Raw genomic sequence first — 63340 nt, forward strand, 5'->3', positions numbered from 1 at the left:
AATCAAATTCAGCAAAGCAGAGGTCATCAGTGACCTCAGCAAAGGCAATTCTGATGTAGTGGTTGTTAAATTCTTTTTTTTTCCCCTTCTTCCATCTCCCCTTCCCCCCCCCCCCCACTCCAGTTCAGGCCATTGTTTCTTAGTCTAGTTGTGTAGAACACAGCTCCCTGCTGGTATTATGAGCCTTGCACTCCCCACGGTGAGGCAGTTGGATGCCAACCTCCGGCTGCTCACGGCAGCCTAGCTCCTGGGAGAGCCATTGTTCACAATCTTAGCTATAGAGGGTGCAGCTCACTGGCCCATGTGGGAATCGAACCCGCGACCTCATGCATTAGGAGCTCGGCGCCCCAAACACCTGAGCCACCGGCCCGGCCCTGGTTGTTAAATTCTGATTGGGTATTTGATACATCAAACAGACTACTCTTTTGAGAAATTTTTCTGTAAAGAAGAGGAAGAAATGAGGGTGGTGGCTGGAGGGGGAAATAGTTTCTTTATTAAGATGGGAGAAATAACAGTATACTTATCAAGCCGATGGGAATGATCTGGTGTGAGGGGAAAATTGATGATGCAGAAAGAAGAGGAAAGAAGTGCTAGAGCAGCGTCTTTCATAGGTCAGAAGGCATGGGGTTTAGTACAGAGGTGGAGAGCCTTCCATAGAGCACAGACATGGTTTATTTATGATAGCAAGGTGAAGGGCAGGGTCAATGAGCATAGATGCCCTTTGGTGGGTAGATGGAATGGGAGCCTGTGCAGTTCTCTTCTGATGGAGTATTTTCTCAGTGCAGTATGAAGTAGGGTCATCAATGAGGGTAGTTTTTAGGAAGTGAAATCAAGTACCATGAAGAAAGCAAGTGATACGTTCAGTTGTAGAAATATAACTCAGAGTGATTGTGATGTGGTCTAGTGGGTAAGAATCTTTGCTGAAGACACTTACAAAATGAGGTGCACTTGTAACTTCAAGTGAAATTCAAATGACAATAAACACATTAAGCGATGCTCTAAATTTTCTTTATTTTCTAATAACCATTTAAACCACTCTATAAAAATGCTCTATACCATTATTTAAGAAAACTTTTGTAAAATTTAGGGTGAGAATTAGACCCCATTTACCTACCATCAAACATCATGCAATTGCTTCTCAGCCTTTTGGCTCAGATCAAGTGTAAAACATCATGCAAACATTCGTTTTCTTAGAGGCTATGTAGCTTTGTGGAATTACTTACAGGTGATGGTAAATTTTAATTCCGTGTATCACAGTAAGAATTTACCCCAAGCATATAACTCTAAAATAACACAACATACATTTATTTTGAACCTTTTCAGATGAAGTTGTTTTGTTTTGTTTTGTTTTCTTCCAGAAGTTAAAACTAAGCTTAATCTCCTTTCCCCAGTCACGGCCTCGATGGAGAACTGGCGGCAGATTTGCACAAAGTAAACTGACTACTCCTCGATTTCTCATCTAGCGGTGCCAATGGTTCATGTCATCACAGGTAGAAGAGAGAATTGGCTAATTCCAAACTTGGTTCTTTATGAATGCTTTGTGCCACCAGGAAGGTCAGCTTGTGGGCATACTGACACGGTGCTGGGATACTGATTAAGCCCTGAGGAGGAAAAAGTATTGATGGAAATTAACAGGATAACTTGTTCTTCAAAGTGACTTTTTCCCATGAGACTTTTCATGTACTACTTACATATACAATAGAGTATGTTTGTGAGTAAACAATAACTAGGCTCAACCAACAAAGCACACCTTTGCTCATTGGGAACTTAGGCTGACTGGGGTGGAGGGCCAGTCTGGCTTCATGGTTTCCAAGCCAGGATCTACATTTCCTACCACTTAATGTTCCGCGGGGCTCAGAGCAAATCTTGGCCTTGGACTTTGACAGCAGCTCTTGGCCTCGTGCACAGAAACACAGACAGAGCCACGCCCATTAATTTCCCACCAGACAACATCTGAGGTGGCTCTGACTTCCTCAGCTGTAATGTGGAAATCACAATATCCTAATTTCCTCCCAGTCTTACATAAGATAATGTATATAATAAAGTCCTCTGGCAATTATAAGTACTAATGTATTACAATAGCTATTGCTATTTTGTTGCTATGACAGACTGGGTTTCTCCCACTATGGACTCAAGAAGTCACTCATTCATTCATCCTTTGTGAAAAGTCCGACATTGTGCTAGGGGTAGGGATACGAAGGTGAATTGGGTGACAATTCCTGGGTAGGAACCTAGAGTAGCAAGACTCACATAAGCAAGCAGCCGTCACTCACCGGCCAGTTGTAGTACAGGTGGCATAATTTGAATGTAAGTCTTTGCATGTGGTCAGGCTTCAAGCCATTGTCATCATAGATGACATTATAGTAGGTCGGATTAACAGTTCCCCGACAAGCGGCCTGGCTGATCAAGTAAAAGTCATAGCTGAGGAGGAAATAATGGAATGAATGTGAGAAAGAAAGCAAACAGAATAGGGGCAAACGTGGACACCACACCGTGAATGTCTTATTAAAAATAAGCTTTCTAACAGCACTTACCAATCAGGACGCGTTGCTTCAGAGTCAACCACGGTGCCAAGTGGCGGGTTCTGAACAGTGTGGTTCACCTCCGTAAAGAATCGCTGCATGCACTTCTTCCTGACCACAATCACGGACAGTTTGGAGCTAGGAAGAGAAAGACAAAAAACAAAAACAAGAACAAGACAGAGAGAACTGAAATCAAGCCATGCAGCTTTCCATTTCTCTCTCTCTGTCTCTGTCTCTCTCTCTCTCATAATATTTTGATGGAACAAATAAATTCATTAGAAAATGACTGCAAAAATGAAGAAAATAAAAATCACCCCAATCTGTCTTCCCCTGGAGATACACACAATTTTTTAAAATTAGGGATTGTCCTTATTTGTTGCAAAAGTGTGTCGGTCGGGTCACATGGCTAGTTTATGTCATTTAAAGGGGACGGGGAGGAAGGTTGATAGGGCAATGAACTTCAATTAGCACTTCTAAAGAAAGATTTTCCAGAACCATCCATGGAGACAAGAATAGTCCCTCTATTTTCACCTTTACTCTTCCTCTCAATTTCTGGATAGCAAAGGAAAAACCACAAGTCCCACTTACTTCTTAAATCACCGCTTCTGAATCCTGCAAAACACACATCTGATATGATGAGCGGACTGACCAAATATACATTTGGGCCAAATGCTGAATGGCTAAGTGTTAAAGTCAGCATTTAGTAAAGCCAAGGCCAATCCATCATGGAAGGACCCTCTGGGATGCAAGGAGTCACCATGAAATTTCACATTAAGCATTTTCATTGCATTAAAAATGTTATAAATATTTCCAATACTGAGAGTTTTAAAGTTGATGTTATTGTGTAAGAAAACTAACTCGTTGTCACTGTCCACTACCCCTAAATTGCATACTTGTGATTCTGAATAGATACAGTCACCTGAGGTCAGTGGGGAATGACATATCTTGGCTCTGACAGTTTGGATGCAGCTGAAGGCGGTACTGCCCCAAGCTATTATGCTCTGCCTCCTCTCTAACAGTCACTGCTGAGGTCAAGACTCAGCGTCTTGTGGCTCCTGGCTGCAACACTTGGTTGACGGTGGGGATGGTGGTTTAACTCTACAGACAGACCACTGTGCACGGCTTGAAAGAAGATGCTTTCGGAATCTTTTAAGAAGCCAGCCGAAGATTATCATCCTCCTCCATTTTCCAGCTCTAATATTTTTCTTGCACTTGCCACTTGACATAATCAAAGGAAAATGTTGTCCCGAAACATCGAATCTAGAAATGTGACGTGGAGCAAGGTGCCGCACTGGTGTTTAAGATGGTCTGGTTTCCACATGCAGCCAGCATTCGCAGCACTCACACAGTGCTTTTCAGCACCTTCCACAGACCTAAGCTGCACATCAGTGCCTGCATTTCAGAGGCTCCAGCTCTGTGTGGGTTTGGGTCTTGAATTTGAAACTATAGCTTGTTTTTTCCCATGGTATGTTACTATGTCCAAAGCGTCTTCACCTGCCAGCAGCCCCCGCAGGCTCCCTGCGGAATCTCAGTGTCAGCTGCTCTGGAGGATGTCACCTGCCTTTTCCAAGCGCTCCCACCAAGGGTCCCCAAAGCTCACACCACCCAGGCTACTAACGTAAGACCATCCCAACTACCTTCCAATCTAGGGGAAATCAATCTATCCAGCTGTACTCAAATGATACAGAAACAGAGCAAAACTTAACTGCATGGAAAAAAAGATCTGCTGGCATTTATTAATTTTAATAGTTACGATGAATGTGCTATAATAATTGGGAGGGCAGAGAAAGAACACAAATTTAATACCTGACATTTGAACTTGCTTCTGTCACACTGCTCAGCAGCTGTGGAACCTCGTATTCAACAAGTGTCTGGAGCTGGCCGTCCCCTACGCCATCACGATACACAATGACCCGAGCTGGCAAGTCATGATTGTGCTTGTACCATTTGTTGAGTGCGCCTGCAGAATTTGGTGTTAGTAAGAAAAGAATGACTTGTCTGATGCCAACAAATAATGAAATCCCCGTATCTTTCAACTTAAATAAGATCTTAACTTAAATAAGTCTGCTACTTCAGACCACTGTGAAATAGGGTCATACCTAACTTGGGTTGTATTGGCAATAATATAAAAATGGATAACTTCAGAGAACATCTCTGCATCTCTGCTATTCAGGGAATCATAATGGTCTCTACGGCAATATATTTTATGCTTAGCATTTCTCCAGCAAAATGTTAATATTAATGCAATAAATTAAAATGTAATTCATGCAATTCATGCATTTAACTCATGCGTACACATTCCCAAAAACAAATTAATACCAATTTAATTTCTTTAAATCCTCTCAATAAATAGAGACTGGAAAATTTTATATCATTTTCTTCTCTAATAAAAATAAATATGAAAACATAAGGAGAGGACTTGGCTGTTCCTCTCAATGCATCTTTTCACATGACCTCACCCAATGAGATTCCAAGTCTCAGACAATATGAACTCTGAGAACACACCCACCCACTCTAACTAGAAATTGCCTGAAAAGCAAAGCCCAGACAGTAACTCCTCCCCAACAGAAACTCCTCATAACTATTAAAACAACAACAACAAAAAAAAAAAAAAACAGGTTTTGGTAAGGGGAAAGTAACATGCTACAATAACTCATTTCATGTATATATGTTGTACAATTGCTTTAAAAGAGTTTACTGTCCAGGAAATGCAATTTAGTTCAATAGAAGATGATCACATGTGTAAGTCCATTACCAACACATATCACCAAATTCACTTTTTTAGGAAAGAAAATATTTACAATCCTCCAAAGTTTACAGATGGAAAAATGCAGGTCACGGGAGGGAGTGAGAGGCACAAGCACACTAAGGGATGGCAAAGCCAGATCTGGGCCGGGCTGGTGAGGGGCTGGGAACCCCAGACCCCTCTTCCCACCGCATCCCACTGTAGAGACGGCACCGTTCCTCGCCTGCATCTTCTCCATCTTCTCCTGCTATGCCACACTTTATCTGCCAGCATCCCTATCCCATCCCAAAGACTTCTCTCCTCTTTCTAGACCTAACACTGCTAAGTCATGATCCTTGTTCCTCTAGGGTAGGTTTCTTTTGGCCTTCAAACTAATTGCAAAAGCCACCAGCAGCTACAAACTCTCCCTCCTCCTGGTTTTCTGTTTATCACACACAGACTGTAAATTCTACAGTCGGGCTGGTAGCCTGAATCAGGACACAGCTTTGGAGTTCCCAACTGGCTGCCAGTTGACTCAGGCAAGCCTGGAGAGTTTGCTTTCTCCTATCTGGTCTGGCATGTGGACTTTGGGTCTGAAGGAACAGTCCTCGGAGCCCTCCCTCATTGCTGTGTTTTTAGTACCGATCATGAAAACTTTTAAGCAATCTGCAACATCAGTTGTTGTTTTCTGAAGGATACAGCGGGAAAACCACCTAAAGGAAGCAAAGAACAAAAGTAAAGTTCAACTTCAAAATTTCTACTATAAACATGTATTAGGATTAAATTAAGAAATTGATATTATGAGTAAAAATCAATGTTCATACTTTTGTATATGTTATATCATCACAACTGTATTAAAAAGCTCCCCCCACCCACAAAACTTATGGTAGAGAAACTGAAGCATCGTGCTGGCATCAGACACATCTGGGCACAGATCTGGGCGGTATACTCGTCAGCTCTGTGACTTTGCTGTGTTAGGTCTAGAAAGAGGTAGTTACTACCTCATAGGGTTGCTGTAAAAATTAAATTAGATACTATATGTGAAGTCCTTAGCGCAGTACTTGGCACATAACAAGCACTAATAGAGTCCTGTATGTTATTATTATAAAGGAATTTATTTTTAGCGGTGTATCTTCTATTCTCAATATATTCAAAGATTTCTCATGCATAAACTTCCACTTCTATAAATGAGTCTTTTAGATTTAAAATCTTAACATGGTAAACTTATTTAGATTTCAGAAGCAAGTTCTCTTGCTCAAGTCATTAATTAATTAAAAGCACTTAGAAAATGAAGGTCATGACTTAGTGGTAAGTATGAGTCAACATTATTGTAGTTCTCTAAATACTATATGCAACAGTAATGATGCAATGAGGAATGCTGCTAACTCGCTGGAAGTCCTTTATCTGCTCAAGCAAGTGACACACATGGTAGGGACCTCATACAACCTGGAATGAAGTTGGAGGCGTGCTGCTACTTTTCCTATTTCCCACAATCCCAAATATATGCCTGACCACAAATGTAATGGAGTAAATCAAACAGCTTAAGGATAGGGAAAAATTTTTTTTGCAAACAGTTCCCACAGCCTCAAAACATTGTTTAGTAACAAATATTGAAACAATTCTAAGAAGTACAATTTAATAAGCATTGGGTTTGAGGTGTCATCCCTAATCCTGCCTATGTATTTTTTTCTTCCTTCACTTTTATTTTTAATTGGGGAATGTTGGGGAACAGTGTGTTTTGCCAGGGCCCATCGGCTCCAAGTCGTTGCCCTTCAATCTAGTTGTGGAGGGCGCAGCCCAGCTCCAAGTCCAGTTGCCATTTTCAATCTTAGTTGCAGGGGCCACAGCCCACCATCCCATGTGAGAACTGAACCGGCAACGCTGTTGCTGAGAGTTCATGCTCTACCAACTGAGCCATCCGGCCACTCCTCTGCCTATTTTTCAATGGTTGTGTGAACAACCTCCACATCAAGTATCTGTGAGCATTAAGGATGATAAAATAATAACAAGCATGTATCGAGCATTGACACATAACAAGTGACAGGTCAGGATACACATGCAGGCAATCTGTTTCTCAACTGCTTGACAGAATGTATGTCAAGTTCCTAGTACAGTGCATAACACAGAGCACATGCTCAGAAAAGAAATGCACAAGAATTTCTACATGGCCATCACTTTTGGAATATGACTGGCAGTAGATTGTCCTAATGTATGTATAAAAATAGTTTTTTAATGAGGCTATTACTCCAATGTTATCAATCACATTTACATATGCAGGTATAGTTTATGACCATAAATGTTCACATTTTAAAAATGAGTGACTACAAACTATTCCTTGCTATACAGTTAAACCACAATTAGTAGTCAAATAATGGAAGAATATGTAAGGGTAATTTTAAAAGTACCTGGTGATTCTGGGGTTAATACTGGCCACAAATCCAACCACCACCATTCCCTTGTTGAATGCATCTTTACAGACATCAATACCAACTACCATCAGGGACTTTAACTGTAAAATCAAATTTTTTGTGATTTAATGGGATGAGATATTATTTCCCCAAACAATGATTTAATATGAAGTTTTTAAGAAACTGTCCTTTGTTATTTAATTATTCAAGTTAAGCTATGTGCCAGGGAGATCAATGTCCGGGTGAGGAAGATTATTAAACCAGAAACCAAAGAGATTTAACGATAGAGGAGAGAATATGGTACATACTTTGCTTAGGAGACTCACTATAGTCCTAAAACGGCCACCATCCTTTGTGGACGTGACCAAGGACCATCAGTGGTTCAAGAGATTCTGGGAAAGTGGTCAGTCCATTTATCCCTTGCCTCTGGGCTGAAGGAATCTGAAGAGGGATTTCATTCTCCTTTCTTCAGATGTCTAAGGAATCCTCACTTGGCTCTATAGCTCCTCCAGGAAGGGCGGATGGGGGTAACCTCATACACCCTGTTTATGGAAACATAAGGGAATGGGCAACATTCCCTCACTTCTCGTACCCTCGCTTCTCCCACAGTGGCCATTGTTCAGGAAAGAAGAGGATTTTCTCAGTTCCCACTAGAGTTTGGAGGTTTGGATCATAGGCTTTGCCAGCTCCCCAAGGTCTGGGGAAGCCCCATGCAGGGTGCAAAGCTACTCTGAGAGTTAGCACCTTCTGAAAGCAGGTAAAGGCAGAGGCCATGGAGCACAGATTTTAAATAGTGGTTGGCGGGCTCCAAATAAGGCCTTCCAAGCCTATGTCAAACTAGATTCTCTTTCATGAAATATTCTGTTATCGGCTTAACTGAAGCTCCTTGAGAACAGGGGCTATGCCTCATTTTCTTCTGCATACCCTCATGGCGGGCTTGTGTCATGTCAGCACCCAGAACAAACTACAAACAAGCCCAACAAACAAACAAATCAAATACCTCTAAGATTACGTAAAAATCTCTCCTACTTTAATTTCATGTTTAAAATTAATTAACTGATTGATTACTGAAAGGAAAAGCATGACAGATTCCTCACAGGGATCTCGACCGCCCACAGCTCGCCTCCGAGTTTACAGGTCATTTGCATGGCAATCTTGGTGGCGACACTCATCATCATTCCCTGTTTATTCAAGGTCCGAACAAGCACACACTGGCTTGGGACTGGACAGTCAGAGCTCAAATATTTCTTAATGGAATCATAATAGTTCTGCTGGTTAGAAGGCAGAATACACATTACCTGAGAGAAAACACACACACACACACACAGGAGGAAAAAAAGTTAATCTAGTTATGCTTAGAAAGAGTTTTTTAAAAATGGGAGAGGGTTTAGGGATGAGAAAGGGGAAGGGATTAAGAAATACAAATTGGTTGCTACACAGTAGTCATGGGGATGTAAAGTACAGCATAGAGAATATGGTCAATAATATGGTAATAACTGTGCATAACGTCAGATGGGTACTAGGCTAGTCAGGGGATCGCTTCTTAAATTATATAAATGCCTAGGCACTATGCTGTACACCTGAAATATAAAATAATATTGAATGTCAAAATAAATGAAGTATAAAAAATCCACAGAAAACTGAAAAAAAAGTAATGAATACATGGATTCTCCAAACATCTTTTGCCCTTACGTTTCCAAGAAGCAGATATGAACACGTCTACAGGCCTTTGAACTTTTAAATAGCCTTTAAACCACTGACAGTGAAGGCCATTTGAAATGCCTTCTCATCAGCCATTCACTCCGCCAAGTCCCACTCTAACCTTACCCGTCTCCCTTGCTTTCCTTTCCTCCTCATTTCTCCACTGACTTGCTTCTGTTACTGTCCTCAAGTTCCCTTCTAACCCAGCTCTTTCTCCAGCTACCTCTCCCTTCTTTGCCATGATCCTTTGCTGTGGTTCTCCAGCTCTCATCCCCTCTGCCCCATCCCCAACTTCACCCACTGATAAGCCAAGTGAAGAATTAGCTTACACTGTGGTCTTTTTCCCAATAGGTACTGACTGGACAACCAAAATTTAAACAAACAAACAAACAAACAAACAAAAAACAACAACAATTTTTTTGTTTACTGGGACTTGAGAGTAAGGATTTGGGAGGAGGGAAAATAAGGAGAAAGCAGCTTCAGATCCTGTGGTATTTTAAATTCCACCCATTTCTGTCACTGCCCCTACTTCTTATCAGGTATTTCCCTCAGAGAAGGGTCTCTCCTGGCCTATTTCTATCTCCTTTCTATCTTTTATTCTCTGCCTTCAAAACCCCCAAATTATAGAAAAGATAAGCGCTACCATGATTAGCAAAAGAACATTTAAAAAGTGATTTTATTTTTTATCACCAATAGAACTGACAAAATACTGTCAAGGGCTAAAATTATTTACACTTAATGATATAAATTAGGGGAAAATATTTTTAAATTGTCAGCAAAATTCTCTTCCTCACATCATATGTGTTTGGGGCCAAGCAAGTTAGGTAGGTGGCAGAACAAGAGTGGACCAATGGGGCCAGAGTCAAAAGAAGGTGGGAGCCAAGTGAGACTGGTTACACCAGGGATGGATGAGCAAGTACATATGTGCAGAATGACAGTAGCCATGTTTCTCACTATCAGAGAAGTGGGGGTACAAAAATGGAAAGGGGGAATGTTTTCCTGTGGTATTGGATTGGAACTAGAGGTATGAACACGTTTTTAATATATAGATACATAGATACAGCTAGTAATAAAATAGATGTAATTGTGCATTATATATATGAGTATGTTATGTAGACACATATATACATTTTCTAGCTTTGCACATTGAGAAAGCCTGAACCCCAGTAGCAAGTGAGCATATCCAATGCCCAGATCTTTGTTCTTAAATACTGTTCTCTACCCAAAGGAACCAGGGCTCATTGGAGAAATATCTTCCAGAGCTGGGCAGCAAAACTTCAAGACTAACCTGGAATATCTTATTGTGCCAGACAATAAGGAAGTAGTTCGTGAAATATGGGGACATGTCAAAGAGACACAGAAGCCAGTTTGAATAAGGCTCCCACTGGCAAAACAAGGGACAATTTGGGCAGCAAAATAAATAATAAGAGTAATGGACTATAAGTTAGTAAATAAAATAGGGATCCATGAATCCATATTGATAAAATAAATGAACAAAGAAATGGGGAGAAGAGAATTGCTCTTGTCATCTAATGCCACCTAATAAACGTAGAGGGAAGTATGGAATTAGGAATCTACCGTTTGGCAACCATCAAAGTAATAATGAATTCAGACAAGAATTATCAATGGATTCTAACACTAATGGGTGAACATGTGATAAGGAACAGGACGTTTACAAAGAGAAAAAGTAACTTTGCAGTGAAGAAACTTGACAGATACCTCCTTAATCAACGGGTACCCCAAGATAGGATGCAATAAAAACATTTGCTTTAGTAATCCTGCCAGAAGTACATGACCTGAATTTAATCATCAAACCCAAATTGAGGGAAATTATATAAAATGACTGGTCTATACTCTTCAAAATTGGAAGGTCATCAAAGTCAAGGAAAGACGATGGAACCATTCCAGATTCAAAGAGAGACTAAAGAGACAGACACATTAGATCCTTTTACTAGAAAGGATGTTTTTGGGACAAATGTTCATGAAGTCTGTGGATTAGCTGGTCGTACTGTGTCCTGATTTTGATGGGTCCTATGGTTGCTGGAGAGTGAACTTGTTTGCAGGAAATATGTACTAAAATATTCAAGGATAATGGGGCATCATATCTGTAACTTATTTTCAAATGGTTCAGGAAAAAGATAGATGATAGAAGATATAAAATGATAAAGCAAATACGATAAAATGTCAACAATGGGGGAATCTGGGTGAAGAGCATATAGGAGTTCTTTGTACTATTCTTGCAATTTTTCTGTAAGTTTGATTTTATTTTTTTAAGTGAAAAATAAATACTCTTAGGGTGAGAATTCCCTTTGTTTAATATAACATCTTTATGGACCGTTTTGTGTGTGTGTGTGTCTGACTAAAAGAGAAATAAAGGGCTAAACTTCTTTGCATGAGATATAATAGGAATGTTGGGAGTTGGAATGAATGAGCGAAGGAGGTAAGACGAGGAGATGGGACAGGAAAAGCACTGCCATGTAGTATGAGGCTGAGGCCTCAAAGAAGTGTGAACACTTCCAAGAAATAGGAATGGTTGAGAGATTAAAAAAAAAAAAAAAAAAAGACATCAATTTTAACTTGTCTGGAATGTTGGGGTGTGATGTAATCATGCCTTGGATACAAACCCTCTGCAAAGTCAGCCTCACACTCCCCAACCCCCGACCTCCCACACAAATACTCTGGGAAATGAGTCAATTGTGGCTATCCCACAAAGTGATGCAATGCAGGAGGAAATGGCACTCACAAAAGATGAAACACACAGAGGAGGGCAAGAATTCAGAGGAAGTAGAACACATGAGGCTACAGGTGACATGGAAAATATAAATCCTGCAAGAATCCCCTGAAACATTGGTGAGAATGCTGGGTGCCCCAACATTTACAGGATAAGATGGAAGTCAATTATCTTAAATCTTAAGTAAGTGATGACCCTCCCAACAAGTTGGAAAATATGCAGACATCGAAGAGGCTGATACAGGGGTAACAACAGTGTTTTAAAATGATTATTAGAAATATGACAGAGAAATAAGCTATTGATTAAAATACTAAGATTAATACTTGCTTGTGTGCTTAAGGAAATGCACAACAATTTGCAAACATATCTGAGAATACGTTCAGATTCTTTCAAGACTGTTAGACAGAACAAAAAAAAATTAAAACTACACATGAAAACACAAAAAGTATCCATACTTACCAACTGAACACCAGGATCGAAATGTTTCTGTATGGCGCTAAGAAATGCAGCTGGGGTTTCTTGTACTTTTATGCTACATAAAAAGATTTAATTTTGAAGATATACAACCCTTCTTAGTAGCATACAATCATATGGAGTTAAAAATAATAAAAATAGACTTTTATACCATACTAGCAATTTGAGGGGGGAAAAAAATCACTGAGAAAAGTGACAACATTTTGAGCCTAAAATTGTTTCTCCCACTATAAGATATGCCAGCAATGTTTAATAATTATTTTTATTAGCTTAAAAGTAGTTTGGTAGAAAATAAAAATTTCTCAATTGTATGGAATCTATACAATTAATAATTATGTTGTTCAAAATGGGGTGGAAAGTGAACTTTTGAAATCACAAGTCTCAATAATCAAGTATCTGAAACAGGGTTCAAGTCAAACTGGGATTACGATTTCTCTAATACTTAATCTCCAGGGGAACTTTAAAATGAATGTTTCAAAAATCAGCAGATTAATAAGACCAAGATATTCAACTAATCTGTATAATTCAGACTAAAAGACTTTTTTTTCCCCCCGAGTGGCTGTTTGTTTGGAAACTGGAATATTTAGCCTTAATCGATCAGTCAGCAAGTACTTAGCAATTATTTGTTCTGTGCTTACATTATGTCAGGGGCCAGAGGCTACAGAAATAATTCCCATACAGAGGAATTTATAAATCCACTTTCTTTATGTGGAATCAGCCTCTCATATTTGTGTATATGATTGGATTGTCCCAATGCCCAGTGGCCTTTTAAAACTTGCCCAGCAGGGGGCGAGGACCTCTGTCTCCTGCTTGCTGATTCCCAATGAGCTGCCGGAATGGCTTACAGCTCTGTTTAAACACCTAAATGCTTCTGACTTTTCCAATTCCATCTGTTGCATGCAGACCCAACTGCTATTTTACTGTTTAGTCCTTCTAAACTCATCAGGCAAATGTGTCAGATGGGAGAAACTATGCATATAAATCTAACAGGTAAATGGATACTTCATGGGAAAGACAAAGGATGGAATAAAATACGGGTTTTCAAATAACACAGGCCAGGAACAGAATATAGACACACCATTGGAACTGGTGTGAGAAAGACGCCAGCCCAGGGTCTGCTGATTATGGCTTCTTTCAATAATCTTGTCTTGCTTTATTAGCTCATGGGTTAAGAGAAATTAGAGCAGGTGAAACTCAAACCAGGCGATTTGTTAACAGATTTGATAAGAGGAGAATTCTAAACTACAGTGTAAAATGAGACTTTGGAACTATCTGTGGTTTTCTACAATGTTTGCACTGCTGATATAATTACTAACCATGTGTTTCAAGAATAACTGCCACCCTGCCAGTGAGGACATTTGTATCTCCACCATTACAAAGAAAAAGAAGTATCTACTGCTTCTTGCTAAGCATATCAAGCTCAATAAAAGGAGGCATGATCAACTTTACGGCTTTTCTAAAGCAAAACAATATTCAATTTTGAGTGTGACTGTGTATGTATGAATCCCCCAGTAACCTGAAAGCAATTTACCTTTCTCATCCCCAGAAATTGGTACAGTATCTAGCATATAGCAGATTCTCAATACATGTTGAAAAACAAAGTGAATGATGACCTTTGTTTTCTCAGAAAACTATCTAAATGACTAATTTCATGGTATAGAAACAGAATCAGAAAAGCTTATTTCAAATATATTTTTACATTAAATTTTAAAGCATCTAATCTATCAAATAAGTCAGGAAATGAAACTTTTATTTCTTAATATCCTTTTTGATGTTGTTTCATAAATAACTGCTACGAAAGAATTTTTTAAAAAGTTGAGGAGGTAATATATGGATTCATTAAGGATTTATGCCCTAACTAGTACTGACTTTGAGGTAATAAGACTATTGCCTAAACAACTATGAAAACAAAATTTTACAAAAACCAACAAAATATATTTAACTGTATGAAATCATTTATCTACTTCTATCTATTTTCTTGGCACTTTATATTAGAAAAATTTACTGAGATAAAGAAGCTTTTGTAGCTACCTCAGCCCTTATTTCCTAGCTTTGAACCAAACCAAATTAATATATAGAAAAAAGTTGGGATGATTTTCAGTGCATTCTCACATTTTGGGGCAGTCCACATTAAATCCCATGGAATTTCCAACTCTTCTCAAGCAGCTCAAAAAGTTCTCAGTCACATTTTCAGCTCTGTCACTACATATAATCAACCATTTATTCAGAGATGGCGTACTTAAAATCTTCCAAGTTCGCATATCCTTGGACCAATCAGCAGCAGATGTTGGTTGACACTAAGAAAAAATAATAAGGAGAAAAATAATAACTGAAAGGGTTGAAAACATGTATTCAGAAAGCAATTGAACAAAGACAATGTGAAGATGGTCCACATGTGTCATACGAGAGCTAGTCTGTAGTTTGCTATTCACAGACCCGAAACACTGATGTAAACACATCTACAGAACACACGTGCTTCCTGAGAGTGGAGGCATCTGAGCATCATCCCAAGTCGACAACTCCCTGGCTGCTGGTCCTTGGACAAGTCGCTTTACTTCATGGGCCTCCACCGTGTGCAAAGAGAGGTGGCTGGTTCAAAGATCTCTAGGTTCCCTTCCAGCTCTAAGAATCGCTGACCTTTATTATGAATGTACGGGCAAGCAGGCGACCAGGAAAAACAAGTTCCCTGCACCGAAGAGGGGAGATTTTAAAAGGGTCAGTAGCCTGTTTATATCCATGGATTGGAATTGAATGGAAATGTCCTCATTGTGGTGAGCTGGGAAGAGCTCCCCACTGTCAGACTTTAAGAGGACCACCCTGTAATCTAATCCTTTATTACGCAAAGTGTTGTTTTGTGGCAGCATAACTATCTCCTGAGAGCTTGTGAGAAATGCAGAGTCCTGGAACTCAGCCCAGACCCACTGAATGAGAATCTGCATTTTAATTAAAAAAAAAGGGAAAAAAAAAAAAAAAAGAAGTTCCCAGGCGATTCATCTACACATTAATGTTTAAGAAGCAATGTAACCCCTTTGTTGTATAGACTCCATAGCTGTGGCTGAGAGAGATTATGGAGGCAGTTGGTAGCAGTGACAGTTTAGAATGCTGATACTCTTGACACCGACATCAGGACACTTTCTACCAAGCACTCAACAACCAGCCATCCTCAAGATGCCTTGCCATTAGGTGGCCAGGCGGGGACTCAGCTGCAGAAGGAGACCTTAGCCTGAGAATGAAGTGGAAGGGCAGCCCTCCATGAAAGATTCTATCTGGAGTCCAGATTCTTTCCTTCCCATTACAGCCAGTATGAGGAGAGCCACAGCCCTCTCACCTACACTCCTACCTGTGACGGGCTGGCAGGAGACCCAGGTCAAATGCTCAAGGCCCACTCTGAGACCTGTGAACATTCAGTTTACTCAGTTCCCAGAACCCAATTTCAGAAAAGCTGAATTGGTCAAGAAGTCGATGACACAGTCACCTCTAACCATCTACCACAACTTCTAGGGGGCGGGTTCTTCCATTTATTGCCCCCTTCTCCTATGGAGATTTGTTTTCACACCAAAAAATGCACACACAAAAAAAGCTCTGACAAATGACTTTGCTTACAGAGATGAGGACAGAGGTCATTTTAAATATTTGTATCTTGTTTTATATGTGGAACTGAAACTCAGCTTCTCTTTACTGACTCCTGACCAAAATCCTAATTGGGGCCTACCTTTTCACACTTCACCAAATTTTTTGTTTTGTTTTTAAAAAGTAGTTTTTCCTCAGTTTCTCCAATAAGGGTTTTGGTAATTTGGAATAGATTATCAAAAAGAAATGATTAAAAAATCCTCAGTCTGCCAACAGAAAACATTCTTTGTTCAGTTATATTAGTTTAGACATGTTGGTTTATTATATCAAATAAATGCAAGAAGAGAGCCTTTAAAATGAAATTAAATTTAACTAGATTTTAAAATGGGCGTAACACAAGGGATAAGTTGAAAGATAATGCACAAAAATTGTTGCATAAAATACATTTCTTCAACAGAAGCTGAGAGAGGCAATGATTGGTCTCTTCAAGTTTCAGAATACCTTTCTCCCTAAATACTATGGCTGAGGGTGGTTTCTACGTGAATATCTTCCTGTTTATGCCAGCTGAGCAGCATTCTACTTTGGGGAAAAAACAACTCTGGTATCAGGAAGCACAGTCTATTAAAATTAACCTTCACCAGTTCATAGAATTTTCCCACATACTATGGAGTTTCTTTTTTTTTTTTTTTTTTGGTGATGAAAGAGTACAACACCCAATAACAGGGGGGCATGTTTTAACTGCAATGGTTTGAAATGCCATTTTCTAATACATCTTTAAATGTGACACCACATCATACTAACTGACCTAATCATGCCCTCTGGGTGCCACTAAGCCCATGAAAGTACACTGAGATTGAAAAGGAACACAGAGGGGACCTCAAGGTATAGGACAAAGGAAGTGCAAGAACATGGCAGCCCTGGGGAAACCAAATGAATATGACAAGCCCACTTAGTCACTCTGGTATATGATCGAACTTAACCCATATTCAAGCAAATACTGTTAGATAAAAATAAAATCATAGCACTTACTATGTGATCTTGCATTAGTATTTTTTCTGAAGGCACAACCCGGCCAGTCAGAGACATCTGGCATCCAAAATGCAGTCCCCAGGTCTCCAGCTCAAAACGGGCATCCTTGTTTCTGTTGAGAGAGTTGAGTTTTAAGTCATTAAAGTGCTATCTTCTAAAGAATTTTAATCATTAGAGATAAAATTATAATTTACTGAATTATTCAGAGGTTGATTTTTTTTTTAAAGATTCCTGACTTATATTTCTACTCACTATTATTTTTTCCTCCTGCTCTAAAGAATTAGGGGACTGTGCCCATTTGGGACTTGCAGGGATGGAAAAGCTTCCGGTGTGGCACATTGGTTAACAAAATGAGCCTTTGAGCCGGACAGATCAAGGTTTTACTCCTAGTACTGACATTTAATAATATGTAACCTTAAGCAAACTTTTAAGTCTTTTAAAGCTGTGGTTTCCTTATTGGCAAAATGTAGGGATAATAAAACTAGCTACTTTATAGATTTGGTGTAAAGATTAAATATGACAATACGCAGAAAGTAAAACCAAAGTGCCTGGCACATGCTCTGTGCTCAATAAATGTGACATATTCCTGATAGTAAACTTGTTAATAAAGAGACATTGTGGAGCCTCTGGATTGGAGATGTCTTCTGGGAATATCTGAATTTGGTGCTTGGGAGTGGATGAAGGATGACAAAAGAAGGGGACATAAGGACCTTACGTTTCAGAAGATTCATAGGATAGAGAGGGCAATGGGAAGACTAAGAGGAGAATATTAGTATTAGCAATAATAACCACTTTATATTTGCATAGTACTTTAAGTTTATAATTTAGTACACTTTAATCATCCTTTCTGTATTATCTCATTGGGGAATGATGTATGGTCATCTCTATCAAGCTGTAAGCTCCTTGAGGAGAGCTACCATACTGATTTTGTGTCCTGGCCTCTATTACAGTAGCCCGTGCGTGGTAAGCCAGGCACTCGCAAAAGACGCTGATAAAATTCATGCTTTTATTTACTTATCAAAGCTTCCCCTCTCTTTAGGGGAGCCCGAACCTCTTTACCACGGACTTTATCACAGCTCATATTTCCATCTATTCATGTTATGTCAGGTCTGGTCACACCAAATACTTTGAATTAATTATTTTGTTTTAGATACTATCTGTCCAAGAAGAGATGTGTGAGATGATAATTGGTCAGGACCCTGGGTGGGAATAATGGGATTACTGGAAGGGGGCAGGTAGACGTGTCAGGAAGATTAATCTACAGCCCGGTATAAGGGGAGAGCATGAGAAGTAGGAATAAGTTATTCTCACGTAGGAGGAAGTCTGAGGGATTTCCAGGATAAATGACCTAAAGTGTAGCCCTAAAATAAAAAGCTCTGAAATCACTACCATGATAATAAAGATGCACATTTATCACATGGAAATGTTGCAGAAAAAGCAAGTTACAAAACACAATGTACTGTACTTTGCCATGTTCCTAAAGGAACATGATCATGTGCATTTGAAAATATCTGAAACAATATACGATTCATTTATTAAACAAATATTTACAGAGTGTACACACACACCTCTTTTCGTTTATGTAAATTTCCAAATTCCTCCTCCAAATTTTTCATTTTTTAAAAAAGAGACCATTCTCTAATAAAGTTGCCCAGTAGAAATATAAAACAAGCCACATATGTAATTTAAAGTTTCCTAGTAGCCGCATTAAAAAAGTAAAAATTAACAAATGAAATTATTCTATATATATATATATACATATAAAATATATATCCAATATATCCAAAATGTGGTCATTCCAAGATGTGGCACTAACCACACTTTAAGTGCCCAGTAGTTACTTGCAGCAACCCTACTAGAAAGTGACGTTTTAGGAGGTCAGAAGGAGAACGGGGGGAGGCTCCATTTTCCCATCACAGGTTATAGCAAACTGTCATAAACGAGGCTAGGAATGCCATCTGAGAATCGGGTGGGCTGAACCGAAGTTTAAAGAATACACAGTGGGGATTTCCTAATCATCAGTGTGCTGACGCCATTCTATTCAGATCTGAACATTCCTGACCCTGAATATTGGAGGCCTGGAATAGATTTTTTTTTTTTTTTTAATTACAACCCTTTTCTTCATTCAAAAATTTATCCAGAACCTCGATGTATTAAATAGATGAAAGCAGAGCTGTGTAGTTGAAGTGGGGTGGTACCTCTCTTCCTGCATAGCCTTCAGCCACTTCCCCTCAACCCATAGTCCTGAGGCCTCTTGGATGAACCTGGCTCTGGACAACACATTTCAAAAGTGCATTGCTCTGAATCAGTAGAAATGAGACATTTTCATCAAGGAATGAAGTGTCTTATACATCATCCAATTCTATAAAATAGGCCTTAAAGTGGGTTGCACGCTGGTCCCAGCGAGGTGTCCGAGTACCTGTGGATGTCATCAGCAAGTCTGGCCAGGCGCTGCTGCCTTCCCACAGGACTGAGCCGCATTTCTTCAGCCACGACCTTCATCAGTTGGAAATCAGAGGTTACCCGGCTACTCAGCCCTGTTAAATGGAAATAACAACAGCGAAAAATGGACAGTATACCATGTAACCCCAGCCCATCTTGGGCACAGGGTAAGCTTTCCAGTTAAACTGAATTGGATTTAACATCTGGATACCACTGTCCAGTAGAAATGCAAGCCACAAATGTCATTTAAAATTTTCTACTAGCCACGTTAAAAAAAAGAAAGAAACAGTTGAAATTATTTAAATAGCATATTACTAATAATTATTTAACTCAATCTATCTAAATTATCATTTCAACATGTAATCAATATAAAAAAATTACTAAGCTATTTTCCCTTTTTTTTCATACTAAGTCTTAAAAATCCAGTCTGCATTTTACACTTATAGCACAGCTCCATTCAGGCCCTTAGGTGTGCTCGTCACATTTCAAGTGCTCAATCAACACACATGGCTACTGGCTACCAGGTGGGACTGTGCAGAGCTAGGGTATCAGAATACCACTAAGAATCAGCATCCCTCCCTTCACGGATTATACCCTTATGAGTGTTTCTAATTGCAAAATAAACATATACACACCATAACTGATTCAAGCCAAACAAAAAATATAAAAAGTAGAAAGTCTGCCCTTCTTAGTCCCACCCTGTTAATCAAATGAATATCATTAAGAATACTCAAGACAGTTATTCAGATTCTACTACACAGGGAAGATTCCCTTCTGGAAGCTCATGCTAAAAGAGACTAAGGATCATTTTGGCACATTCAAACAGTATACCAGACGAAAATCAAAGTCATATGGCTTCCTGAACCAGTGAAGTTCAGAAAATGGTGAAGAGCAGCTTTGTTTTAGGACAATATCTGGGGCCTATTTCACGAAGTAACAAATGGAATACGCGAGATAAAGGAAACAGGTAACTTTTAATGTGCCACGCAATTTCCAAAGGGCATTCCATCCTCCCTCTTGCTCTACTAGCAAAATAAATCATTTAAGGGTCCATCCGCCAAGGGCTGAATTCATGCTCAGCTAACCGAAGGAGGGTCTGCCCACTGCTAAGAATCAGAAGCCTGTGATCAAGATCCTGACAGAGTATAAAATATAAACATTACCTGTTAGAAAGCAGAGCTCGGGTATCAGGTGGGCCATCTGAGCCTCAGCGTTGTCATTTCTCTTGCTTTTCAACAGACTAACAAGCATTGGCTGATTTAGGTCAGATAAAGTAATATCATATTGCTACAGAATGCAAGATTAATGAGGGAAAAGTTAATATGGAAACACTGTAAAATGAGCATCTTTGCTTGTAAGCAACAAGGTAATCCCAAAATGCATAAAGAAGCAAATTTTTTCAATGAAGAAAAAAAAAATCCCACAGTTACCTACTCATTTCTACTTCCCAGGCTCTGTCTTTTATAGCTGAGGGTCAGGTTTATGATTTTATCTACCTTTTATAAGGCAACATCATTTTGTTTTTAATCATTTTCCTCCTCTCTTCTGGGTTTCACTCAGGGTCAGAATGGCCTCCAGCTAGCTCATACATAGTACAATGACCCTACTGGAGCTGACTCAATACCAGCATCTCTGCTATTGATGACTGAGGCAGACTGCCCCATGCATCACTAACTGGCTGTAAGAATCTGTATTTATTTTGAAACTATCTATACACAAGTTGGAGGCAAGGGTTATACTGAGTCAACCTCGGATTTCCCAAAAGAGCATGACCTCCTTCACTTCCAGGATTGCCTGGAAGCAACTGTGAAGTCTGACAAATGTGAATGTGATCCCTGGGTCTTCCACTTAATTGGACTGGACACTGGGGAAGTTACTTACCTTTTCTCATCTATGAAGTGAAGCGAACAGTAACTCAGAAGCATCCCATGTAAACCACTAAGCATAGTGTCTGGATTTTAATGAGCTCCTAACTCACCCCCTTTCCTCACCTAAACTTGAATTTCAACATTCTCACCATGTCAAAAGTTCCATTTGCCCATCCAAAGGCAAAGGTTTCAATTAACATTCATTTCTAGTATAATCCGCTCAGTACTCCTAACAGAACACATGGAATTATAAATTACAAAATACCTGGGCACTATGTGATGCTGACATCAATAGTTATAATTAAGAAGTGAGAATCTCTCCAATTCAATAAGGACTTTTATTTATTTAGTCATCAAAATAAAAAACAATTCAGAAAAGTGCAATTTAAAGTCGTGATTGCAGCTAATGTTACGGCTAAAAGCCCTGGACAAGCCTTTGTAGAAAGACAGTTTTTATACATGACTCCATTAACTCAGCACACACGTCCATGCCTACTATGTTCCAGGACCACAACGGAAACAAAGATAAAAGAGGGCACAGTCCCCGCCTTTACACAGACTCCATCATCCACAAAGCAAGGTAGACGAGAAGCACAGATAATGGCAGGCTAAGCACCTGCATCTTTCCTCATTTAATGTTAACAACAAACTTATGAGACAGATATTATCATCATCCCCTGCGTAGATGAGGAAACAGTGAGATACTAAACAACTTTCCAAAGGCCCCATAACTGGACATTAGCACAATTTAAGACTTGGGAACCACTGCTTGTTACACCACTCAGTATGGGGTCCCTGAGGGGGATGGAGGAATGGTGGTGGTGGTGAAACAATTCATGGCTGGTAAACCAGGGAAGACTTCATGAAGGAGGGAGAATCCAGAGAGCACCTTGAAGAAAATGTAGGGGTATAGAGAGACCTGGGTAAGAGCTCAAGCAAAGCTGGAGAATGTTCCAGGAAGAGGTATTCTCTTTACCAGGAGCACGGCCAAGAACTCTACCCCGTAAGCTGTGTCATAAGGCGAATATCAACATGTCTTCCACTTCAAAACTTGGCTACATAATTATTTAGTGTTCCTTTCCTGAATGGGAAGGAAAACATTTTGGAAATTGGCATAATTTGTTTTGTTTTTTTTCTCCCTAATTACAATATAAATGCAGTGAACACAACTCATTACAAAGTAAGTAAGTGGGATTTTATTATGATTCCCTTTTCAGAATGCCAAAGGTCCTAAAATACATCTGTTCACAGAAGAACAAATTTAACCATGCAAAAAAGAAACCCAAATGTTTAACAGACTTTGTGTTTAATAAACAAACACTTATAGACCACATTTTATGCACAAGATGCTTTGCTAGGCACTGCACATCAAGGGCTAGCCAAACGGCATCTTGTTCTCCAAGGAAGATGTGTTCTAGAAGCAGCCTGATGTGTGGTACAAGTGCTCAGAGAAGTGAACATACAGCTGTTCTGTGACTTTGCCAGGAAACAAAGTCAGAGAGGACTTCACAAATGAGGTGACAGTTGACCTTGAAGCTAGGATTTTACCTGGTGGAGAAAAGGAAAGGTACAGCGTGGCTTTACGCAGATGTCTAGTGAACACGAGCCAAGGCTGAGGAACATTTAGTGACAGCAAGTGGACTGGGATGATAGCAGCATGGGGTGTGTGATGGGAAAGTTGTGGGAGATGAGGCTAAAGGTGAGATGGGCAAAACTGTGTGATGTTAGAGATGAAGAAGGAGGCTAGGAAAAGGGGGGCAGGGTCCCCACCGTTTACCTAATACTCGCAATGTGCAGGCACCGGGCTAAAGGCTCTGCATGCGTTACTATCTCGTTCAAAGAGTACACTGCACCGTGGGGCAGCAAGACAACTCCCTTTACAGATAACACTTCATGTTCAGTGATTTGACCAAGACTGCACAGCTAGTGACAAGACCATTTCATTCCAGAACTTATGTTTTGTCTTTTTTTTTAATTAAAGTTTATTGGGGTGACAATTATTAGCAAAGTTAGATTTCAGGTATACAATTCTGTAATACATCATCTATATATCACATTGTGTGTTCACCACCCAGAGTCAGTTCTCCTTCCATCACCATATATATGATCTCCTTTACCCTCATCTGCCACCTGCCATCCCCCTTACCCTCTGGTAACCACTAAACTATTGTGTCTATGAGTTTCTGTTTCTTCATTTGTCTTGTTCTTTTGTTGTTTTCAGTTTTATATCCCACATATCAGTGAAATGATATGGTTCTTGACTTTTTCTGTCTGACTTATTTCTCTTAGCAGTATAATCTCAAGATCCATCCATGTTATCACAAATGGTCCTATTTCATCTTTTCTTACCGCTGAATAGTATTCCATTGTATACATGTACCACAACTTATTTATCCAGTCATCTATTGAAGAACACTTTGGTGTTTCAATGTCTTGGCCACCGTAAATAAAGCTGCAATAAACATTTGAGCACATATGTCTTTATGAATGTTTTCAGATTTTTTGCGTAGATACCCAGGAGAGGGATTGCTGGGTCATATGGTAATTCTATTCATAATTTTCTGAGGAATCTCCACACTGCCTTCCATAGCGGCTGCACCAGTCTGCATCCCCACCAACAATGTATGAGGGTTCCTTTTTCTCCACAGCCTCTCCAACACTTGTTACTACCGTGTTTCCCCAAAAATAAGACAATCAGCTCTAACGTGTCTTTTGGAGCAAAAATGAATATAAGATTAGGTCTTATTTTACTATAAGACCAGGTATAATATAATATAATATAATATAATATAATATAATATAATATAATATAATATAATATAATACCTAGTCCTATGTTCATTTTTGCTCCAACAGACGCATTAGAGCTAATTGTGCAGCTACGTCTTATTTTCGGGGAATCATGGTATTTGTCTTGTTGATGACAGCCATTCTAACTGGTGTGAGGTGATAATCTAGTGGTTTTTATTTGCATTTCTCTGATGATTAGTGATGTCGAACGTTTTTTGCATATGTCTATGGGCCATTTGTATGTCCTCTTTGGAGAATTGTCTCTTCAGGTCTTTTGTCCATTTTTCAATTGGATTGTTTGGTTTTTTTTGTTGTTGAATTATATGAGTTCCTTATATATTTTGGATATTAGCCCCTTATCAGAGGCATTGTTTGCAAGAATCTTCTCCCATTCTGTTGGTTGCCTCTTTATTTTGTCGGTTTCTTTTGCTGTGCAGAAGCTTTTTAGTTTGCTATAGTCCCATTCATTTATTTTAGCTTTTACTTCCCTTGCTTGCCTTTAGAGTCAAATTCATAAAATGCTCTTTGAACCCAAGGTCCATAAGTTTAGTACCTAATTTTTTTTCTATGCAGTTTATTGTTTCTGGTCTTATATTTAGGTCTTTGATCCATTTTTAATTCATTTTGGTACATGGTGACAAATAGCAGTCTAGTTTCATTCTTTTGCAGATGACTTTCTAATTCTCCCAGCACTATTTATTAAAGAGGCTGTCTTTTCTCCATTGTATGCTTTTAGCTCCTTTGTTAAAAATTATCTGTACATATTTATGTGGATTTATTTGTGGGTTCTCAATTCTATTCCACTGGTCTATGTGTCTGTTTTTCTGCCAATACCATGCTGTTTTGATTATGTCATTATAGGCCTATCTCAAGAAACAAGAAAAATCCCAGATAAATAACCCCTTACAGAACTAGGAAAATAAAAGAACAAATGAAACCCAAAGTCAGCAGAAGGAAGGAAATAATAAAAACCAGAGCAGAACTAAATGAAATAGAGAACAAAAAGACAATAGAAAAACCTTAATGCAACAACGAGCTGGTTATTTGAAAAGATTAATAAAATTGACAAACCCTTGTCTAGACTCACTAAGATAAAAAGAGAAAAGACACAAAGAAACAAAATCAGAAGTGAAAGAGGGTAAGTTATCACGGATGCCACAGAAATACAAAGGATCATCCAAGAATACTATGAAGGACTATATGCCACCAAATTCAATAACCTAGAAGAAATGGACAAGTTCTTAGAAACATATAGCCTTCGTAGGCTGAATCACGAGAATTGGACAATCTAAATAGACCGATCACCAGTAAGGAAATTAATTCAGTCATCCGAAACCTTCCCAAAAGCAAAAGTCTGGGACCAGATGGATTCACTAGTGAATTCTACCAAACATTCAAAGAGGATCTAATACCTGTCCAAACTCTTCCAAAAAATTGAAGAAGAGACAACACTCCCTAACTCATTTTATGAGGCCAACATTACCCTGATACCAAAACCTGAAAGGATAGCACAAAAAAAGAAAATTACAGACCAGTATCTCTGATGAACACAGATGCAAAAATCCTAAATAAAATTCTAGCAAATCGAATGCATTAAAAAGATTATTCATCACAACCAAGTGGGGTTCATCCCATGGGCACAAGGATGGTTCAACATATGCAAATCCATCAATGTGATACATCACATAAACAAAATAAAGGCCAAAAATCATATGATTATATCAATTGATGCAGAAAAAGCACTTGACAAGATACAACATCCATTTATGATTACAATACTTAATGAAATAGGTATAAAAGGAAAATACCTTAACATAATAAGGGCCATATATGACAAACCTTCAGCTAATCTCATAATTAATGGTGAAAAACTGAAGCCCTTTGCTCTACATTCAGGAACACGACAGGGATGTCCCCTATCACCTCTGCTTTCCAACATAGTGTTGGAAGTCCTCGCCAGAGCAATCAGGCAAGAGAAAGAAATAAAAGGCATCCAAATTGGGAATGAAGAAGTTAAATCGTTACTTTTTGCAGATGACATGATGTTATACAGAAAACCCTAAAAACTCCACCAAAAAGCTATTAGAAACAATAAACAAATACAGTAAAATTGCTGGCTACGAAATCAACATACAAAAGTCCATTGCATTCTTATATACTAACAATGAAATCTCAGAAAAAGAAATTTTAAAAAATTCCTTTTGCAATTGCAACATAAAGAATAAAATACCTAGGAATGAAATTAACCAAAGATGTGAAAGACCTATATACTGAATACTGCAAGACATTTTAAAAAGAAATTGAACAAGACAAAAAGAAATGGAAAGACATTGCATGTTCATGGATTGGAAGAATCAACATAGTTAAAATGGCCATATTACCCAAAGCAATATACAGATTTAATGCAATCTCTATCAAAATCCCAATGGCATTTTTTAAAGAAGTAGAACAAAAAATCATCAGATTTGTATGGGACCACAAAAGACCCCGAATAGCCAAAGCAATCCTAAGGAAAAAGAACAAGGCTGGAAGTATCACATTCCCTGACATCAGCTTGTACTACAGGGCAACAATAATCAAAACAGCATGGTATTGGCAGAGCTTCTGTTCTTAACCACATTTCTGGGCAGAATTTCAGAAAGATTTCTCCAGTGACCATGAGGATGGCGGATCACAGAGGAGAGAGCTGAGGCAAGACCATAAAAGGGTGACGGAAATCCCCAAATGGGAATCGTGAGAAGTTCTGCATTGATGCAGTGAATAGGGCTGGGGAGAGTCACAGATTCCAGAGAAAATTCAAGGGTAAGGAGGCAGAACTCATCTTGGTGACAACTGAATGAGGAGGTGAGGGTGAAGCAGAGCAAGGAAGCAAAATGATTTCCTGAGAGGCAGAGTTCCCAAGGAGAAACAGGAGTGGGAAAGACAATGAATTCGATATGAATCATGTTAGTTTGAGATGCCTGCAGGGTATTTATGCAAATATGGTCTGAAAATAGGGACGAATATGTAATTTAGAAATGAGGGCAAGGCAAAATACTGTATTTGAGAGGTCTCAAAATATGAAGAAAGGATCCAATACAAGGGAACCGTGATGAATAACAGCATTTAAAATTTGGGGGAAAGGAAGGGGAAACATCAAAAGAGGATGAGAAAGGACAACCTGAAACCTACTGGAGACCCACCAGGGATGTGCCCCACGAGTTAAGGCTGGTCGTTCAACCAGGTGGAAGTGGTCACAAGTGTCAAATGCCATCAAAGGCCCGTTAGGATGAGAACAGTAACTGAATGTAACTTGTAGGGAGTTATTTCCAAAGCAGCGAAATTGGATATCAGGCTGCTGAGGCTTCAGGAAGGAAGAACTGAAGAGATGCTGGGAGCTAGTGTAGATGACCTTCTAAAGAAATTAGCTAAGAAGAAGAAAAGAGATAGCTTTTCTTGAAGGCATAGAAAGGTCAAGGAAGGGTTTCTGCTTTGATTTTTAAAACATCTGTGAGATTTTTCAGACTCTCTTGAATATGACCGTACATTAAAGAGAAGGAGTGTCTGAAAGGACCTTGAAGGTGGAAAGTGGGGGCAGGGGTAATGGTGACAATTGTGACTCGTGCTCCCAGAGCAGCAGGTGATTCCATCAGTAAATGTTTGAGTATCTACTACGTGCAAGGCACTGTGCTAGCTCTGGGTATCCAACAATAAAGAGATCCAAATCCAGGAGGGCAGTCAGACCACGCACGTTCTGCCTGTAATAATCGGATGCAGCTAACTGCAGGGAAGGGAGCCCTGGGGAGAGCATAAGGGGGCTCCCCTAAGAGTTGATGGCTGAGCTGAGTAGGAGAGGGTGTTTAGTGATTGGCTGGCTGAGAAGGGGTGTGTAGAGGAAGCGACATGTGTGAGAAGGCACAGGGGAGTAACTAACTCGAGGAACCACAAACAGCAGGCACAGCAGGACATACAAAGGAAACGGGATGAAGCTCAAGAGGCAGGGAGTGGCCAGATCATAAAGGGCCTTGGAAACTGCCCAGGAAATTAGATATGGCTCCTAAGGCAATGGGGAGCGACGGAAATATTTTAAGCAGGGAAGTGACATTATTAGATATGCTTTTAAGGGCGATTGCTCAGACGACAGGAATAATGACAATAGGAGACAGGATGAGAATCTGAGTCACGCCAAAGATGGTAGGGATGGAGGGGAAGGGACAAGTCAGAGAATTATGCTGGAGGGAGGCTCAACATGACAATTTGGTATGTGGGGGGGGGGGCCTGCTGTTGGACTTGGAAAGGAATAGGGAGACTTCTCTGAGCTCAGAGGAAGGGAGATGAGGATGAAGAGGAAAAAGTCCTACCTGTTTGTAGTAATCCACATAGGTGATCTCAGTGCCATTCCGCTTCTGAAAGGTATGCGTGGGCTTCACTGACCAGTCAATGTCATCGATGCGATAGGTTTTGTTATTGTATCTGGTGAAAGCAAGACAGCTTTAAAAAATTTTTTTCCAAATCATACAAGATCAGCAGCTATTTCACTACACTTTTAATTCGAAGTATTAGACTCCAGAATTTCAGAAATTATGAAAGATAGTAACACAAGAACGATCACTTTTTAACAAAATGATTAGCTCTTATCTAAGAAGAGAAATAACTAACTCTTCAGTGTACAGGAAGACCTCTGTATTCCAACAAACTGGTAGGAAAGTCATTAGACCACAAACGGTTATTTTCACTGCTCAACGCTCTGACTGCAGGTAAATGATTGTTCAATGATGGAAGGCCAAACCATTGTTCAAATCTTTCCCATCAAAAATTCCCAACAGGTATTCTTTTGAGCTCCCAGATAGCTTTTCGAATAAAAAGCACAAAAAGAATGCTCACCGACCACTCAGTTCTGGCACGCTGTTCCATCTCCCATCCAGGGCTGGCTCTAGCCAGTGAAGCACTTCGGCTAAGACCATGCTAAGCCTTTTCTCCCCTTCAGTGTTGCGTGGCCTGGAATATTTCCTCATGCTGCCCCAGCCTTGGGACAGAACCCTCCCTGTCAGGTTTCTCCAAGGCTCTTGGTACTTTACAAGGCGACTTTTAAAAAAGGTGATAAACTAGATAAACTAGTCATACAGATCACAACAGGAGGATAAGAAGGCAGTCTACTCATCCCAGGTGGTGCGGAATTTAACAAGTCCCACCTCTCTGCTATGTAAACCAGAAAAGCAACTTGCAGTGGAACTTCCAAGCCAGACCACAAGGAGGCCAGCAGGTCCTCTAAAAGAAGTACTGTGGACAGCAGCTGTGCGTGGTCAGCTTTTCGTTCTCAGGAAGCCACCTCATCTGCCCATGTTGAATTTGGCTCAATGTGCATCAAGGGAATATTATATATAGACAAACCTAGAGGTCTCAGAGACCTCATAATCTTATAGAGAAGATGAGAATGAGCCTATTGTTCTATCCTATAATGTCATAAAATGGCCATAAAGAGGTGGCTGTAAGCAATGTGCTATTTGAGCAGCACAGGGAGGGAACTGAGTCATTTTAACTGAGTGCACAGAAAAGCAGTAACATTTGAGCTAGGCTTTTGTGGAAGCAAAAATTTAAAAGCAGAATTAGGGATGAGGAATCCAGGCAGAGACACTGCAGCAGCAAAGTGCAATCTACTGGGGGGTAAAGGGAGAGCAAGAGATAATGCAAGACCACGTCAGACTGTGGACAGTCCAGAACACCACTCAAGAAAGTCTGAACTCTAGACAACTGAGAAGGACCTGGTCTTCTGAACAAGGGAGTGAACTCATCAGATCTGTGCTTAGGCCAACACCCTGATGCTCCTCCTGTCCCCAAATACCATAAATAATTCACTCTCTGGAGAAAAGTTTATTTAAATGCAGGCATTTACCGTGTAAGGACAATGAACCCAATCAGCTGTTTTTCACATGTCTGGGTGAAGCCGGACATGCCAGTTTGGTGGCAGAGACCAGTCATGAATTCCAGAACAGTCTCATTCCGGAGGATTTTATAACTCACATCAGCACTGAACAGGAGCCTGCTTTCAAACTGTGACACCGAAATGGTGAACCCAGGCCAAAGGGACAAGCTTAAACAAACAAATAAAATTTACGTTATTATATCAGAAAAACAGCAAACATTTTTAAATGGTGATTTTACATTCCAATTTTCTACATTTTTATGAAATAATTTTTTGGTTAGTCTGATTTCTTCCAGTCACTAACCAAAAACCTTGGATACTTCCAGCTGGAGTGTCTTTAAACACATACTCAAGATTAAATATACTCGTATTCCTGTAGAGCAGGGTTTCTCATTTTGGACTGGATAATTCTTCGTTAGGGGCTGTTCTGTGCATTGTAGGATGTTTAACATATCCTGGCCTCTCCCTACTAGATGCCAGTAGTAACCTCTCTGCTGTGACAACCCAAAATGTCTATAGACATTGCCAAATGTCCCCGGGGGCAAAACTGTCCCTGGTTGAGAAGCTCAGCTAGAGGACTGATACGTTTATGGAGTGATCTTTCCCAGCATAAAAACATCTAGGTTCAGAAAAGCATATTGATTCAGTAGTGAAGACAGTGGACAGACTTAATAATGAGATTAAGAAATAATCCAAGTGGTATCCTGAACACACATACAAGAGAAACTGCAGCAGAGGCTACAGTTCCTTTCCACATTTATTAGTATTATGACTGATGTCTTAATTAAGAAAAAGGGATGGAAATGGCATGAAAGAATAGACAAACATTTTTTCAAAATCATTTCAGTTGGTATTTCACGGACTTCATTCACTGTGAAAGTAAGCCAGCCTTCAGGACAAGCACACACACTGAGTGCCCAGGGCAGCTCAGCACACACTGGCCCTGCAAGAATTTCTAATCCAGGTGGAGAGACAAGTGACAGGGCGGAACAGCATGCTTTATACAGACCACTCTGACACACTGAATTAACACATGGAAACCCCGTTTTCCTCCACCTGGCAGAAGGCCAAACACCCTGCCCCATTTTCCATCTGCTGTGCACTTCACCCTTTGTTTACATATCTGACCTTGGGTTACTGGAAGCCTCTCTGTCTTAGCTTTTGACCACATTTGAGTAACAACCCATTCAAGACATAACTAAACACTTTCCCTCCCTGCAGCATCTACTTCCCAGATGAGGGTGAAAATTCTACAAGTGTTCCTAACAGCTCTACCCTTCACTCGGGTAATTTAGTTGGTTTGTTTGTCTGACCTCTGCTTCCCCAGGAATTTCACATCAACCACCCTGCCTGTGCTAACTTCCTGTTAGTAAGAAAACAGAGCACCCACTCTGTGGTGTAACAATACAGCTTATTCTGCTTTCATTATTACTTGTCATTGCCTTCTAGGATTTACGATCACAATCTAGCACACTAATATAAGAAAACTGGCTAACTTCAGGGTGACATTCACCATTCCATAAAAAACTTGAAAATTAAAAACATCCATTACTTTTCATACCGTGGGGTCTCTTAGAGGAGGCATAATGGTATCATACTGCATCGTAAATTATGGTGCTCATATTATAACAATGTCAGAGTAACAGAAAATATAAATAAACCTACTTGTGCTGGGGAATTTCCACTGACTCGGAAGGCTTATAGAAGTTCCGTCCAATTTGGTACATAGACAACTTTTTTAAGATCCTGCAAGTATACATTTTTTCACTCTTTAGTAAACATCAGTGAATGACAGAGTAATCCTAAGTTTGTACCTATGCTGAACATAATGATAAAAATATGTAGAAAGTACAGAACTCTCATTCTCACAGCACTGGAGGGTTCATATGAGTGTGTACTCGCATATGGAAGAATGATCAGTTCTTCATATTTGAGGACAACTGAAATTATTTTTATTTGCCTGGGTTTAATTGCAATGATAAATACGCCGTCACCAATTACCACCGTGGTCATAACATTGTGGTTAGCATGGGGGTGGGTGAAGCAAGCCATGTCTGAAGGCGCTTTTGGCCTCTTCCCTATTTTGAGATGAGGAGGCTGCTTCTAAAGAGGCTACTCAAGCTCCCCAGGTGCTACCAACTAACATGGCCGCCTCTTCGGCAACTTATCCTGGTCACCTTTGGAATCTGACACATCACTGATCTGACGCTGCCCAGAGGTTTCAAATATCTCTAAGCCTCAGCCTCCCCATCTGTAAAATGGAGATTTTAATAGTACCTGCCTCAGGCACTGAAGTGAGGATCCAATAAGATGAACTACAAGGAAAGAGTTCTGTAACTGAAAAGCACCTTCGAAATGTTAGCTGACGTACAATAGTTCCCTCGCTGGAGGGCACACGCACGACTGGCTTCCGAAGAGCATTATGCAGTACGAAACTGAGCCCCTTGTGAGCTCTAAACACTCTGCAAGAAGTCTGAGTAGAATGAGAAAATAATGTATCTGGGGGGGAGGGGACTCTTTATGTGCCCTACTCAGCAAAACCCCACACTCCACTGTCCTCATCCTGTCCGGAGGCCACTGTTGAGCAAAGGGCTTGAATCTTAGGGTTTTTCTTTCTTTTTTTTTTTTTTTTTTAAACAGATCATCTTACTGATCCACACCAGTAGCACGGAAAATAGTGGTTCACAAGCTTTTGGGTATTCACGTGCCACCCGAGAAGCTTGCTAAAAGTGTGGATTTTCAGGCCGCACTCATGAAATTCTGTTTACTGGGTCCATTGAGGGACTAGGGAATCTGCCTTTTATCGAGTTCCACCCAACCTCCGCGATAATTCTGCATCAGTCTAAAGAACACTGAAAAGCTGAGTCACCACCTTCCTTCTGCCCCACAAGTGAGAGCTGAGAGCAGCTGGGAGGAAAACAATGCCTTCAGATTCCTAACCCAGAGATACCTAACTATTAAGTCTAGGGGTAGAGGGCAGAAGGCAGTATAGGGTATGGGAAAAGGTACACTCCCCGCTACCACTGAGACGTCACAACCCTGAGTTCTTTGTCTCAACTCAGAAAATACTGGATAATGACAACGGGTGCCAGTTCGAGGCTGTGATTCACTCCGGTGCACCTTATTGCACAGGTTCAGGAAGGTACACGGACCATTGCCCTCAGATGACAGTGTTGCTGGCACACTGCCTACCAAATGACTGATAATCTTAAAACCCAGGCTCTATGCCGCAGGACATCATTAGGCTAAATCAGATTCCCATTTAAGGCACCTTACTTTCGGAAGATAATGCTGAAGACCTGGAGGCACACGGGAGAACTTGCTGGCAGCTCCCTCGTCAGAGTGACAGTCATCTTCACAGCCTCACCTCTTTGAGTTTCACTTGACAATTCTGTGACCTGGGAAAAGAAGTATTTCGTATGCACTCTACAGATGACCCCCGAGTGTGCAGAATGGAGATATGATAACGCCAGCACAATTTAATTCCCGTTAACACAAACAAGACTGCAAATGATAGCATGGGAGTCATAATGTCATCAACACATTATGTTTGGAGGGGTGATGTCCTCTGGATCTTGCTCATCCTAGAAAAATGACTTATCTCTCTACTCTCTAATTTCTTAATGGAGAATTAAAACCAGACTCAGGGTTTAAAGATTCAACCCAAAGAGAATTCCAGAATAGTGCTTCTTGACTTTTTGTGGGGAGTGGTGGGAGAGAGGCCACAAATTACTTTGAGAGTCTGATAAAAATTACAGACATTCTCTCAAGAAAAGTTCACGTCTGTATAAACCACAATGATGTACATAATATACCCACTTTCAGGGGGCTCATGGATGCCCAGAAGCCTGTTGGGGACTGTCCTGCTCATCCTGAGTGCATGGTTTTCGAATAACAGTCTCTCAAACGTTTATTTATAAAAGAAAAGAAAGAAAGCTAAGGACGGGAATAGACGAGGGGAAGTAAACATGGAGAGAGAGGAGAAAGTGGTAGAAGTTTAAAAAGATAGGAAATTTGCTTTTATTAATTTTTGAAAAGTCTAGAGAAATCCCTAGGGTTTTTATAATCTGAAACAATGTTCTAACAATATAATGAACGCATGAATAGGTCTCTGTATCAGCTGCCCAACTAAATTTAGAGCTCCTTCAACCAGACAGGGCTTGGTACAGGTTTCTGAAATAAAAGAATGAATGAATCAGTCAATAAAAATCACTGATCAAGGATTTTTCAGAAGGGTAAGGAATTAGAAGAGGTCAGTTCATTAGCAAGCATTTATGTATTTTACCTTTATTTTCTACAGTTAAAATGTAGTTTTAACTAACTACTGTTAGGTTGAACCAAGAACGTAGGGCAGGAATGGCTCATTGCATGCAAACAAAGAGAAACGGGTCCTTTCCCAGGATATGAAATATTTCACTGAGGCAATCTCTTGCTTCAGATAAAATTGCAGAGAAATCAGAGGTGGAGAGCTTCAGGAAGAGATCATCAACATCTAGGAGAAGTCTGGCAGGCAGGAGAGATGAGGGGCTCCAGAGATTTCTGGACAAAGAATTACGATAGCAGAGGATGCTGGCTGGCATGAGTGGGTGTGGGGAGAGCAGATGGTCCCCACCAAGACCTTTATCCAGCAACAGCACTCCTAACAGCCATCTACCGTGTTTCCCCGAAAATAAGACCTTACGGGAAAATAAGCTCTAGCTAGCATGATTTTTCAGGATGACATCCCCTGAACATAAGTCCTAATGTGTCTTTTGGAGCACAGCTTAATATAAGACCCAGTCTTATTTTGGGAGAAACACAATAAGAGCAACCTCTTCAGCGACCTCTGTACCTCCTTCCCAAACACCAACTCCTTGCTTCCTATGTCTGCTGTTGGACACCACACCCTCCAGTCCCTGCCTGGGCTGCTAGCCTCAGAGTGAGCTGTCACCTTTCCTCCATCCACTATCTAACTGGTCGGCAAGTCTTAGCACTTCTACACCAGCAATGTCTAATTTATTTCAGCTGCTCCAGAACCCCAGTAGTTAGCACAGAGCTTAAGAGCACTTGATTTGGAATTGGACCTCTGCCTCTTGCAGCCTGTGTGACGTGGAGCCAGTCACTTCAACTCTTTTAAGACCTTTCCCATCTTTAAAATGGAAGTGAATCCAGGGCTCCCTTTAATCTCAAGATTAAATGAGATAATTCATGGATCTTATCCACAGCAGCACTTTGTATCTTTGTTCAAGACCTTTTGACATCCTGCCCAGGTAATTCCAGTGACACTTTATTAATAATCTTCCCACCTTCTCCTGTCAACCATTCAGTTGGATGTGATCAGAGTAACTGTAATTTAACACAGCTACCATAGACGCTCTCTCTCAAAGGCTTCAGGGGCCAAGGGAGGACAGTCCCTCTTCCTCAGGAGGACATTTAAAGTTCTCCTGACTTTTAGAGCCACGCTTCTATTCCTTCCTGACTAAATCTGAATGATCAGTAGTTTCTAAAATGTGCCCCTCACTTCCTGTCATTGTGCCTTTGCTCCTTCTGGTTCTTCTGTCAAGAAACCAGCCTCCACCTCCACCCAACAACCCCTTCATTGAGCCAAATTCTACCCAAGAAATGAATTAAACATCACTCCCTCTGAAGTGTCCTGCTGGAAACTATCTTGCCTTGCATTAAGCTCTGTACCCAGACTTTAGGCAAGATACTTAACCTCTCAAAGGCTCCAGGGGTGATGAGAGGATTAAATGAGACAAATGGAGCCTGGAAGGTGTAATAGCAGCACTGGCGGTAGGTGGGACAGGAAGTTTCGAGCTGTTCAATCTAAGAGAGAAGTGCTGGGGCTAATCCAGAGAACCACCAAGCACAGGACCTAACACCTAGTAAATGCTCAGTAAATGTTAGCAAATTAAAACTACTCAGTATTATTATGGCACTTATTTCATTCCACTTTGCACTTCATTTGCGTGTAGGTAACTTCAGTACTAAATTGAAATTTTTTTGACAGCAAGCGCTTTTCCTTACTGATTTTTGTTTCCTCCATAGTGGCAGCACCCTGCTAGGTACACAGTAGGCTCTTTCTAAGTATAGAATGAATGCATGAGAGTGGCAAATAGATGTGACCAGTGACAGATACCCAGAATGTGGCCACAGACGCACAGATGGGGTCTGTGAGACAGTGGAAGGCCAGGAGGCAGCGGAACAGGGCTTCTAGAACAGTACCATTTGGGAGTGCAACGAATGAATCATTGGAGGAGCTCTCAACTAAAATAAGCTTCCTATGAAGTATGCAGAGATGGATGGGAGTACAGGATTATGCCTGAGTCAATATGAAGAAGGCTAGAATTAAAAGGTGAGAATAGCAACATTTTCTTTAGGACACTATTTCTTTTTCACTGTCACTGGGTGGCAGGCCATATGTTGATAAGGAATAAGACAACACACTTCTGTTTAAACCTAGTAAACCTAGGTTTCTGTCTAAACCTAGTATCACCTGTGTCTGGGAAATAAAATCAATAGGCCTGATTTGTCAAACCATGTTTTTACCATCTATTTACTCACCTGCCTCCTCATTAGACTCATTCCCAAGAACAGAAGGTATGTGGCACATATTATGCGCTCATTTTGAATGAGAAGTGAATAATATTAATGTATTCTTAGTATCTATAGAGTAAAATTTCTCCACTTTGGTTAGGTACATTAAGTAAGCTGGACCATTCAAGGGGGATATATAATAATTTTAATATATCTAAATTTCCAAACTGTTACTACAGATGTATCTATAAGCAAGATAATCTTAAATGACAACAATACACTTGAAATACATATTTAAGTATGAGTGGCCATATTACCACACTGTCAACATCTGGTCATATGCTAAAACACTGAGAGATCAATAAGGACTTATGATGAATAAAAATGTTTCTAAATTCACAGGTAGAGATTTTCCAAGCCCTTAAATTTAATCATATGGTATAATTTTAAAGTTCCATATCCAGATGAAATAAACACTCAAGTAGGCCCCTATAAATTTCAAGATCTCGTAAAAAGATACAGGCCTCAAGAGAACTTAGAAATACATTTCTTGAGGAAATTCACAAAAATTTACACGAATCCAGAAATTTACATTTATGCTATTGGTACCATTCTGATCAAAATGTTGAACTAAAGGATTAAGTTTTCCAAGGGATAGAAGCACAACGTTTTCATCCAATGCTCTGTTTTAATATTTCATACAGAACCTAGTTATTTTTTCCTTGCAGTGATTTTAATATTGCTTTAGAAGAAAGCATGTGATGAAGCTTCAAGACTAATGTCTTTGTTTTAGAACTGAAAGTATTGAAGGTATAAAAAATAGATAAAGGAATATGAATCATGCAATTGCCATATCCAGTGGTCACACAATTAAAAATATATTTTTAAGACTGATATCAATACTCATTACTTCATACAATGGGGCAAGTCAGGAAAGAAATGACAGTTTTAGAATCAGAGATTGATGTGAAGCTATTAGGACACATGGGAATAATCACGCAGGAGCAAAAATGTACAGTAAATTTGAAGCTCTGAAGCCACAGGATAAATAGTGTTTCTCAAAATCTTGTCTATTTTGGGAAAAGTTGTACAAGAATGCCTATTTCAAGGACATTTTGCCTAAAACAAGTAGTTGTGAAAACAGCGTTTTTATTACACCTGTTATTTTTAAAATGCCAGAGCATCAGGTTCTTTATTAAGAAATCAATTACTGATGAGGCCTTATTTAGGAAGTGCTTTTGCTCTCAGATGTGGGAACAAGCAAGAAGAAAGGAGTGAGGGAAATACCCATTGCAACTGTCATGAAAATCAGCTAACCTTTTAAATATATATGGATGAGTATAAATATACTCACGTGTGTGTATATTTTTTAAAAAACCATACTATACCTTTTCTTCCAGCTTTTGTGAGAGAAAAAGGATGACACCATCAAATGCTTTTGCTTTGTTGGAAAGTTCCCTATGACTATAAAGCAAAGCAATTCTCATTCTTCTAGATTCTAAATTTGGCGTGTATGTCACATGATACTGGTAAAGCTGCCAGTCCTGGGGCAAATCTAAACTAAAGAGATTGGTGACCAGTTTCACGGGTATTCCACTGGAACCTGAAGAAAAGCAATAAAAACCATTTTTTAACAACAACAACAAAATCCTTCCATGTTAATATTAATCACAACATTTAAAAAATGTATTTGCAAAAATAAGCACAGCTATTGCTATAAAGCCAGTATTCTTGTTCAGTGACACAAGACAAGCTCTAATAACCTATAGCCTTATAAACTTATGGAGTCCTATAAACACATATTTGGGAATTAAAAAGGGGTTGTGCGTAAAGCAGGCCTCATAAGAGCAGACAGTGACATTCTTATCCCTGGGAGAAGAAAAGCATCTGAATTCAATTTCCCCAGGACTCCTTCCAAAGCTTGCCGTCCAGTTCTGATTCTGTGCAATTCAAACCAGCTCAAATAATATTTTCAGATGCTGCTCTGAAATTATGCTGATCTCAGAGTATAAAGAAACTGTCCAGTTCTTACCATGAATACAACCCCCAACCTCTTGGAAATCCAGATAATCGAGTTAATCATACTTCTGAAAATTTTGAAATAGTTCATTCCGTGGTTAGACAGCTCTACAAATCCCAGAGAAGGCCCTTAGAGATTAAGGGGAGGACTGAGGAGAGAGGAAGGAATTATACATCTTTCCTGTGTGAAAACAGGGCCATTGGGCTTCTGTTTTCTGCAGGCACAGGAGGCCATGTGTGCTTCCAGGAATTCCATCACTTACAAAAATTTTTATTCACCTCTTCTAAGTCTATAGGACAGAATCAGAGATGGCCACGATATATTCCAGTTGGTCAGTGCTCAAGATGGCACAAGTTCCCTTCAGGACAGAATCCAGAAGGGCACAAATGAGGTATTTCTCATCTCTCCTTGAAGGGACTTATCCAGTGCTTGTCTTATAGAGAAGAATTATATCAAACAATGGAAGAAGTGGAAACATGAGCCCCCGAGGTGAAGAGAAAGAAAAAGTATCGTATATGCCTTAGTATTTCCTCAGCTTCTACCTGTGGTATAAAATCTGTTAGGAGCAAGGAATTATTGTGCTATTTTAATTAAACAAAGGCTTTTGTTTGTTCTTCCAGATCCTGAGGAAATAACAACATATTTTAGCTGCTCATATTAGGACAAAGAGAAGTCATCCTAGAATGTCAGAGCTGGAAGATCCTTCGAGATCCTCTACACCAGTATTTGCAAACTAATCATGACACCCCCCCACACACACCAGCGCTGTAGTTATGAAAGTACATGAGGTAAACCATCTTTTTTATGAAAACACACAACTGAACTGGGTCAGAGAGACTTCCACCCAGTTAGGGAAAGCACTGTTTCATGAAACCTGTTTCAATCATGTGTGTATAGTTTGTGTATGCTGGATAACAATGTATCTACTTCTTATTTTACTGCATGGTTTTTAAAAGTTTGAAAAAGACTGATCTGTATCAGGGAGTCTTAACTTTTGAGAGGGACTCTCAAAGCCTTTGAGGATCCAATGAAAACAACAGACCTACTTCCCTGAAAATGCTATTCCCACAATTCTGGGTGCAATTTCAGGGGAGAGCCTAGAATCTGGGTTAAGAATTACAGAACTAGGCCACATTTTTCTTTTTACAGTTGAAGTAGAAAGGTTATTATTCCCATACAGGAAAAGGACTAGGAAAGAGACAAAACATCTTTTTTAACCCCTACCCCAGTTGTAAAGAGAAAATGTTTTCAATGAGTGAAATGTGGAAGCATTTGAGATCTTGCTCCCCAGCATGGCATTAGCTTGGCTCAAATAAAGTCTCATTTTAAAAAAAAATAAAAAGTGAACTGCAGTTTTGGGGGAAATGTTATTATTTCTATTAATAAAAGAGATTTAAGGCTAAAATAACTATGTCTAGATAACGCCTTGAATCTAGATGTTCAATAAATATCTATTAATTATATGCACTCATTTATTTTAGATCTAGAAATTAAAATTCCTTAAGCAAGATCTGGTAACATTAAAAAAGTAAGTTACATGAACACCATGTACCTGTTTTGCAGTCTCTCACGTGGGTCAATTTCTCTCTGGTACACACACCCAAATCCATGAAGTCTCGTCTGATTTTCCCACCTCTTTCCATGAAGGTACAACCAGCATCATCAGAAGATACGTTATCTTTATCTAAAACATGAAGAGAACACCGTAATACTTCATTTTATTTTAGTGATATTATTTACAACTACTATATCAAAAAAATGCATCTACAACCAAAACTCAGATTTTTGTGGTTTTTAATAAAACTGGTCCACATTGCTGAAAACAGTCATGATTATACTGACGTCTTTAGCCTAAAAATTGAAAATTGTAAAGGAAGCATAGCACGTTTTATTAGAAATAATAGACCCAAGTTAGCCCCACTTCCTAACATTGTGGTCTGGTCTGATTCTCCTCTTAACTAAGGAGATAGCTCTATCTCCCTATGTCCCATCCCACACCCACTTAGGGAGGGTACTCTCCCTCCTTCAGCTCTCATGTAACACCATGAAGTTATACAAGGTCTGACAATTAAGTTCGCGAACTTGTTGCTAACCTTTTTTTATATCAGAAGGATTGTTCGTTATGAATTTGTACCAAATGGACAATTAATCAAAGTTTACTATTTGGAAGTGCTGAAAAGTCTGCATAAACAAGTTCGTCGAAAACGACCTGAACTTTTTGCCAACGATTCATGGCTCTTGCATCACGACAATGCACCAGCTCACACGGCACTGTCTGTGAGGGAGTATTTAACCAGTAAACAAACAACTGTATTGGAACACCCTCCCTACTCACCTGATCTGGCCCCCAATGACTTCTCTCTTTACCTGAAGATAAAGAAAATACTAACAGGAAGACATTTTGGTGACATTCAGTACATCAAGGGTAATACAACCACAACTCTGATGGCCATTCCAGAAAAAGAGTTCCAAAATTGCTTTGAAGGGTGAACTAGGTGCTGGCGTCGGTACATAACGTCCCAAGGGGAGGACTTCGAAGGTGAATAGTGATATAGGACTTTTTCTAGGATGAGTTTGCGAACTTGATTGTCTGACCTTGTAGACTAAGACCGTCCACACCAACTTCTGCACAGATTGGGGCTGAATCTCTCACCTTTCCCATCACAAGAAGAGAAATGCCCAGAACACACTGCCATAAGTCTTTATGCTAGAGAATGAAAGCCAGCATTTCACCTCGGGGCATACCACTCACAGTTAGGTTCTAGAGAATATGCAATTAAAATCCAAATGAGTACTTTCTGTTTAAACGAGTACAACGAGATGTTGATTTTTTAGCTACAACTTAGGCACTTAAAGATAACATGACAATGTAAAAATACAGAACAGTACAACAAAGTAACCTGACTCACAGTGTGACGCATTTCCAGACCTCTGACTTGACCGCTGTCCTTCAATAGAGTCACTGGATGCAACTAACCCAAAGGGCATCATCACTTGCTCAAAACTGCTATTCCCACCCTTTTCAGTGGAGTCTGAGTCTTCCAGGAAAATTTTAAAAGTTACTTAATTTTTAAAAATTATCCTCACTGGATTATCCATACTATTCACTGCTCTTGGTTTCAAAAGATGTTGGGTGGTTTCTAAAAATTCAGTCTACCACAGAATGGTAGTTGCCAGAGGCTAGGAGGAGAGGGAAATGGGGAGTTTTTGTTTCACAAGTACAGAGCTTCAGTTTTGCAAGATGAAAGAAGTCCTAGAGATTGGATGGTGGTGGTGGTTGCTGAACAATGTGAATGTCCTTAGTGCCACAGGACTGTACGATTAAAAATGGTTAAAATGGTAAATTTCATGTTATGTATATTCTGCCACAATAAATAAATAAATAAATAAATAAATAAATAAATAAATAAATAAATACTGAATCTACCCTCAAAGGATGAAGGGTTTCTATCACTTAATAGTTACAAGAATGTGCAGCAAACATGGAAAGCAAGTCCCAAGGAGAAGCGGGGTTCAGGTGTGAATGGGGGCAGGAGTGTTGGACCTGACGCACTGGCTCTCGGAGCAGGTCTTCTGAGGGACCGCATTCACTTCTGTGACTTCAGATCACAAAGGGTACTTGAGCAGAGCTAGGAAAACCCCAGTGGGAAACGAGAGAGCCACAGTGGGTGGCAGGACTGATGATCCTAAGAGTCTGGAAGAACCTGAGTGCTGAGAGCTTACATGGTTAGTAGCAGTTAATCACTTAACTTTCCCTGGTCAGAGCAAAGGAGATGGCTAACAGATTTCGGCAGTGGTTTTGGGCTGAATTCAACAAAATTCCTATGTTGAAGTCCTAACCTCTAATATCTCAGAATGTAACTGTATTTGGAGACAGACTCTTCAAAGAGGTAGTTAAGTTAAAATTAGGGTGGTGGCTAATCCAGTATGACTGGTGTCCTTATAAGAAGAGATTAGGGCACAGACAAGTACAGAGGGGAGAACATGTGAAGGCACAGGAAGAAGATAGCCATCTACAAGCCACGGAGAGAGGCTTTGAAGAAATCAACCTTTCAGACACCTTGATCTTGGACTTCCAGCCTCCAGAATTATGAAACGTATATTTCTATTATTTAAGCCACCCAACTTGTACGTTGTCATGGCAACCCTAGCAAAGCAATGCTCTGGGTATACCAACTCACACTGCGAGAGCAGCTACTTGGAGTAGCATGTTGACAAGAATCCTGAGGCCAAATATGGATTTACAAGAAAGAGAGCTACCAAATGGTGACTTTTACCACAGGTGGGGAAGGAAGGAGAGAGCAGTGGCAGCAAGCACGCCAGGTTTCTACCATCCCTGCAAGGTGATGGCACTGACATTTACATGTCATAATGAATTCTAAAATGTTTTTCAAAAATTATTGAGTGAACACAAAGAACCCAAACACTAGCTTCCTGATGTCTGCAGATTCCCAACTGCCAACCACTGTCAGAAAATTCAGCAGCAGACTCTATGTTTGGGAGTCCCAAGGAAACACAACAAACACAGGGAATGCTTCAAGAAAAGGTAAATGGGATTCTCAAGAAGTGACCCTGCTGCTGTAAGGTTTAGTAGTCACTGCTGTTCCATTCAGTTGGAATGGACTGGAATGGAATGGAACAGACTATTGTACTTACATTGCTGTGAAATCCCGCTTGTTCCCACGAAGCCACAGTGGGACAATGCTTCATTATTACTAGGATCAATAGATGTAGGCTAAAATGGGCAAAAAAAAGTTTTGGTCAGATATGAGATGTTCATTCATAAACCAAAATGTTATAATAAAATAAGACCAAGGCATGTCCTAAGTCATTAAATTGCCATGAACTAACACTAACAGGTAAAATGCTTAAGAAATAAGACATTGCCCATTCTAGAAAAAAGGAGAACAAGCAATAGTTCTCCCCATTCATCAGACTTTGATTTCAGTACCAACTGTGAGCCAGATGCAGCCACTAGACCCTGGAGGTATAAAGAGGCAGAGATGTGATCCTTTCAACCAGGGAGCTCATTAAAGGAAATGGGGTACACATGAGCATCACCTCACGCTTCCATGGCCCACAGACACGGGGCCTCCAATGTGAACATGTTTGTAGCAAGAAATAAACTGAAACAAAAACTCATAGACACAGACAATAGTTTAGTGGTTACCAGAGGGTAAGGGGGGAGGGGGTGGTAGATGAGGGTAAACAGGGTCAAATATATGGTAATGGAAGAACAGACTCTGGCTAGTGAACACACAATGTTATATATATGGATGATGTATTACAGAATTGTACACTTGAAACCTATTGTAATTTTACTAACCATTGTCACCCCAATAAATTTTAATAAAAACAAAAAGACAGAAATTGAGCCCAGAGGATCTGGGTCACCAGCTCAGGTGATGACTGTCCTGAATAAACTTGTCCAAATTAGTTCACAGGTGACGGGGAGCCATTAATTTTTCTTTTTTCATAGTAACTACTTCTCTTTGTTCAAGAAGGAATATATCTTGTCCTGCTAGAAAATGCATGAAGTCAAGAGAAGACGTTTTCATGAGAGTAAAGGCATAAAGACCACAGGATACTCACTTCCATACTTTTGGTCTAAGAGATTGCTCCAAATACGAAAGAGTACGAGTAACATCACTCAAAAGTTATTCATTTGATGGTCAATCCATTCCAGCTGCCTGAGTCGAACAAGGAGCCCTACCTCCCCACAGTGGCTGCTCAAGAAAAAGTAGTTGAATCAAAACCATATCTGTGTCTGAGATTACTTATATTTATATACGAATTAACAAGAGGAAGCGTATTAAATTATATACTATATAATGGTACTACTGAAGCTACAGCAATTTTTACCAGAAGACTTAACCCCAAATCAAGTAACTAAAATTGGGAAACTAGCAAAGGACGACACACTTGCCTCCAATGTTCAGTCCTCTTCACTGGCCAAAATATCTACCTTAAAATCTTACTCAGGATAAGATCCTAGAAGGGGAAAAAAAAAAAAAGAGAGAAACCCTGGAAAGACTCAAAGTTCAGAGAGACGATAACCCACTACTTCCTAGGAGAGAGGAAGAGAGATCCACAGAAGGCAGTAGCCATGAAGGAGAAAGGTAGGAAGGAAAGGGAGGGAGGGAGAGGGGGAGGCGGAGGGGGAGAGGGAGAGGGAGAGAAAGAGAGAAAGAGAGAGAGAGGAGGGAGAATGTCCCCTTGTCACGCACCCACTGCGAGGATTGGGGGCGCCCCATTTCCACCGCGCTGGGACTGCGGACGATGCCTCTCGCTCTCACGCGGGCCCGTCCACTCATGTTCCGGAGGAGCCGAGTGACTTCCAAAGCAGCAAAGTGCCAATTAGCCTATTTTTCCATTGGCATCCAAATGGCACGGCTGTGACCGGAGGTGGTGGTTCTCTGGTCGCTGGGCTGGAAACGACCCGCGTCCCACGCGTGGGCGGACAGAGCACACACAACCTGCCGGTTCCAATGGGGGTGCGGAGGAGCGCAGTGGAAAGAGCGTGGGCTGGGCGGGGCGGGGGCGGGGGCGTGGGCAAGGGCCCGGGCTCCCCTTTTCATTCCACCCCTCCCACCCAAATTTGGCATTATTCAGCTCCCTAGTTGTTTGCTCATATTATGCGTGTAAGGTCGCATCGAACTTTTTCAGTTTGTATTTTCTGCTCAAGTGTGGGTAAGTAACTCCTTCCTCATCTATGTGAGACGGTGTGAGTTCCGGTCTTATTTTTGGGGAAACTCGGTAGCTCTGGAGTTTTCCATTCTGTGAATTGTCTGTTTATGTACCTTGTTTTTAAAATTGGGCTTCTCGTGTTTTCCTTTGTGATTTGGAAGAAGTTTTATATATTTTTTGACATTGCAAATATCTATTCCCAATCTATCCCTTTTTAATTTTGACTGAAGTCCTTTCTCTAACAAGGTATGTACTCAAATATACCAATTTTTAATTTTATGATTTGTCTCTTCTGGGTCTTCTTGAATGAAAATTTTCCCTGCCCTAAGATTACAAGGATATTATATGGCATTAAATGTCTCGTAGCCTTCAGGAATATGTATGGACACAATGCTAGATGTTTCCATCTGTTCAAATTCCCTTTAGATCCTTTAGTAGCATTTAAATTCTTTTTCATAAAAGTCCGGTGTATTATTTAATTTCTGGACATTTTATAATTTTTTTGTTACTACGGTGAACTGTTTCTTGTTTTTGTTATATTTCCTCATTAGTTATTACTTGTATAGACACAAAATACTGATTTTTATAAGTTGATATTGTTTATTGAGTTTGCTAAACTCCTTAGTTCTTACAGCTTCTCTTCTGATTTCATTTGAGTTTGAATGTAGATGATCATACCACAAATAATAACAATTTTATTTCATCTCTTCTTATTTTTATTTTTCTTGTCATGTTGGTCAAGTTTTCCTGTACAATGTTGAAAGCTACTGTGACAGCTGCCATTCTTGTCTTCATCATGTTATTAAGGAAGGTACCTCTGAAATGCCTTCATTTTGTTTGATGTTTGCTGTAAATATCTGATTTATCGTGTTTATCATTTTAAGGAAGCTCCCTCTATTCCTAGTTTTCAAAGCTTATTTTAACCATAAATATGTGTAGAACTTTATTAAATATTACTGAGGATCAATTGAAAAGCTTGTGCTAAGGTTATAGGCACAGGACAGTTCATCAGAGTTATGTGGGGTTCATCAGGATGGGCAATAGGTGGGTAAAATGTGGTAGGTGCATAGAGTGGAATACTAGGCCAACAGTCACAAACAATGACTTACAGATACATTCAGCAGCATGAATAGTATCTTTACACATTGTGTTGAATGAAGAAAAAGCAAGAAAAGATTGACATCTATACTATGGCAAAACACCGCGTTAAGTTTTAAAACATTAAGGACATATGTACTTGGATATGTACTAATTTTTTCAAGTAAGGATTTATACCCAAGGATATCCAACAAGTATAATAAATTAAGTACCTATATAAGGGAGAAAAATAGGAGTGGGAATCGGAGAAATGAAAGGGAAAGCAAAATATAATACAATATAGAACTTGCAAAGACCCATGAGAACCATGTATAATGAACTGAAGAATACGGTTCATTCAACTTTCTGTACTTAAGGTCCTACAATTAAATAAATATTATAGCAAATGTCCAGAGAAAGAAAAACTCCCACTATGTATTAGATGTTAACTGCTTAGCCATTGTGATGGAAATCTTCCCTAACATTATCTGCCTTCTGGTCTACAGTGAATGCTCTAAAGGTCAATTAACTCCTTCTGGATACCTGAACTTACAAGCATTGACTATTCTGTGCTGCAGAGATGCATCTGTTTGTTTACACAGAAACCCATTGTGCTCCAGAAAAGGATTTAAATAAAACAAGAGGGAAAATTGTCACAGTGGAGAGCATCTCTGTTCCCTAGTTCCTCCCTAGTTCTCTATTCCTTAGGTTTGCACTTTCCTCACCCCAGCACTCTTTCCCTGGGGAAATCTATCCATCTCCAGCAGGAAGCCTCACCCACTGACCAGAGGGTCAATTTTGATTTTCTTTGGCCCTAGTACTTTTACCTTGGTGGGAACCTTCTTCAATTATATATATATATATATATATATATATATTAGAAATTATATATATATATTAGAAATTATATCTTACAAATTAGATGGTATAAAAATGATTATATTTTAGATTCCACATATAAGTGAAACCATATGGTGTTTGTCTTTCTCTATCTGACTTATTTCACTTAGCATAGTACCTTTTAGGTTCATCCATGTTGTCACAAATGGCAAGATTTCATTCTTTTTTATTGCTGGGTAATAGTCTATTGTATAGCCATACCACATGTTCTTTATCCATTCCTAGAAACAGAGACCAAAGGGATGGTTACCAGAAGGGAGGTGGTGGGGGTAATGGGTGAAAAAGGTGAAGGGAAGTATAGTCAATAATATTGTGATAAGTTTGCACAGTGACAAATGATTCCTAGAATTAGTGGGGTGATCACATTGTAAGGTATAAAAATGTCCAATCATTGTATTGTATACCTGGAACTAATACAACTAATATATTATTGTATAGAACTATACCTAAATTAAAAAAAAATTATTCACTAACCTCAATAAAATAAAAATATATATATATTATATATTAAATAATTTTCTTCTACATCAAATTTTTTCTCTTCTGATTTTAAAGGGAATTAAAACATTTTCAAGTACCCCCAAAAGTACTGTGGGCCTTAGGCACTGTGCCTGCTGTGTCTGCTGCATAAGGCAGTCCTGCTCTGACCTCCATATACATTGCCCAGATCGAATGATGTCATGTGGAAGCATAGTCAGGGGCTACAGCAGGAAGGTCAGGGAAGATCCGCGACAATCAGTGCCCACGGAAGTGTGCAGGAGGATCCACTTAGGGTGGATTCTAAGCCCAATATCAATAGCCAAGGTTATATGTGGGTCTCTGGGTCAGAGTTCCTTTGTAGTATTGTATTTCCCTGAAAATAAGATGTAGCCAGACAATCAGCTCTAATGTGTCTTTTGGAGCAAAAATTAATATAAGACCCAGTCTTATGGTAAAATAAGACCTGGTCTTAATATGATGTGATATGATATGGTATGATATGATATGATATGATACATGATATGATACCCAGTCTTATTTTACTATAATATAAGACCGAGTCTTACATTAATTTTTGCTCCGAAAGACCCATTAGAGCTGATTGTCCACCTGGTCTTATTTCTGGGGAAACACGACAGTCCCTTCTGTGTAAGTCACGGGTATGTCCACTTTTTAAATCATGGAACCCTTCAGAGTAGTACATGGACTTCTCCTAGGGACAGGTATAATATGAGGGTTCGGGGGGAGGTATTGCTTCAACTCACGTTAGGAAAGGAAATATGTCCTTAATTAGCAAGCTCCTCCTCCTTCCCTGCAAGTTAATATGTCTCCCATTTTTGTGTGGAGTTGCCTTTGGTTTCCACCTCTGCCTCGGAGCCTACCAGAATAAAACATGAAGTTACATACTCTCAGCATTGGCTGCTTACTTTGTTCCTCCAAGGAAGGACTCCAAATTTATAACTCTAGTAAGGACTCAGTGAAAGCTTTTGATGTTTTCAGTCTAGAGATTGAGATGGAGAGATACAGTTCGTTAGCAACTCTATACTATGAAAGAGCATTATCAGGAGTCTGCAACACACTGGCCTAAGACTTACAAAATTTAGAGCTGTTGACTTCAATCTGTAGAATTGAGACGGAAACCTCCTACATGTCCAATGGACTCAGCTGCCACTCACTCCCTTACTGAACTCATGGTTCAAATAACTCCACCCTCAATATGCCCTATTGTCAGACTTGAAGGTCAAAGTCAAGTCTGCCCAAATGGAGTTATGATAGCTGAGATATTTTTTATGGTGATAAAATTCAAATTTGGTAAGATTCCAAGTAACTGAGTCTAATCTTGTTTTAGCCTGATATTACGGTGATATTCACTAGACAAAGAGAGTTCCTGGGACACAGTGGAGCTTAGTCACTGAGAAGGAGTTTCCTCAGAGGGGTGGCTGAGGGAAGCAGTGAATGAGGCTCTGTCAATGCACCCCAGGTCCAACAGGACTACTCTGCTTTAATTTATTTGCTTGAAAATTTGATTCTGCTCCTAAAAAAATGTTTGAAAACCACCCATATAGGCTTTTCCCTTGCTTTGGGGCAAGAAACTACCTAAACAATGAGTTCTCGTGTGTTAGTGGAACTTATTTTATTTATTTGGTTACTTGTTTATTTTTTGTTCCTTCCATATGGTTCCACCATGAGCACTTGAACTTCAAGTGCCTCTACTTTCTCCCCAGCAACTAATCAGGGCCCAGCACTTCGGAAAATATTTGTTGGATGCTTGAAGATGCTTGAAGATTATGAGAAAATTCCCCTTAGTTTTTTCCTCTCTCCTTTATGTTGTCCTATCACTTCACACTTTTCCACGAAGAAATTTCATTTCAACTCTTTAATCATCTTTCCCTAATGACTCAGTAATTTTGGCAATTATGGGAACAGAATACGAGTTAAAGACAAAAATTGTTATTCCAATGCATTATGATATCTAGAAATAAACTTGAATCTTGCTTACGTAGTTCAACTTGCTCACTGCTTAAAGTCTAGGTCGTAGACTAATATACTTAATAAATAAAGCAAGATAGTATAACCATAATCCCAAAAGAATGAAAAGGGAATTTCAAGCAGAATGGCAGGTTGCTAAAGTTGATGTCTAAATAATTGTGGTTTATGGTATATACTATATGCTTATAGAATTACGGGGCAATAAATAATCTTGATAAATCTTTAAAGAAGGAATAGAGTAGTGTATGACTAATTTCCAAGAGTGCTATATAATACTTTTGATTATTTTATTATGAAATAATGAAAAAAAGTTTAGAATTTTATTAGTCATTCCAGAGGACTGCTGGCAAATAAAGCATTTTAAAATAGAACAAAGCAGATGTACTGATTAAAGACATTCATTTCTTTTGGCTTCAAGAGGAGTTTATTTGTCAAGGCTGGTGGAAAGAATAAATATAATACAGAAAAGTATAAAAAGGAGAAAATGGATTTTTTAATTTGAAACTTTGAAAATGGCATCTGAATTACTGAGGATTTTCTGTTCAATTATGTATAAAGCATGATAAATAGATGCTCATTTAACAGTGTAACTCAGAAAATACTGCAGGCAAAGTGTTTATGTCCTAAAAATGCAAATGGATTATTTGTGACAACATGGATGGATCTTGAGATTATAATGCTAAGCGAAATAAGTCAGACAGAAAAAACAGAGAACCATATGATTTCACTGATATGTGGTATATAAACCAAAAACAACAAAAGAACAAGACAAACAAATGAGAAACAAAAACTCATAGACACAGACAATAGTTTAGTGGTTACCAGAGGGTAAGGGGGACGGGGGGTGGGTGATGAGGATAAGGGGGATCAAATATATGGTGATGGAAGGAGAATGACTCTGGGTGGTGAACACACAATGGGATTTATAGATGATGTAATACAGAATTGTAAACCTGAAATCTATGTAACTTTACTAACAATTGTCACCCCAATAAACTTTAATTAAAAAATGCAAATGGACATGTAACTCAGTAAAAATAGAGAGGTACTTTGTAGTCAGTCTTCCTGATTTGCTTTACATATTGAGAATTAGAGAGCAAAGCTGCCTGTGCTACAATGAACTACTCACCCTAATCTCCTATCAATCCGTTTCAATAAAATAACAGGACTTGCCTATTTATTTGTATGGGGTAGTCTCTCTAGGCTTCCTCAGTGTCCTGATCCAAAGCAGCAGTATTAACTTAAAACCAAGGATAGCACCATGCAAAGTTGGCACATTGGCCATTTCAGTCTCCTGGGTAAGAATATCTCATGCACTGCTGGTGGGATTGCAGATTGGTGCAGCCACTATGGAAATCAGTACAGAGGTATCTCAAAAAACTGGAAATGAAACTACCTTAAGACCCAGCAATTCCACTCTTAGGTATCTATCCAGAGAATTTCAAAATGCTAATTAGAAAAAATGTATGCACTCCTATGTTTATTGCAGCACTATTTACAATACCCAAAACATGGAAATAACCAAAATGCCCATTGGTAGACGACTGGAGTACATTGGTAGATAAACTGTAGTACATTTATACAGTGGAGTATTACTTGACCATGAAGAAGAATGAAATCTTACCATTTGCAACGAGATGGATGGACCTAGAGAACATGATGCTAAGTGAAATAAGACAGAGAAAGACAAATACCATATGGTCTCACTTATATATGGAATCTAAAGAATAGAATAAATGAACAAACTAATCAGAAACAGTCTCAGAGATATAGAGAAAAAACTAAGGGTTGCTAGATGGGAGGGGGGTGGGAATGAGGGAGACGATGAGGGGATTAGAAAGCACAGTCGGTAACCACAAGATTGCCATGGGATATGAAAGTCAATTTGGGGAGTATAATCAATAATGTTGTAAAGATTATGTAGGGTATCCGATGGACACTTGTCTTATTGGGAGACCACTTCATGAATGGTGTAGGTGCCTGATCACTGTGCTGTACACCTGAAGCTGAAGCTGAACAATAATGAATGTCAACTATAATTTAATGTATATAGTCACAGGATGTGGAGCACAGCATAGGGAATAAGGTCAGTGGAACTCTGGCAGCTATACATGATATCGGAGGGGTAGTAGATGGGGGGAAGGCGGTTATTACTTTGTGAGGGGTGTAAATGTCTAACTATTACATTGTTTTGTACATCTGAAACTAAAAAAAAAAAAAAGAAAACAGAATATCTGAAACCATTTCCTTCCCAGTACATCAAGTAAAAGGACAGTAGTATTGTCAGACATTTAAACAACAGAGAAGAATGTGGCAGTAGCACTGAAGGCAACAATAAAATAATAATTTCGTCTTATTTCTTAGGATATAAAACCCTGAAAGAATATGGTTAAGTGGCACAGTTCAAGGTATAAACTTTAAAAACTAAATTTTTACCATACGGATCCAGCAATGGCATTCATTGGTATTTACTCAAAAGAGTTGAAAACTTCCCACACAAGTGTTTATTGCTGCTTTATTCATAATTGCCAAAACTTGGAGGCAACCAAGGCAATATATATTATATATAATATATATGGTAAAGATCTTGTATATAGAATATAGAAAGATTTAATGGAATTCAGCAATAAAAAGGAATGAATTACTAATACATGCAACAATAGTAAAGTCTCAAATGCATTATGTTAAGCCAAAGAAGCCAGATTGAAAGGTTCATACTACCCAGATTCATTTATGACATTTTAGAGAAAGCAAACTATAGCAACAGAAAACAGGTCATTGGTTGTCAAGAAATGGGGGTGGTGGGAGCTGTGTCCAAAGAGGCACGAGGAAAATTTAGGGGGTGATGAACTTGGTTCCTAGATCCCGAAATGCCCTTGGCAGTGCTGCACGCCAAGCATCAGAATCACTGAATTAATTGAACTAACTAAATTTCATTAGGCTCCAGATGTGCAAATGGAACTTGGTAAACTGAACATGTGGGACTTTTATCCGCTCAAAAGTCTGTGAAGACAGGAAGCCCTGGAAAAGGCCATATGTCCTCTTTAGGATTTATTCTGGGCCAACTAAACTGATTCCTTCAGTGGTTCCCCTCACTTTTAGAAAACAATCCAAAGTTCTTATTCCCAAGTTCAAGGCTCTTAATGCTCAGACCCTGCTCTTCTCTCCAGAATCACCTCTCAGCCTCCTCACCTCCTGCCCCCAAAACTCTCTTGTCTTCTACCGTGTTTCCCTGAAAATAAGACCTACCTGGAAAATAAGCCCCAGTTAAGATCGGCAGCCAGATGGACATATTTAGTACATTATGACAATGTTCCAGAAGAAGATGACATGACTTTGAATAAAAGTGGGTTGTTGTACATGAAAAAAATAAGACATCTCCTGAAAAAATACCCTAATACGTCTTTTGGAGCAAAAATTAATATAAGACCCAGTCTTATTTTGGGGGAAACATGATAGTCCAGTTCCTCTAACCTACGACATTCTCTCACACATATGGGCTTTTGCCCATGCGAGTTCCTCCCAAATAGATCTCTCTTATACTCACATCTAGTGTGTACTGCTAACTCCTCTTCATACTTAAAGACTCAAGATCCACACAGACTTCTCTAGATCGGGACATCTTCCCTCATTCCACTGACTCTCCACACCCAAGTTGAATTAGATACCCCTTACCTATGCTCCCATTATGCTCCATACATTCCTTCGCCATGACTCTAATGAAGCCATTTGAAAACTGTAGCTTCATTTGTCTGTGTCCGCTTCTAGACTGTGATCTCCTTAAGGGCAGGGACCATGTTTTCCACCTCTGTATCACCAGAACCTAGTATAATACCCATTATGTGTAAACAGATATTGATTAAATGAATGGCTGACTGGATTCTTGACTGGATGTGGATGGATGGATGATGGATGGATGGATGGATAGATAGGAGCTATAAAATAAGTAAGTGAAAAGCACTCTGAGAACTGTAAATTTGTGTCTCTGTGTTTCTTGTGCATTAATACATCTGAATGCCTTACTGACTGATTTGGATTCCTACTTATCCCACCACCTGTTTTCAAATGTGAAAATTATAAAGTTAAGATTATACTGTAGAAGATAATACATACCAGGTTGGAGGGGACTCACATATTTTAGCATTGGTTGGCTATGGATCAACACCATTCAGGAAATAGTAGTCTCATCACTGCACAATATCAAGATGACCAGGCAAGTCAGACTAGCCAAAGTCACTATATACTGTTCCAGTTTGATTGTGGTTCTTAAGGCCCAGATTTAATCTCAAGTATAATGTCAAATAACTGAAATATAACTATAGTTCTGTCTACTCTGCTTCAAGGAAAAGGAGAAGTGACAGGAATGGAGTGAAGAGGATGATACACTTTGCTTAGAAAATTAGTTGGGGATAGAGCCAGGCTTAGATGAATGAAACAAACATGAATAAATTTTAAAAATTAACTACATGTGAGGGAACAATCTAAAACAAAAAAGTACTTTTAATATGCACTTTCGGCATAACAATGGCTTCTCACAAGTATCTTTAAAATTTAATGAGTTGGTACAATATAGAATTCAAGTAATATAAATAAATATGCACATAATGTGGTATAAACAGAAAAGCAACCAATTGCCAAGCTGTTATTAAAATAGTATTGAGAGTCAGTGTAATAATTTTGAGTTCTGGTAATTGGAATATTGCCCTAATTTTATCATATCATCGTTTCTAGTTATTTCTGTTTGTCTGTAGTGCAATATACAGTTATTAATAATAAAACATAATTCTAGAACAAAGATGTCTTAGCTATGAACATAATTCCAGAGTAATGATACTGTAACAAAATAGGAAATATCTGATATCTCGGAGAGGATAGACACATTCTAGTGTTCCAGTTTTAGACAAGCCTATGTAAGGAGAAATCCACAAATCTACACTATGTCAATAACACTTAGATCAAATGGTGTAGAGAGCTACCAAAGCTTTTTTTTTCTTTTTTTTTTGTTATTCAAAATTTTCAGTTTAAATCAAGAAAGCGTCTACTGAATATGGTAAATTCTGTCAGTCCCTAAATGTCGGGTTCTCTAAAAGCAAAGAAATAATCAGAAGCCCCCAGTGCTGTACAGCAACATCTCCCTGGCAGCCCAACATGCACACACCTCCCCTGCCCATTCACTCACAGCCAAAAGGATTTTGTCCCGATTGAATTGGGGCATTCAACACAGATGGCATACACCCTCAGTCACCAATCCATGAGCAGGGAGGCTGTCCTCCAAAGTTACGGTACCACATTCTAAAACCCCAAATTGGGAAATGGAGATAAATATGCATACATCACAAAATATTGTAAATTGGGGCATCTGAGAAAACCCAAGGCCATGGCTGCAATAAGTCAGGAGCTGAAATCAATGGCCATGGCTCCATATCACTCTAGAGCCAGTACTATTTCTTCATGGTACCAGTATTCGCTGTGCTTCCATCACTGAGACTGCAGAGAACTAGAAAGGTAGTGACATGATGGAAGCTGGCTCAATAAGAGGGACCCATTACGAAATGCAGTTGTGTTTTCCAGCCCGTTTCCCCAGCCCTGCTCAGAAGACCTAGAATCTTCTCTAGCTGTTGCCAATGTCGCAATTAATGACAGACTTTAACCAAAACAAGAATCAGTAGCACCTGTAGGAGGGGCTTCCCCAGGTATATATATAATTTCTTTAGTAAAAGGTTTATATTTGTCTTAAGTAAGCCCTGCCCATTATTCTTGTGCATCTAGGTTAACACACTTTTGAGATGCCAGAGTAATCCTCTTTTTCAGACCCCTCAGAGGCAAAAGCACCCTCGAGGGATCACATAGTTTTGGTAACTGTCCTGTAATCCAATCCCCACCATGCTTTCTCCCACACTCGTTTAAACTGATGTTCCCTCCTTAATTCCAAGTAAAAGAAACTGTCATTCTCCAAGAGCATCTGAGATCTTACTTCCCGGCAACGTCATCAGTTTGGCTCAAATAAACTTATAAAATTCTCCATGTGTTTGGATGTTCTTATGTCAATAACACCAACCTCGTCCTTCTAGGGACTAGACCCCATTTTCTGCACTCCCAGCCTGTGGCTGTGAGCCTGCTTAGACATCATTGACTGACCAGCTGAAACAGCAAGGTCACTGCTTCCTATCTGGCCCCAAGTCATGTCCATCTGGAGATTCTTGTACTTGGCCCACAAGATCACAACTGCTATTAACTTGATACTGGCCCTCCCGCGGGAAGAACTGCTGGGACTAGGCAAAGGCATTGCCTCTAGTGAGTCAGGCAACGTTATCTAAGCCCTTCCCAGTCCTGGCTCCTGCTTCTTTCTAAATGTCCCAGCAAGCTTCCTGGTAAGGAAGTGCTAGGCATGTGCCCCGGTATTTTACAAGTGAGAAAATCCAAATTCAGAGTAGTTAAGATTGTCCATATAAGCAGCTGAAGATTAGTGAAACTTATGTAAACTAAGACAGAGGGGCATGTACACACCACAGTTACAAAACTGACTTACTGACAGAGTACAGAGTACTATAACGAAAGATTTGGAATCACAAGGACATATATTAGAATCTTGGCTCAGGTACTAGCTGCATGATTGTACAAGATTAACCTCCTTATCAGTTTTCTTATCTCTAAAGTGGGGATGATGCCTGCATTAGTTATCTATTATTGCATAACTTATACCCCCAAACAAATCCTGAAACAACAAACGTTCATTATATATACAGAGTCTGAGGTCAGGAATCTAGGTGCAGCTCACCTGGATCTCGGACTCAAGGTCTCTCGTGAAGTTGCAGTTAAGATGTCAGCCAGGCCCAGGGTCTCATCTGAAGGCTCAACTGGGGGAGAATCATTTCCAAGCTCACGCATCTGGTTAGCAGGACTCAGTTCCTCTTGAGCTATTGGACTGAGGACTTCAGTTCCTCACTGGGGTTGGCCAGAGGGAATCCCTCAGTTTCTTGCCACAGGGCACCTACATTTGCTTTTCTCCCAGTGAACAAGCTAGAAAGCAAGAAAAGGCTCCCCAAGACAGAAAACCAGGCTTTTTATAACCTCATCTCAGAAGTTTCAGCCTTTCACTTCTGCCATATTCTGTTCATTAGCAATGAGTCACTAAATCCAGACCAAACTCAAAGGGAGATAACTACTCAAAGGTGTGAATACCAGGAGGCAGGAACCAAATGCGGGTCATCATAGAGGCTTCCTACCACAGTGCTTTTAATGGAAAGGGGGGAAAAAAACATGCAAGTACCCTGTATATAGTAGGAGCTTAATAAATAACAAATATTAGTGAACTACAATTTCTGACAAAGAATCCGTTTAAAAGCCACAAATTTGTACTTCCAAAAGAAGGCTGGATAAGTCATTAGATAAGACTCATTTTTATCTAAAGGTATTTCTCTTCACTAAGATGGTTGTGCTTCATTGTAGGTCAGAGTAAGTTTCGGGTAGTGGAACAGAGATTTCTAAAATGTTTACCTAACATTATGAGAACAAGAAAACCATAGGGTGACACAGTTATTCCTAGTTGCTAGAAGATTAATCCCTAGAGAGATGAGTCATTTTGAAGGTGATGCTTAACAATGACATTTATTTTGAACCGTAGTATTAGCGAAAATTATCAGGTAGATGTGTTGAGACCAGAGGCTGTCACACTTGCATTTCTCAGAAAGAACATTAAGACTCAGTTTGTGATGAAGGAAATTCAGTCCTGACATGTAGTCCTCTGACCCCTCTGAGGCTGCAACTGCTTTCTTTTCCTTCAATTCTGTGATTCTGCACATTATCGAACACATCTTTCTATGACAACACTTATGTGTTAGGATTATCTGTCAACGTTTCTGTTTCTCCCACTAGAATACACTTGTTGAGTGTATAGTCCTTGTCTTTGTTTTATTTACATCCCCAGTCCTGCACACAGAAGGCACTGAAGAGATGTTTAAGTATTGTTGAATAATCCATTTCTACCCCTTTTAAAAATCATTCAGATTAAGATTTTTAGCACTCATGGTCTAATAGGGCACTATTTTATAGTATATTTAGGTAAGATTCAGTAATTTTTAAGAACATTAATTTGAAGATCTCAAAAATCCAATTCTTTACAACTTAACTTGAAATAGTAAGTGCATTAAATGTACTGAGTCCTTTGACTCTTCTTCAAAGGAGTCAGTTGGTGATTATGGCTATATAAAAAAGTAATAAATTTCTCTAGAAGTGGATATTGAGTACAGTTGAAGTATGCCAAGTGGGAGTTTTCTAAAAACAAACAAACAAAAACACACACATAAAAAACAATTGCAATGAATGTGATTTTTCCATGGGGGGAAAAAAAAAGGCATACATGAGTTCAAGAATCTGTTGTAATGAATCAAGGGACAGTTTTATATTTCTGCTGAAATAGTTGTTCATTCCTTGTTAAGTTCCTGACTTTCCCTGTCAGTGAGTTCAGACTTCTTGATTTCATTCCCCATTTGCCAACAGATGCTGCATTTCAAGCTGGAACAAAGGTTTCTTTTTAGAAAAGGGGCAGTGAATGGTGGCTTTTACACCATTCCCTCATTCTCTGTGCATATGTTCCTCCCTTATCCTACCTCCTTCATTGTCACTGAACCCTTATCTTCCCTTTCATTTTATCGAATCTCACTTTCTCTTCAAACTCTTTTTACTCGCTTACCCCAATGTCTTTCCTTCTTCTTTTTTTCTCTTTACTCCTCAACTATATTCACCACCTGTTCTACTTTATAGTGCATTTGTGTTTTTACTCATTCATTCATTAATTACTGAATCCTTTTCTTGTCACTCGTATCCTCAGCTGGCCATCGTCATTTTTCAAAATCTGTTCTGAAATGAACATGTCAGTGTGTGTGTGTGTGTGTGTGTGTGTGTGTGTGTGTGTGTGTAAGCAAAGCAGAAAAAATATTCAGTGTTTTTTCCAATTTCCTATTTTCCCCTTTCAATAATTTAAGCACCATCTGCTAAGAAAGATACCTCTACCCACCATCATACTCCCAGACTTTATTCCACCTCCTTAAAAGTGGCATTGGTTTATTTAGTGAACAGGAGCTAGAGACAGTACATAGAGGGCATCAGAGAACTTAGTAAAATAAACTGGAATGAGAGAAAGGAGTATATTACTTATGCCCTTGGAGATGAGTCACCTGGTTAAAGTGAGGCAGCCAAGGAAGAAAGACAAGAGGTCGAGCTGAATAGGACCAGGTACAACTCAGAGGCAAAGCCATCACCTTGCAGTTACCAATCTAGAACCAATGAACTTACAGAAACTCCTTGACCAAGAAACTTCCCACTTGTCATGGTTAACCACATGAGTGCCTGGGAAATAACACATTATAAAGAAAGACTCGTTTTTAATCTCATTACTTTAATCATTTTGTCAAAATAATCCAAATACGTATATATAAATATTTTATTTGTTATAAGAATGTGTAGCATAAAAGTCCCTGAGACACATCCAAAAATGACTTGAGATGAATTCAGTGCAATTACTCACCATACTAATAATTACCAATGACTTGTCTCCTCCTTTCCCTGACACCTAAGGCATGTAACACTTTAAAAAAAATTATATATACATGCTAAATCAGTCTCCCTCTCTGGTGTGTGGTTTTCTCCCATTTACTAGTGCTGTGTACTAAGTCATTTCCAGACTGAGGAAGGCACATTGGGAGGTGAATTAGTTCTTTAAGGGAAAATTTTGTCCAACTCCCTCATTTTGCAATTTAAGTGACAGAGGCTCAAAGCGGTTGTGACTTGCACAAGCATGGCTGGTTCTACCACTATTACTGTCACCTTAGGCAAGGCCTTCAATGGGTCAGGACCTCAGCTGCTTCTTCTGTAAAATGGACTAGTGAGTATCACAGCTGACATCGTCCAGGTGCTTCCTACGTGCCAGACACTGTACTGAGTTAAGTGTCTTATCTAATTCTCCCAATACCTCCTTCTTGAATATAATTACCTTCAATTAGAAATGAGACTATCAAAACACAGAAATCTTAAATAATTTGCCCGAGATACGACAATTAGGAAATGTGCAAAGCTGGTCTAGGAACCCAGGAATATCTGCCTCCAAAATTTTAAAATTCCAACTCTTAAATCCCTTCTCTAAGAATCCCCCATCAGGTTAAGTTCTCAAATTCGTTACATCTCTAAAAGTCTGGAGCAGAGTTGATGAACTACGACCCATGCACCAAATCTAGACACCCCATTTGTTTCTGTATTGTCAATGGCTGCTTTTGAAACAGTGGAGTTGAGTGGTGACAGACTGCTGGCCTGCAAAGCCTGAAACACGTGTACGTACTCTCTGACTGTTTACAGAAAAAGTATGCCAACCCCTCTTCTAGAGCCTGGAAAATTTAGAGCATCTTGTAACTGTACCGTGCTTTACAATGTACAAAACACCTTGGCATACATCATCACATCTAATCCTTGTAGGGGCATTCATGCATTATAAAGGAGGAAGCTAAAACTCAGAGTTTAAGTAGGCCCTGACTAATGAGTGCCACGGGGGCAGAAAGTGGCAGAACCGCATACCCATGTTCTGACTCCAAACAGCAAGCTCTATCCATAAAACCACCCTGTCTCCTCTAAACTCCGAGCCAGGGAAGGGCTCGGAAACTGGAAAGGACCTGTGAATACTGAAATCAAGTCAGACTGTCCTCTTGATACAAATATCATTCCAGGTGCAGTCATGTAATTAGAGTCACCAAGGGGTAAAAATATTAAATTTGTAATAAATTTATAAGAAAAGTTTATGTCTTAAAGGAAGGGCGTGGCAATCGGCGGAAAGACATTTTGAAATCTATATGCATTTATATGCATCTTATATCAACATATGTGAAATTTTAACCTACTCAATTTAGAATATGAAAAATAATATAAAATAAGCAATTGCCATATTTTTCTTGGTCTTTGATAATATTAGCCTAGAAAAACAGTGTTTGTTCTATACCCAAACTTTGCAAATAAAAAATGTAATTATACCTTCCTCATGCTAAATAGACTTAATACTAAGAAGAGCATTAGTAAAACAACAGTTACTTATTTAACTATATAACCTAACCAAAACAAAGACAAAAAAATTGTTTTTCAACGAAAACATAGGTGCTTCCTCCTAGTCTGCAAATTCAAACTCAATCTAAATGGCAATGATGATTGCTGAAATAATATAGCTTAGCTTTAGGGATTCATTTTGATGTACATTATGAAAGGCCCTTCCTTTTATTTTAGATATATTCTGTAACATACCTTGAGCTTTAATTTTTCACATGTAAATGGATATGGCAGCAGCCTAAAATCACTGCATGGAAAGGAGAAAATCTCTCTCTCATCAGTTGAGTGACCGTTGTGTTAGGCACGTTTACCTATTTTATTTCCTGAAATGCTCAGTGAGCTGTGAAGTATCTTCCTCCCCCATTTTACAGATAAGGGAGCTGAGGCTCAGAGTTATTACAAATTTGCCCCAGGTCACACTGCTGGAATTCAAATCTAAGCCAGATTACCTTCAACACCCAAACTCTCTCCCACTGCCCCATGTAGATTGCCAGGAACACCAACGTCATTGGCCAATATCTCAGAAATACTCATTTTAAGAATAGAACTTTTCCTTTTCTTTACTGAATAGCTGATACTTTGTCATTGTAATTCTGCCCATATTTTAATAAGTAAATTTTGTCCATAGATTTTAATTTCTCCTTTGAAGGATACGAGAGAATTGAAGCACTTTTTAGATTTAAGCGAGTCTGTAACAAATGCAGAGATAAAACTTTGATTCAGCTAATTGTAGTACTCAAATGCAAAATTACTGTTTACAGCAAAACTCTGTATAAAACAAATAATCTTGGACCCTCCCCACAATAATTAATCATTGAGGGTCTTTATTATAATAAATCAAGGAGAAAAATAAACTATTTCAAGCTGTTAATCAACTGGCTTTCTAATAATTCATTTATGGTCTGTATCACTATGAATGTCACTTTACACAAACAGATTCTGCCAATTGATTGATCAAATCACTATTTACTTGTTCGCCGTGTTTGATTGTAAGAGCCTTAATGAGAGGGACCTTGCTTTACACATTTTTGTCTTTCCTGTGGTACCCCAAGCCCAGTGTTTAGCACGGAGTAGGCACACAGTAACCCCTATGGAATATGCTGCTCATTCAACAACTTTTAAAGTCAATGCGTATATTTTCAAAGTTGGTCCCATGGGACAGTCTCAAAGGCACTAGAAATGAAGAGTATTATGTAATACTATGCAGACTAGCGGAGGGGGGGGTGGGGGGGAAACTGCTGGCCCCATGGAGAACTGCAGATTTACTCTTTAACAAAAGACAAAATTCATCGCAGGCACTAATTTAAGTTCCATTCCCTAGCAACTAAACACAACAAAAAAACTGACAGAGAAACAAAAACTGCCATTAACAGACACAAGGAATCTTTTCCTTTTGCATGATTCCATAATACAGTACAACATCTTTCATTGTTCTGCAGACAGGTAATGCAAACACCCTTGAAGGACTAACATTGCAGTTTAAATTTCGAGTCCAATAAATACACAAAATAAGTGATTTTGTGGAAAGTGACACTGGCTTCTTTCTCTTCCGTTTGTAAACACAGTCTGGTTTTCTGGGAAGAGGGAAGAAGAAGGTTGCTTCCAGTTTATCTTCACATCTATAATTTTAATACGCTTTTAAAAAAATCGAGATTATGGAAAAATAGACACCGAAGAAATTAGTTAGGAGGGGATCATTCACATTGTGAAGGGATTCTCCATAGGGTTTGATTAAATACTGAACTCCCCTAGGGCAATGAATTTGGGATTTGATTGAAAAGCAGCTTTTCAGGAATACCGTATTTTGCCATGTATAATGTGTACTTATGTTTTTGATCCAAACTTTCAGGGAAATGAAATTAGTACTACCCATGTATAATGCACATCCTTATTTTCCCCTCACAAGTTTGGGCAAAATGGTGCACATTATACACAGCAAAATACAGTATATCTGTGTAAAGTGAGGTACACGTATACACATATACTCATCTGAACTTTTCTCCGAGGACAATCCAGCATCTTATTTCCATTCATGGGGCAGGGGAACAAACAGTACTTGTTAAGGAACAGTCAGTGGATTCTTGGACGACCCTCCTCACCTTTCTTAGGAGCTGAGGCTTTGAGGAATCCAAGAAAAGATCCTCTTGTGGCCACAGTCCTTCCACTATCCTGCAACAAGGCTCTAAAACCTGGGGTTTGCTGCACATTGGCTCAGTGAAATGTGAGTCGAGGAGCAGTGTGTACGAGATTTGGACTCAGTTCAGCATAGGCCACAAATATGACCTGTGGCAGATGAAGAAATTCAGAGCAACTGCCTCCACAGTTTCTTGTCATGAAGCTCTTTTTTCACCTCTGCACTGGTTGAGGAAGGACCCCCTTTCACCCCTGAACACTCATGCCCATCAATCAACAGCAGAGGGAGCC

General features: G+C 39.4%; 2 protein-coding genes across 2 annotated transcripts in view; both read right to left on the reverse strand.

The window, feature by feature from the left end:
* Positions 1-998: 998 nt before the first annotated feature.
* PIWIL4 (piwi like RNA-mediated gene silencing 4) lies at positions 999-45179 on the reverse strand. The gene is made up of 20 exons (XM_074335588.2): positions 44926-45179; positions 43355-43433; positions 40251-40382; positions 38067-38281; positions 33439-33560; positions 31828-31908; positions 30133-30330; positions 28601-28712; positions 20766-20889; positions 19580-19697; positions 17161-17272; positions 14674-14858; positions 12547-12619; positions 8753-8953; positions 7653-7756; positions 5890-5960; positions 4329-4482; positions 2535-2660; positions 2274-2421; positions 999-1601 (listed from the first exon to the last, which is right to left on the reverse strand). The coding sequence occupies exons 1-20, from the start codon at positions 45010-45012 to the stop codon at positions 1485-1487; spliced, it is 2559 nt and encodes an 852-aa protein (XP_074191689.2). The 5' UTR covers positions 45013-45179; the 3' UTR covers positions 999-1484.
* Positions 45180-62201: 17022 nt separating this feature from the next.
* Positions 62202-63340, reverse strand: part of FUT4 (fucosyltransferase 4) — a 3262-nt gene continuing 2123 nt past the window's right edge. The window contains exon 1 of the mRNA XM_074335590.2: positions 62202-63340. This exon is cut by the window's right edge and continues 2123 nt beyond it. The gene's annotated coding sequence lies outside the window, so the exon portion shown is untranslated.

Source organism: Rhinolophus sinicus, chromosome 14, assembly GCF_057876585.1.
Source record: "Rhinolophus sinicus isolate RSI-liver-muscle chromosome 14, RSI-T2T, whole genome shotgun sequence".
Lineage (NCBI taxonomy): Eukaryota > Metazoa > Chordata > Mammalia > Chiroptera > Rhinolophidae > Rhinolophus > Rhinolophus sinicus.

Bases quoted from the DNA above. Each gene is read 5' to 3' on its own strand.
- PIWIL4 (XM_074335588.2), bottom strand. From the start codon at position 45,012: ATGAGTGGACGGGCCCGCGTGAGAGCGAGAGGCATCGTCCGCAGTCCC. The intron at 17,273-19,579 runs GTACTCGGACAC...CTCTCTCAACAG, and splicing joins CTTGCTGATGACATCCACAG to AAACAAGGATGCCCGTTTTG. The intron at 2,422-2,534 runs GTAAGTGCTGTT...TTTCCTCCTCAG, and splicing joins GAAGCAACGCGTCCTGATTG to CTATGACTTTTACTTGATCA.